Raw genomic sequence first — 61,585 nt, forward strand, 5'->3', positions numbered from 1 at the left:
CCCGTCATCAGCTCGTGTGGTTCCATTTGTCATCACCATCAATCCAAATCCTCTAACATGAGGAAATCATCTGCAAAGCCCAGACTAAATAACAGCCAAGAGTGGAGAAAGGACCGCCTGGAAAAAACAAAACATCTCCACTTACCAGTAACAGAACGTAGTTTCTGCCAGTTGAGTTTTTTCATCCGCAGGGTGGGGCACCGACCTGCCTTTGTGGGTGCACCGCACCCCAACGCCTGGCTGCTCTGAGACACAATCATGCCTGGAGGAGGTGGAGGTCCAGCGTCCATACCCGGTAAAGGCAGAGGCGGTGGGGGTCCGACGCCAATCCCTCCAGGTAACGGTGGAGGAGGTGGTGGTGGCGGTGGAGGTGCAGTCATATTAGGGGGAAGAGGAGGTGGAGGTGGTGGCAGAGGAGGAGGAGGAGCACACACTGGCTTCTGAGAGGATGCTATGATTGTCTCTGGTTTGTCTGTGTCTTTTTGGTCCAGGCCAGTCTGCACAGCCTTGTGAACTCTGACCACCGCTCCGTCCAATTCATAGTGATCCACACTGATTTTCCCTTTGAAAAACATCAGCCGCTGCATGATCTTCTCGCAGGACTCAATCTGAGCTGAAGCACAAATCCAAAAAGACACACAAACATACACAGATGAACCCCATTTCAATCAACTTCTCCCATCACAACAAAAGCTTTTAGCCATATTGTCACCTGCTGATCTTTCCTGGATAATGATAAAAGCTAGCCATTAGCCTCTTCTGAGTGTTGACCTAATGTGAATGAATTGCTGTTGCTGTGCTGACTCACAGTCCTGGGCCAACATTAGGGCTCTGTTTGTGATGGCCTCCAGTGCCAGCCAGATATCTGAGCGTCCTGGTCCCAGCACCAACAACGTCTGCAGGATGGACAGCAGCTGGAGAGAGACTGGAGAGCTGCTAACCTGCACACACACCCAGATGAATCAAGGTTATAAATAAGCAAAAGATATAAACAGGTTGTCGCTTAGTTTCCGCCATAGATGATAAAAGCTTTCCAGAAATCTGCTCTCACCTTGTTGAAGAGTGTAGTGAAGACCTCAGTGTGATTGCTCATATCAATGCCCCATACACTCGCAGCAGCTCTTCCTCATCTTCAGCCATTGCCTCTTCAAAAGCCTCACATTGAATAATCAAGTCTTCATCCTCCTGCTCCCTGCACAGCAGACATACAGATCACAATAATTAGATGACATTTTATTAATGCAATGCAAAGGACCTTTGCTTAAATTACTGTTATTAACAGACAGAAATTGACAACTTCTTTTTCTTAAAGCTCTCACAATGGCCTTTTAAATGAACCGTAGTGAGTTGTAGTATTAAGGGACTGACAAACTCAAAAGGATGGCTCACCTCAACTTTGGCAGAATGTCAAGTAACTGAAGGCCTGTACAAACAAAGGAGAGACAATGAAACACAGTCCAAAGTAATTATTAGGTTTTAAGTATATCATAAAATCACAACACACATTTTCTCACAGTAGCATATGTTACTTCCAAGCGGCAACCTTCGGGGCTCAAACTTGAAGCCCATGCGGAAGTGTCAAAACTTGTAATTCACGCCACAACTGCTGGGGGCTGGCTCCAAAAGCGAGTAATTTCCCATAGACTCCCATGTTAAAATGGCCGATTTCATAGCAGAAATTAACATGTTTACAGCCTGGTACAAAAAACCACTCTGGTCTCAAATGATGGTTCTCTTCTAGTGTCAATTGTACGGGGGGTGAATTTTTTTACAACTCACTCGTTTCAATTGTATTCGGACTTAAAATTACGCATAATTATGGGCGTTGCCGCAATGGGATCTCAATGGGCTGAACAAAGAACTTACCAATAAACTCCTTTCTGATCTTATCTCTCTGCCTGAGGTCCTCTGTGCCAAAGATGATAGCGTTGATGGCACTGAGGAGTGTGAACATGTAAGGGACGTTATCCGTGGCCTGCAGCTCATTCATGATCACGCTAAAGCGATACTGCTGCGTCTTCACACCCTGAAGGGAAAATCAAAGTCAGGGTAAATCCTCCATGATGCACTGTAACTCTGCAAAGCTTGTGTGAGAAACCTGCCACTAGAGGGCACTATTTAGAGATTAATCAATAAGAGATGATGCAGATTCATTAACAGCAAATCTCACAACACATAACTACATTTGAAAATAGACTTGTCCACATATTCCTCTACTCACCTTGTAGTGGTCCAGTGCATCAAGTGAGAGGCGATGACCGTCTGTAGAGAACTGCTGAGAGCTGCAAGGAGTTCAAACACCTGCCTCTTCACCATGGTGTTGGAGGTGTCCAAAGCTGTGGAACATGATGATAGCAGACATCATTACAGATACTCATTTAACACCAGTTTCTTTTAAATCAGATTTAATTCAAGCTCTTCTCTATATTCACTGTCTGGACCATCCATGTCTGGTCACTGCCTTCTAGGCGACACTTTAGCCCAGAGTAGTTGACCACAGTGGGAACTTGTAACAGCCTGATGCACAGCTCCGGATCAGCACTTTCCAAGTTGGCCTCCTGCTGAGTGTCAGAGTCCTGCGAGGAGCCAAGACGATCTCTAACTGCAGCCCACTTATTGTTCCCATCGGATTTCCCTGACATGTTGGCTGGTAGAACTGTAGAGAAGAAAGAATTCAAGTTAATTTCACAGCTTTGTTAATGTTGTGTAGATGAAAAGAGACATTTTGCATCAAATTTGATCTTCTTTCAGACTGTGCCTGTTTTCACTGATAGCCAGTATGTTGTCATTGCTATCCAGAATCCAGAGGAAGCATGCCAAAACAAGCCCTTATCAGAAGGAAAAACAGAAAGGGAAATGATAGCTCTGCACTTTCTAGATGAGTAAAAGACATGTCAGCAGTCCAGCCATGACCAGCTCTGCCAAACATTGCTCCTGCTGCAGAGAGAGATCTGCTGTGAGTCTACTACATAAGCATGTGTATTTTCAAGTTTAAAACTGTGATATGAATGTGATATGAAAAGCTTGTAAAGACACATGAGCGTGCAGAAACATCATACCAGCAAGTGACACAGACATGAATGCACATGTTGACCCAGAAGTGGCCTTCTCCGTGCTTATGGCACAGTCCACTCCTTCGGGAACCTGTCCAACCCCCCAGCTTCTTTTGAGTATAAACACATTCCCACACTCTAAAAGAATCAACGGTTTGAAGGACAAGCCTAGATATAGATAGCCACCCTTTCAGGCTAATAAGAGTGATGCCCAGCAATCCTTTCAAAACATGATGTGACACATTGTGTTTTCACTTTCAGTGGGAGGAGAGAACAAAAGTCGCAAGTTGACGCCTGTAATCTGGAGATAATTCACAGTCATGAACACTTGACATGATGATAGTGTGACTTTAAGATGCACTCTGAGAATTTTGTCAAACGGATCCTCATTCTGGAAAATCCACAGTCTGATAAATTCCTGAGCCGAATTTATCTGAGCCATGCTGGGGCATGGCTCAGGAATTTATCAGAGGGAAGGAAAGGACTTTCCTGGAACATCTGCCACTGTACCGCATCAACACTTAGGAACATGTCCAATCAGTCATTTCCTTTGAGACATATGGAAACCTTGTGCATGGGAATACATGTGATTTACATACATATTTCAAAAGCTCATTGTTTAAATAGATTCAGAGGAGAATACTTGTTGCCAAACCAGGTTTGACCCTTTGGATACTAAGATGACAGTTATCTTGGAAAACTTGCTTGTTGCTTGGAAGTGCTATGCGCACTCTGAAAAACTTTTGCAGTATCTGCAAAATGATCATTGCAACACAGAGCATCTGGTGCTCGTTTAACTCACATTCTCGTTTAAATGTTTCCCTCCTTCATACTATAAGGCAGCAAGGTTTGCAGGAACAGCCCGTTACTACCTCCAGGATGGATCGACATGACTGCTGTCACTTTGCCAGTCTCCATCACGCACTGGCTCGTTATTAATAAGCACCTGAAACAGCGACATTAACAGTGCGTCTCTGCTACTTTGCGCTGCGATTTCCCCCCTTCTACATTCCAGGAGACATAACGGGACTACAGTACAGTCACCTCTCTGTGGCAGGAAAACAAGGCGCCAGAAATGATCGCTTCTCAGTGGCTGCTGCACCATTATAAAATCACCTACATGATGCCTTACCTGGTGTTATCCCAGAAATAAACACTTGAAGAATCGCGTCCTCTGATGTCTTCAGGTGAAGGTGCTCCTCCCAGCCATCCAGGCAACCTTTTTCTTTCTCTCTCTGACTACAGATGAGATGTGGATGGACCCTCTGATATGTGCGGCTCCGTGTGGCGGGTCAGATCCTGGAAGCCTGTGATATGTGCATGATACAGCTTTCAAATCGCTACGGCCCCTGAGCTTTCACTCACTTGTGACAGACTTATAGTGAAGTAGCAGCAGTATTTCTAAGCTCAAACATCCGGTCTGAACTTTCAGAATAAAACGCAGGAGTATGCCAACGTGTAACCTCTTAATGCATTGCGTAACTGCAAAGAAGATGTATTTTTTAAAAAATACAATAAAACATCTGTTACGCAAATGTGTACATTATCAAAAAGTCAGGATCAAAAGAGAACAAACGGCTGCAGCACTTGGTGTTGCTGAAAATTATTATCCACTTTTCCCTCAGAGAGTTTTCATGCAGAGCTTTATATTTTAAAGTTATAACTGTTGAACGCTTCTTTTACCGCCACACTGCTCTGCTGCCTTGCGCAAGTTTTTTTTATCGTTTTATTTTGAAACCAGAAAGGCTTCATTTCCGGTTATGTCTCTCGGTTTTTGTAACTTGAAGCTGTTTGTGATGCTGGGTGCAGCTACTGGTGCGGCCCTCCTCCCACACTCATCCATCCCATCAGCCCAGGACCTGACCTCGGGCGGACAGTATACAGCTGCTGGTAGGGAAATAAACTAATTCTCCAAACCAGTCAGCGACTATTGACAGCACAACATGCAGTGCAGGCTGCAATCGGATTACACCGAGATAATGTGGTTAAACTGAAGGCACAGTGCCCCAGACTTCAAGAGCTTTTGCTGCCTTAAAGAACTGTGTGTGGTAATTGTTTTTTTCCCCTCTGAGGAGTGCTCTCATTGACTTTTAACCTAAATTCAGATTCAAGAATCCAGACTTTATTTACAGACACCTACCCCACTTCACATAGGGTTTAAGAATATATTACTGTCTTATTATTTTTCAGCAAAATACATTTTGACCCACTGCTGAAGTTCATTAATGATAATGATGGGTAAAAGCTGCACAACGAAACTCTGACACTCTACATCAGCTCTTATCATCCCCTTCCTGACCTTGGGCTATTTAGCTTGTTAGGATGTAACAGCCTGCCAAAAAAGAAGAAAATGTTGTTTTACTGTTCTTGGTCCCCTTATGTTTTTTTGTGTAGATGCTTCTATTAGGAGACCACTGAACTCAAGTTACAGCAACAGACTTGGACATGGAGCTGAGCCTTCAAGCTCTCACAGAGAAAAGGATGATCACACGTGAGACTGCTTTGTTCAAACAAAAGCTGCTGAACAAATATGAGGAACTCATCATGAATAGCCGAGCTTGTAAAACAGGATCGTGATATACATCAGATGGAATCACACACTTTAAAGTTAAGGTCAACATCATTGTCATGTTGCCATTTATTGTTCTGTGTATACACACAGTGTCAGCCTTAAGTTATACAACCCTCAACCCCGGGCGGCCACTCTTATCTGTGATTTCTGCCTGATTAACTTATACTGTGTTTATTATAAGTATCACTGAACGGGACAAGAACAAACTAATCAAAAGGGCTCTGTTCAAGGCTGTACTTTGGACTCAGTGGGTGAAAGGAGGATGTTAAGCAAAGGAGCGCTACTGTGTCCACACAATAAATGTTCCATGGTTCTAATAGCTTGATAGGCAAACCATCAAGCATCCAGACCAACTCCTCACACCCTTGGTGGGGACTGTCAGTAGCTCCTTCAGCAGCTGTGCTGCATCCAGTTCAAGAAGAAACGCTACAGAAGGCCCTTAGTCCCAACATATAACATCAGTGTGTCATTGGACTGCTGCTACACCGGTAGGGCCACCTACATCCTCAGAACATCTGAATCTTGTTCGTCTTCATGTTTGTACATTATAACCAAAAACTAGAAATACACTTTCTCTCTGTGCAATACTGCCCTCATCCATAGATATCATCATATTCTATTAGATCATTTGTACTGTCTTGTCCTGTAATGGTTGCTGCTGTAACAACTAAGGCATCCTGGAGAGAAAATAAATAAATAAACAAATACATAAATAAATCTGTCAGCAGGAGCATCCTGAGAAGAAGAGTTTTTTCTTCATTCCTAATATTCCTAATTATTCCAAATAACAAAAAAATTCACATCTGGAAATACAAAACATGAAAACTTTTGTTTCATTTCTAAAAAAAAACATTTCATAATAACGTATTCAAATTAAAGTGATTTAATTCTAAAAAAATTACTGATTTTAAACAAGTGTCACCCCGGTTGAGACACTATACCAGGAACTAAGTCCACAGAGGGAAAAATATAGATAAAAAAAAACCCAAAACACCCACACAAAACTAATGGTAAGGGGTTAAAATGTTTCAACAGTAGCACCTGGTTTTTCAGCTTTCTGTCTGTTTATACAATTAAAATTGGCACAAGGTGTCTGCCAGACAATTAAGAAAAGCTAAACACTTAATAAACACAGGCTATGATCTAAAAGTAAACAAAGGTGGAGCCTAGTTGCCCAGATATTAAACACACGATGTGTTCGTGCCTGTAAAAGCTGACTGTGTGTTCAGGAGGCTCAGATGACACACACACACACACACACACACACACACACACACACACACACACACACACACACACTGACACACACACACTGACACACACTGACACACACACACACACTGACACACACACTGTGACTGACTCTCAGGCCAGCTGCTGTGGCTGCTCTGTTACAGAGAAATAATCCCAGAGTTCAGTCTGATTTACAGTCACTTTATTCATAAGCATGAGGTCATTTAACATGAGCCGAGACCACTTCAGGGTCAGTGGAGCTGAATACTGGATTCTGATTGGTCAGTTGCGTTCTGCCACCTCTTCTTTCTGATAAACAGAGGATCCTGACCAATCTGTGAAGTTATGATATTGAGGATGTGTTTACAGCAGTGATTCCAGATTCAACCCCCCAACCTGCATATGGCTGAACAGCTGTACTTCCTGTTTCCTGTCAACAGGTGTCCTTCAGTCCAACCAGACGAGCGCTCTCCTCCCATACACACACACACACTCTGACACACACACACTCTTAACCTCCTGTGTTTCGTGTCGCTGGTGTGCTGTGATGTTTTACCCATGATGCTGCTGGGTTTGTGGCTTTCAGGGCTGCAGTCAGACGTTCAGTGATTGGCTGCAGGAGAACTCCCTGACCATCATCGCCATGGACGTCGCCCTGCTGTTACTGCAGGTAGTAACACTGCACTGCCTGCAGAGGGCGCAAACACGCCTTTGTCACAGTCTGAGGGTTTGTGTGTGTCTTCACTGAGTCACCAGCAGATCACTTTGACGTGTCAGCACTTCCTGTCTGCTTCTGATTGGATGGTTTTGAATCAACATGGCGGCCTGTTTGTGGTTATATGACATAAATATTTATTAAGGGTGAAGAAGAAGGAAGATCAGCGCAGCTCTGTATCTGTTAGTAGATGAGGTACTGAGGTAGGTACTGAGACCAAGCAGCATAAACTGCAGTTCCTCCAGTGTCCACTAGAGGCTGTCTCATACAGTGAGTCTGGACGGTAACTTATGTTACTCTAGCTCCATCACACTGAGTGTTTCCGCCTCTCTGCAGGTGGCGCTGTTCGTCATGGCGGAGTATCTGTACCGTGCATTTGGAGAAGGCCGCGCTCTGAAACGGACCGATCTGCTGGCTGGCAGAGACCACACCCCCACCGATGACCTGGGGGAGCTGAACTACGCCTACCATGACCAGGTTGGAGCTTACATGGACCCCCATCACCTGCCTTATCACCACGACGACCACGGCCAGGTGTCTGTGGACCAAGTGCAGAGCTACTAACCTGCTGCAAACATTATAGGCTCAGGTTCTGGTTCTGGAAACATGAGCCTCCAACCAGCCTGCGGTCTTTTACCCTCTGTTATCTAACAGACAGCTTCTCAGAATACTCACACACATCTTAGAGCAGGCACAGGCACAATCATACTTCACAGTAACATATCATGGATGAGATCATCGGAGTGACATCACATATATGTCCATAGTAAGACATATGGACAGACTGTCTCCACAAAGTCCAGCAGGCCATGCTGCTGACACAGGTTCCTTCGAGAATTCTTCCAACACAACCTGTGTTCAGAGGGAAACCAGAGTAAGATGAAGCGTTTAGACAGAAGACTTCTGGTCCATGATTTATTTAAACATCAGAATCAGAATCAGAATCAGAATCGTGTTTATTGCCATGTAAGTGAAGGGGGTTCACATTACTAGGAATTTGCCTTAGTGATTGGTGCATACAAAGAACATATAACAATTAACATGCAATAAGATAAAAACTAAGATAAAATTAAGTAAATAAACTACAGTAAGGCTAAATTTACATGACTGACATGGTGTAACAGACATACAATGAACAGAACATAAAATACTGTGCAGATGAAATGGTAAACATAGACCCTTATATGATCGAATGGAACAGTGTAATAATGTAATAATGTAACAGGTACCACATGGATCGGTGAGGTGGTACTCGTGTGCAAGTAGTGCAAGATGGAGTAAACAGTGCAAATAGTCGTCATTGTGCAGTGACTATACTAAAGTGACCTTCTGAAGACAGTGCAGAGCAGTGCATTAATTACAGTTTAACAGTTCAACAGCAGAGGGGAAGAAGCTGTTCTTGTGGCGTGAGGTTCTGGTCCGAATGGACCGTAACCTCCTGCCTGAGGGGAGTGGCTCAAAGAGTCCGTGTCCAGGGTGAGAAGGGTCAGCTGTGATCCGACCTGCACGCCTCAGAGTCCTGGGGACGTACAGGTCCTCGATAGATGGCAGGCTGCAGCCGATCACCTTCTCAGCAGAGCGCACAACACGCTGCAGTCTGTGCCTGTCCCTGGCAGTGGCCCCAGCGTACCACACTGTGATGGAGGAGGTGAGGATGGACTCAATGATGGCCGTGTAGAACTGAACCATCATCCTGGCTGGCACCTTGAGTTTCCTCAGCTGCCGCAGGAAGTACATCCTCTGCTGGGCCTTTTTGATGAGGGAGCTGATGGTGAGCTCCCACTTGAGGTCCTGGGTGATGGTGGTACCCAGGAAGCGGAAAGAGTCCACTGTGGAGATGGGGGTGTCTGTCAGGGTGAGGGGGGGTGATGGAGCTGGCACTTTCCGAAAGTCTACTGTCATCTCCACTGTCTTCTGGGCATTCAGCTCCAGGTTGTTGTCAGCACACCAGGACACCAGACGGTCCACCTCCATCCTGTAGGCAGACTCATCCCCGTCTGAGATGAGTCCAATGAGGGTGGTGTCGTCAGCAAACTTAATCAGCTTGACAGACTGGAGGTGCAGCAGTTGGTGTACAGGGAGAAGAGCAGAGGGGAAAGTACACAGCCTTGGGGGGGTACCGGTGCTGATGGTCCTTGTTTCCCAGACATTCGCCCCCAGCCTCACATGCTGTCTCCTGTCTGTCAGGAGGTCAGTGATCCACCGGCAGATGGAGTCTGGAACATGCAGCAGGGACAGCTTGTCTTGGAGGAGAGCTGGGCAGATTGTGTTGAAAGCAGAGCTGAAGTCCACAAACAGGATCCTAGCATAGGTTCCCGGGGAGTCCAGATGCTGCAGGATGTAGTGAAGAGCCAGGTTGAGTTTAGCTGTGAACCAGGGTTTGTCATTGTTATAACTCACCCTGGTGCGTGTTGGCACAATACTGTCCTCACAGTACTGTATATATGACGTCACAGTGTCTGTATACTCATCAAGACTATCAGTGGCAGCCCTGAACACCTCCCAGTCCGTTGTCTCAAAACAGGAGCGAAGCTCCTCCACAGCCTGGCTGGTCCACTTTTTAGATGTCCTCACCACAGGTTTGGAGAGCTTCAGCCTCTGTCTGTACGCAGGAATCAGATGGACCATCACGTGGTCAGATAGTCCAAGAGCTGCACGGGCCACTGCGCGATATGCCTCGCTTATTGTGGTGTAACAGTGATCCAGTGTGTTCTCCTCTCTGGTCGGGCATTTGATCAGCTGTTTGTACTTCGGGAGTTCTTTGCTCAGGTTTCCTTTATTAAAGTCACCAAGGACAATAATTATATGTTTGCTCCAAACACAGGATCTGATCCGCGAGTGCACGCTGAGCCTCGTGCACGTCCGCACCGGGCGAGATGTAAACAGCGGCCAGAATGAATGAAGCAAACTCACGTGGACAGTAAAACGGCTTACAGTGAATGAATAAGTATTCCAGAGCAGGAGAGCAGTGCTGGGAGATCACAGTCACATCAGTACACCAACCACTGTTGATATAGAAACAGACACCTCCACCTTTGGTTTTACCGGAGAGTTCCCTGTGGCGATCCGCTCGGAGGAGTTGGAATCCCTCCAGCTGCAGCGCGCAGTCCGGTATCTGTTCACAAAGCCAGGTCTCCGTGAAGCACAACACACAAGATGAAGAAAAGTCCCTGTTCCTTCTCATCAACAGTGTCAGCTCGTCCATTTTGTTGCTAAGTGAGCGGACGTTAGAGAGAAAAATCCCAGGTAACGGTGTGCGCGTCCCACGTCTCCGGAGGCGCACCAGCTCTCTTCCCTCTGCGCCGGCGTCTCACCTTTTTAACTAAAACGTGTAGTAAATCGGCAGCAGATGCTAAAAAAACTGGTGATAAGTCCACAGGTATGGTAAATCTTCATGAGCTCTTCTCTGGTGTAAGAGCATGCAGACACACAGTTTGTGCACAAAAACAAACAAAACAGAGCGCACCAAAACACCAGGGCGTCCGTACCCGGCGCCATCTTGATTGATTGATTGAGAACCTGAACATGAACAATATATCATAAGATTACATGAGGTTTATGTATTGTTTTGAAAGGGGGCGTGGCCTTTTGAAAATATGACAGCACGAATTGTGATGCCTTTGAAAGTCACCCTCATGTCATGAAGTGCCCCCCTGAATGTTTATCGGGCGCCCCTGACTACAGAGAGACAGTGTCCGGATTCAGGACAAGTTCCAGGACTTTCAGGATTTTATTCAGAAGAAGACGCAGAAAGAATCTGAAGGCTGATGTGAAGGATTCTCTGAGTTGCTGGAGAATCTGCGCTCTGAACTTCATTTGCTGAAACACAGGTAAGAACTTAGAAAGGTGAAGCTCTTGGCCCGGATTCATTCCGCACGGAGAGCGCGGCGCGGCGCTGTGCGCATGTTCTGTCATATTAAAGCTGCTTCTCTACTTTTCAAACGGAATCTCTGCTCGTACATGTACATCTGCGTCTGTTTGCACCGACTACATCGAGCAGACAGGAAGTCAGTCACCAGAATAAAACTCGCTGATTTCACATCGCTACCGGCGGAGAAACAGCCACAGACATGTACGAGCAGAGATTCCACGCTGCGGTATAAACCGGGGTCATAAGTAGAAAAAGTGCTGCAGCTGAAGCGCTGCTTTACTGCTGATGTGAAGGATTGATCTGAACTGATGGAGAATCAGAGCGGTTCAGAGCTGTGCGTGCCTCTGTGTGTCAGCCTGTCACCATGGTAACAGCAGAGGAGACCTCAAACACCACTCCAACTTTGAGAGCCTGGCGCGTGGAGACGATCCGGAATTAGAAACTTCTGAATACAAGTTTGATAGAGCAGCATGTGATGAGCGTTTTAAGACTGAACTGGAGTCTGTAGGAGCAGATACATTTGGCACATGAGCCTCGTTGAAGGGCTCCTAGAGACTCCCATGTTAGAAATGATGCAGAAACTGCTTAATATTTGGAAAACTAATTTTTTGAAAAAAACTGTTGAGCAGGAACGTGCTCTGTGAGATGAACACGGTGAAAGTTGAATGGCTGATTTTTAGAGGGTGTTTTTACATTGGAAATGCATTAGGAGGGGACAGAGAGAGCGGATACAGGTAAACATACCGGTTGCCATGGATATTCAAAGATCAACCTTTGACCTTTGAAAATCCATGGCAACCTGATCAAAGGCAGGTCCTACTCAGACCGTTGTAGGAGTGAGAGCGCAGCTCAGAGCTTTAGTTGTTGTTCGACTCTGCGCAATAAAGGTGTTTGTGAACAGTTTCAGACACAGCAGGATATTTTGGGGAGCTCTGTGGAAACAAACCTGCCTGAAGTGCAAAGCAATAGGCGTCCTAACGGAGAATAATCTCAAGCTGATTACTGGACTAAACACAGAACAGAAGGATTTAGAGAGGAAGAAGGAGACACAGCTGCAGAGGAGGCTAACATCTCAGCAACAGGTTTCTTCATACAGTCAGATTCGTGGTGAGTACCAACAGTAGTGAGCGATAAGTGCAACTTCATCGCGTTTATTCAAAGAGAGAGAGGGAGACAGAGTCGTGCGCATTTACGCACATGCCGCGTGTGTGTGTGTGTGTGCATATTGGGGCGAACTCCATTCTGTGTGATAGCGAGACCAGAGAGTGTAAACCCAAGGACTGTAGAGACGGTGGAGCTCTCTGTGACGTTACATTGATGTTAGACTCAACTTAAAGAAAACGCTGGGAGGAAGCTGTTGTCTACTCAAAGTTACAGTAGATGGTTTTATTTGGCTGATGATCTGTTGTTCGCCATATCTGCGATGGACATGAGGAGAAGGGTTACAGGCTGGAACTAGAAAAGGGCTTTTCCTGAAGAAAATGCAAGTTTGATTGCTGCAGCTGAATTGTTGCTTTGAATGCTGATGTGAAGGATTGCTCTGAATTGCTGGAGAATCAGAGGAATCGCCTAGCAACGGCAATCAAACTAATTAAAAACCAGCCTGTGAATACACCATATGAAAGGTCTGAGGCTGGAATAATACCATAAACTTATAAGAAGCTCAGGCTGCGTGATGTGAATGTGGAAAAGTAGTATACAGCTGAAGGACGATCAATATGACAGATACAATGCTTAAAGTCTGATAAAGACTACAAACATGGCTGCTTTGTGTGCTTCCTGTGTGTCAGCCTGTCACCATGGTAACAGCCCTGCCTGCCTGCCTGTATCCTGGCACCTGAATGGTTATCAACTGTATAGCTCTCTCTGTCCCCCTCCTAATGCATTTCCAATGTTTCCATGCAGGGTGTGTCGTGTCCCCACAGGGTATACCCCGCCTCTCACCTCCTCCGCCTCCAGCCCCCCCGTGACCCTGCACTGCAGGACAAGAGGGTTAACAGAAGATGGATGGATGGAAACTGCTGTTTTTGTCCAAACCGAAGCCTTCAGACAGAAAACACGAAGAGAAGCCTGAGAAGAAAGAGCGCCAAGAACGAGAGAAGCGTGACAAGAAAGAGCGCCAAGAACGAGACAAGCGTGAGAAGAAAGAGCGCCAAGAACGAGAGGAAAGAGAGAAGAAAGAGCGCCAAGAACGAGAGGAAAGAGAGAAGAAAGAGCGGCAAGAACAAGACAAGCGCGAGAAGAAAGGACAAACGTTGAAGCAGTTTATTGTGGAATCAGTTGGCTTGATCACTAGACCGAAAAAAGCCAAGGGGACCGTCCTCACAAAAGAAAACGAAAACCTCAGAAAGGCTGCCGAAGAACTTACCCAGTGTGAGGAGCTGGCTAACGAGGTCTGCACTCTGAGGAGTGACCTACAGAAGGCCAACAAGACCGTCCAGGAAAAAAACAGTGAGATAAACCAACTGTCAGAGGACAGGTCCTCCTTAGAAGATCAGCTGAAACGTGAGCAGGAAGCAAGAGAAAGCGTTCAGATAGACCTTGATGAGGTCGAGAAACGTAAAAGCGATTTTCATTCAGAGGTGGTTCGTCAGGTGAATTTAATCACTGACCTGTCTGTTGAACACATTGATGTCTGCAACCAACTGGCCAAGAGCAAGGCCAAGGTCAGACAGTTGGAGAAAAAGGACCTGGAGTTTGAGCAAACACTGAAATGTTTACACCAGTCTCTGACGCAGCAGCAAAAGGAGACTCTAGAGTTAGGGGTAAAGTGTGAACAGCTCACAACAGAAAACGAAAACCTCAGAAAGGCTGCCGAAGAACTTACCCAGTGTTCTTCCAAGTGTGAGGAGCTGGCCAACGAGGTCTGCACTCTGAGGAGTGACCTACAGAAGGCCAACAAGACCGTCCAGGAAAAAGACAGTGAGATAAACCAACTGTCAGAGGACAGGTCCTCCTTTGAAGATCAGCTGAAACGTGAGCAGGAAGCAAGAGAAAGCGTTCAGATATACATTGATGAGCTCGAGAAACGTAACAGTGAACTTCATTCAGAGGTGGTTCGTCAGGCGAATGTCATCACTGACCTGTGTGTTGATTTGTGGGCAGCAGTGGCGCAGCGGTATACCAGGGTTTTCCCGTAACCGGAAGGTTGGTGGTTCGACTCCACTCTCCATGTGTTTGCTTCATTCTTTCAGTTCCACTCTTTCATATCAGGGTCTATGTTTGCAGCTACAGTCCCCACTCATGTTCTGTTCTGGTCATTGTGGGTCTGTCATGTCAGTTTATAGCCATACTGTTAGTTCACATTGTTCACCTTGGCTTTTACCACTTTTATGCAGGTTTTATCTTGTTTCCTGTACTTTGATTATTTTACTTTGATGTTATTCATACATGACTGACTCCTGTCTGCAGCACTTTGTTGTTTTTTAAATGTGCTTTATAAATAAACTTGACTTGACCTTGTTTACTTGACCTGATCTTTTTGTTACTCACTTTCAAATTTACAGAACCAAACCATTCAAGAACACATCTTCATTTGTACAAAGTGAGATGTTAAAATATGTGTTTGTAAAAATATACAAAGTATTATACTTACAGTACAGTGTCATAGATTTCTTTCTGGAAACACTGTAACAACCATTTGAATGTGCAGGCTGCACCATGCTTGTGTACGGCTTTTAATAGTTGCAGTGTCAATGAGTGTGTTAATGGGAGGCGCTTACAAAGGTGCACAAACAGCTGCAAAGTTATTGTTATTCACAAGTGAAGTTATCATCTTAAACACACATGTTTGACTATGACTGTATTATTTATTTATGATATACTTCCAATATATATATATTGCCATTTATTCATTCTTTGATATGCTTATTTAAATATACTGAAGCTCTAACCCCAGATCAAATACTGCAACTCAAACTCCACACCAAAAGGGGGCGCTACATGTTACTACACTACGTTTGTGCAGAAGACGAAGAAGAAATCAAACGCACGGAGGAAACGGTTTGGAGCCTGTGGAGGAACAGAGGGAGGTGGAGACGTCACGGAACTTGTCGAATTAGTATCGCAAGCCATTCATGTCACATTTCGCCAGCACTTAAAACGTTGTTTTTTACGTCATACACATTGACAGTAAAAACTATGGACAGAGCTTTGTGACGTCATCCTTTTGTTTCTGAAGAGCCGTTCTGAGGCTCGGTGGGAGGTTCCAGGTCGTTGATGACCGCCGCCATGTTGGCAGCGTCATGTCCGCCAAAACTCCAAATATGGACAAAAAGGGGGGGGCACGAGCGGGGTTTAGGGGGGCGGGCGATCGTGGAAGCAGGAAACTCACGTTGTGATACGTCTGTCACTCAAGCGGCAACGCCCATAATTATTGCGTAATTTTAAGTCAGAATACAACTGAAACCAGTGAGTTGTAAAAAAATTCACCCTCCCTACAACTGACACTAGAAGAGAACCTATCATCTGAGACCAGAGCGGTTTTGGTACCAGGCTGTAAACATGTTTTTTTCTGCTGTGAAGTCGGCCATTTTAACATGGGAGTCTATGGGAAATGACTCGCTGCTGGAGCCAGCCCCCAGTGGTTGCAGCGTGAACTACAGGTTTTGACACTTCCGCATGGGCTTCAGGTCTGAGCCCCGAAGGTTGCCGCTTGGTCATACACCATACGGCGTTTTCTAACGTTCTAATGATCTCCGCCCCATAACTTGCTCAGCCACTAGTTCCCTCTTTATCAGCAGAGAAGAAGGACGGACCGCGCTGATCCAGCACCGACCTCCTTTGCTAATGTGGATCCATTCAAGATTCAAGATCCAAGACGTTCATTGTCAAATGCACAGCAGAGGTCACGCAGAGCACTGACCCTCTGACTGTGCCAGCTCCCTTCACATGACTTTGTCCACAACATAACTAAGATCAAAGAAAACAGAGCAAGAATCAACACAAATAAGAATAAACCAAGAAATCCAATAAGCAAAATGAGCTGATGTGCAGGTCTGTGTACAGAGGGTGAAGTGCTGTCAGTGTTGAAGGTTCATGTGTTGTTGTCAGAGCTCGGACATTCAGAGCGTGCAGATATCTTTGTAAAAAACACACTTGTGCAGGTACTGATGTTAAAAAGTACTTCAGTAAAAGTACAGAATACTCTCCCCAAAAAGTACTCAGAGTACTAGTTACTTTCAAGGGTTGACGTAATGATTTATCAACGTCCATCTTCTAGCGCTGGTCCGGGGGCTGGAGTTCTGCTCGGCGGTCTGGAGCACCGTGTTTCTGGTGAGTCCATCTTCACTTCCTTCAATAAGCTCAGAGGCCTTTTTCATCCAGGACGTCCGAGGAAAGATTCCTCTGGATGAATCAGCAGAATCCTTCTGATCATCACTGATACATGTACACACACACACTGACACACACACTGACACACACACACAAAGACACACACACTAACACACACACACTGACACACACACACAAAGACACACACACAGACACACACACACACTCACACACACACAGACACACACACACAGACACACACAGACACTCACACTCACACACACACACACTCACACACACAGTCACACACACGCACACACAGACACACACACACAAACACACACACACAGTCACACACACACACACACACACACAAACACACACACAGTCACACACACACACACACACACACACCACACACAGACACACACCACTCACACACACACAGACCACAGACACACACACACACACACCCGGCGGTCCGGTCTCCTCGCTCGCTCTGACTTCCATGCGCGTTCTGCTGTCACGCGGGAGCGCGCACGGCCGCGCTCGCCCCCGGCTCGGTGAGCGGACAGGCTCAGGCTGCCGGAGACACGCCGACCACCGCATGACTCCGCTCACTCCCGGCGGCTCTCGCACCGATCAGCGGCTTCTGGGCGGACGTTTCGGCGGCAGGGCAGAGAAGGGGGTCTCCCCCGCTCCTGGACGCAGGTTTGGTGGAAGTTTAGCAGCTAACCTGGAAGAGCGGAACAACGAGCAGAGCCAGCCGGGCTGCCGGACCGCCGCCGCAGCTAACGGCTAGCTAAGGAGCAGCGGGGCGGTCAGAGCGACGGAAGTGTCCCATGACGGATCAAACTGACTTTTAACGGCTTCCCTCAGCGTCTGGACACGTACCGTCACACTTCCCGGTGTGACGCGCACTTCTGCGGGGCTCCTCTCGGAGACAACAAGTTTTTTCCGTGTGGATATGGAGACGGACTCGGTGGCAGGCGACGTGGAGTCTCTGCACGGCGGACTGAGCCTCCTGGATCCCCTGCTGGACCGGATCCTGGTGGACACGGTGTCCCAGCAGCAGGGATGGCTCCGAGTTTACGGTAAGAAAAACACACGTTACCGGTGGACGGTGAGGGTCATCGCAGGGGTCAGCAGGTACCGGGGGCGGCCAGGTAACGCCGCGGGCCAAGGCCGAGGTCATGGCGGCCACCGGGTGGGGGTGGAGGGGTGGACCGGAGGTCCATGTGTCTGCTGCTGCTGTCAGCCGCACGGGACTGGCAGCGAGTTCCTCCAGGTTAGCTGTCCACAGAGGTCAGAGGTCACCGAGCAGCAGGGAGCAGAGCCTCCGCTGACTCCTTCAGACTGTCCGAAAATAAACCCACAGAGGGAGGAGAGGAAGGAGTGTGTCACCATGAAGCACAGACACTGTGTGTCTGTGTGTCTGTGTGTGTGTGTCTGTCTGTGTGTGTGTGTGTGTGTGTCTGTGTGTCTGTGTCTGTGTCTGTGTCTGTGTGTGTGTGTCTGTCTGTGTGTGTGTGTGTGTGTGTCTGTCTGTCTGTCTGTGTGTGTGTCTGTGTGTGTCTGTGTGTGTCTGTCTGTGTGTGTGTGTGTGTCTGTCTGTGTGTGTGTCTGTGTGTCTGTCTGTGTGTGTGTCTGTGTGTGTCTGTGTGTGTGTGTGTGACAGCAGTCTGAACTTCATCCCTTTAATAACACCTGACCAGAACACAAAGATTGAACACATGTATTATTTCAGTAAATCCTGCCGCTCTAGTTTCAAACCTTCAGGAATAACAGAGGAATCAGAGGTGAACACTTCACACTGGTTCATGGAGAAGTTAAGGAACAAATCTGGATCTCTTTCCACGTCACTTTCTATGTGTTGTTGGCTGTTGGATGGGCTGTGCAGGGTCAAAGGTCAGCGCCACACTTCTTCCTCTGGGCTTTCTGTCTCTTCTGGCGTCAAACCGACAGGGTTCAGGGCAGTTCGTGAGTTTGGTGTTGAAGGAGGTCAGAGGTCAACACAGGCCACGTGTAGGAAGCCATCATTAGAGTCATGTCGAGTGTGAGTTCAGCCCGGATAACTGAACGACCCACAGGGCAGAAACTGGGTCGCATGACTCAGCTGCTCCTCTCTGCAGGTGGCGTCTCAGGTTCCTCCGCAGGACGCTGGGGCAGAGCCGTCTCTGGCTGTGTGTCCTCGGCACGGTGTGAGAGCCGTGTGAGTCACGGCTGCAGTGATGTGAAACTTTTATTCTGGCATCCTGCGGTTCTCTCGGGGCGATGCGGTCATGTCACTCTGGAAACACGGGATGATTCAGTGCATGAGTAGAATAAGAATGACAGCAGACAGGAGACGGATCACTGTGTGACCTCACAGAGCTCCTGAGGACCCGGCTCCCTCACATGTCCTTTACCATCAGCTCAGCCTCTCGGCACATATTATGGGATGTGTTGGAGGCACTAAGTGTACTGCTGTTGCTGTTTCTGTGCCAACATCAGACTCATGGCTGTTTTGAACTTTGAGCGGTCGTCGTTCCCACGTGCCCTGAATGCATCTCTGGTTTCCGAGGAAGCAAGATGGTGTCAGGATGTTTGCTCTGCCTCCCTCCCTCCCCCGGTGCTGGCAGGGCGTGATGTCAGCAGCCGGTTGGTGCCGGTGATCTCACCCGGCAGGACTCTGGCATCAGACCCTCGCTGCCATCGCATACCTCGCATAGATCCAACAATGGCTGCTGCCGTGCTGCGTTCAGGTCCGCCTCACTGAGGAGGAATGTACAGATGTTGTGTTTGTGTTGAGGGTGAGGTCAGCCATGACGCTCTGTTTATCGGAACACGGATGAGCTCATTGTTTCCACGTTTTTCAGTGAAGTAACATGCAGGAGGGGCGATTGATAAGTTGGTGGCCTGAAGGAGGCGTCAGATTAAAGTGGATGTGAAGGTGTTCCTCCTCCTCGGCCTAATCCGGCTGTGTGTCGGCTCCCTGGAAGCAGCCACAGAGTGTGTTACTCAGAGAAAGCTGCTGTATATAAGCCTATTAAAGGTGCCTACAGATGGACGCTTAAACACAGGACTGATCCTTTTGTTGCTCCTTGTCCCCCGCTGGGCGGGATGCTCAGTCCGCTCAGAGGGACACAGAAACATATGTCTTATGATTTTTATCTGAGGGGTTAATCCTCCGTGACAGATGATTCGTGAAGAAGTCGGGTGATTAGGCTGGAACAGAACTGGTAGGAAGTCAAAGAGGAGCAGCTTCAGACAGAGAGTGTCTCAGAACCATCAGAACCTTCATCAGAACCGCCACACAGTCTGTTCAGGAAATAGAAGTGATTTGTGCGTTGTCTCCATCACGGAGCTGACAGCACGGCACACAGCTCTCACAGCACTGTGCTGCCTTGTTTCCAGTTGTGTCTGTGTGTGTGTCTGTATTTCTGAATGCTCGTATGTGTCCAAATGTCCTCGGCGTCCCTCCATCATGGTTCTGATGTTTCCAGACTTCAGAGGATCTGCAGCTTCTGATGGACGGATACAGAGCATCTCTGCTTCCAACATTAGAGGCTGACAGATTAGCGTGGCCTGTGGGCTTCCAGGTTCCAGGTTCCAGGTTCCTCTGCGGTGGAGGCTGGAGGCTGGAAGCTGTCCCTCCATCTGCTCCCGGCGCAGCCTGGCAGCCTCCACCTTCCATCCGATGGTGCTGCACGCTCCGCTCAGACTGTCAGCGTCCGTATTGAACAGGGATTGTGGGAGATTGTTGTTATCAGACCAATTCACACCTGCAGCAGCAGAGGATTGGTGGGCAGGGACGTGTCCTCTGAGGCTGAGAGACGAGCAGAGAGGGGTGTTTGAGAATGTGTTATATGTGACAGGGTGCAGAGAAAAACAGCAGGAGGAAGAAAACGTGAGAATTAAGAAAAGGTCCCGTTCATGATGGCAGCAGACACACTGCTGTGTGTGGGATAGATGAGGACTTCCTGTTTGCTGTGCGGACTGATGCGTGTGGACATAATGAACGTCCTCCAGGAGAGACAGGGACTCTGTGCTGGCAGCTGTCTGGGTGTTGGTGAACAGGTTCAGCTCTGCTGGACAATGGAGGCTGATCAGAGGAGGAAATGGAAAGTTCCTCACAGGCCCCTTATCAGGATGTGGGGGGGCAGGATTTCCCTTCTGAAACAAACAGGAGTCCCAACCAGCTTCTGTGGACAGAAACAAGCTGCGGCTATTTGAAGACGCAGCGTGGAAAAACACGGCGGGGCGCGCTCGGCGGGGCGCGCTGATTGGGCGGAGGAGGATTGTTGTTATTAGCTTGATGTTGAAGGGAAATCAGCGGCGCTCTGCTCAGACCTTGGTGTGGACTTGTCTGTGGGCAGACATTTTATCTGCTCACTCCAAGGATGAGCTGATTAGAAGGATGTCGGCCATCACTGTTAACCCTGTGAAAACCTCTCATCCTTCATGGTGCATCCCAGCATTCATTGCACAGCAGCCTCCATCTTCCTGTTTCATCTCTTTAAAGAGAAACCGGTTTTCTTGTGTAGGTCCCTGCAGTCAGCAGAAAGTAATCAGATTACCTGAGTGAGTGTAAACACAGAGCAGAAGTGGATCACTGTGACTGTGCAGGGCTGGGGATTAAAGCCCGAGTTGTAAATGTAAACTGGTTTAGATGATCATCTGCTGTGTGTGTGTTCATGCAGAGATAACCGAGTCTGGTTTGTTCCTCTTCCTCGTCTCACCTGGGCTTCACGAAGTTCCGGTTTCGTGCTGTGGAGCAGTCGGTCGACCTTTCAAGTTTCATGCCCCTGGATGAGTCTCGATCAGTGTGGTTCAGTCTGGATCCGTCTGGATCCGTCTGGTTCAGTCTGGATCAGTCTGGATCAGTCTGGATCAGTGTGGTTCAGTCTGGATCAGTCTGGATCAGTCTGGTTCAGTCTGGATCAGTCTGGATCAGTGTGGTTCAGTCTGGTTCAGTCTGGATCAGTCTGGATCAGTCTGGTTCAGTCTGGATCAGTCTGGATCAGTGTGGTTCAGTCTGGTTCAGTCTGGATCAGTCTGGATCAGTCTGGTTCACTCTGGATCAGTCTGGATCAGTCTGGTTCAGTCTGGATCAGTCTGGATCAGGGTTTCCAAGTAATCCAGACTCGCTGCACCTGCAGGCAGACTCTGCTGAAACACTCTGTTTTCAGTCAGATCCATCAGACGGAGCTGTTTCAGTCGCTCTTGAACTTCCCGTCTGTGTGGCTGGTCATCAGCGGAGCATTGTGGGAGATTCCTGCGGCCCATGTGCCGGCCCTCTGCCGGCATCCAGCAGCTGATTTATGGTTCTCTTTATAGCTGCAGGTTATTTTTAGCGGGGGGCGGCTGCTCCTGGTTTCCGGCAGGACGGGGATGAGGAGTGGACACAGAGACGCCTGATGGAGCAGCGTCGCCTCCACCGCTTACTGACTGAGAAAGGAACAAACTGTTTGACGAGCTCTGACTCTGTTTGAAATGAGAAACGTCCTGATTTTTAGTCTCAGGTTTGACAGGATGTAAACTGGTCGTTTGTGGTGTTATAAATATTAAAACACATCCACGTCCACCTGGCTCTCCCTGCTGTCCTCCTGCCTGTCTGTCCCCTCTGTCCTCCTGTTTCCTGTCTCTGCTCTCGGTGACTGCAGGGCTGGACGCTCAGACCTCTTTAAAGCTGAGTTTAGTTTTTGAATTCTCCTCCTCGGTTTGTTCACTGAAGCTTTATGAATAGAAACAGACGTTTGTGGCGTTTCGACCTGAAGAGAATGTGTGTCCTCCGGTCTTTGGATGCCACCCTCTGCCTCCCTGTTGGCCTGTGGAGGACTTGGCTCTGTCCCTGACTCCTCAGCTTAGCCTCCCTGGGTCTTAACTGTGACCTACATGCAGCGGCGTCCTGGACAGCGGCCGCTTCATTATCCAATAAAGGCTGATATGTGGGGCAGCCTGACAGACAGGCCTGCGCTCACTCTTACACCCTGTCACTGACGTTAGGTGAATGTTATCAGAGGACCAGAGCTCTGCCAGCTTCACCTGCTGCTGGTGCACATCTGTAAACCACAGCCTGAGCAGCAGACCTCCTGGTTTCCATATGAATCAACACACAGATGTTTGCATCCTGCTCCCTCCTGCATCTGCACAGTTCAGTTCAGCACGTGTCCTCTGCCGGTCTCTGGTCTTGCGTTGTCCCTGACCTTGTCCTATTTCCTGTCTGAACACGGAGGCCTCAGGCTCAGCACAGGGAGGAGAGGCCCATCCTTTATACATATTTATAAGCTGTTATGTGAGGTGGAGGTCAGGAGGACTCTGGAGCGTTGTGTCAGTGGAATGATGCAGACATCAGACAGGAGGTCTTTGTTCAGTTCTAAGACATGGGGGAGGCTTCAGATGTCCAACAGTACGTAAAAGAACACTAACACCAGGTTTAGGTCCTTTCTAAAGTCTGACGCCACAGACGAATTATGGGACGACGAACCTCCATCGTCAGGTGATGTCACTGTTGATAAAAAGGAGCAGGGAGCTGAAAAAGCAGAAGGCTGAGCTGCCTGAGCGCTTTCAGTTTCGAGCTCGTTCAAACGGGAAACCACAGTCTGCTGGTTTGCTGTTTGGCGACACCTGATTGGCCGAACTGAAGACAGACTGCGTCTTCATCTGACGCTCCACTTCCTCCCAGGAAGACTGTCAGCAGGCTGTTGAGAAGACGGAGGCAGCAGCTCTAGCAGCCGTCCACATGTGGACCACCTAACGACGCCTCAGCCGCAGCAGGACGCTGTCTTCGGGGTAGTATGTCCGCGTTGGGAGGCGCAGCTGTGGGCAAACCAGCTGTGTCGGCCATTTTGGAAGCCTCCATCTGCTCGCTCCTGCTGCCTGGAGGAAGTTGTGTGTGCTGGACCATGAGTGGAAGTGGAACTCCCCCTGAGGCCAGTGAGGGTCCAGTCCTCGGTCAGGCCTCGTACCACCGGCACCATTACAGGAAGCTCTGGCTGAGGGCCAACACCCGGCCGTCCCCCCCAGCAGCCGTTGGACCGATACAAGTGGAGGACATCTGCTCGCCTGGCACCCAGGCCAGCCAAGATGGCCCCCCCAGAGGGCATAGGGCAGAACACGGAGCCAGCTCACCTGCGGCTGTTCAGCTTACCGAGGCTCGCCATGCAGACAAACCGGACCGACGGGAGCGGGGATCAGTCCCAGGAAAGGCCAGGCCCTCTGCGCAGGATCTTCCTCCGATCCCTGTCCGAGCCTGGAGCGGGCAACAGCGCCGAGAAGGAGGCGCTCAGGAAGGTGGGATCAGATGCGAGGACAGAGAGCGCCCCTTTCAGCAGCTTCATCAGCTCGCTGTCTCGCAGGATCAGCAGAGTGCTGAGGGATGAAGCCCAGGCTGAAGGAGGACAGTCCGGTAGGAGAGTTCCCTCTCAGACGATTGTTTCAGTCAAAGTCACTTAATGCTCATGTTTCCTCACAAAGACTCAGCAGTCCTCTACACACAAGCTAACTGCTACAAGCTAACTGCTACAAGCTAACTGCTACAAGCTAACTGCTACAGAGCTAACTGCTACAGGCTAACTGCTACAAGCTAACTGCTACAGGCTAACTGCTACAAGCTAACTGCTACAGGCTAACTGCTACAAGCTAACTGCTACAGGCTAACTGCTACAAGCTAACTGCTACAGGCTAACTGCTACAGGCTAGCTATAACACATCCTCAGGTGCTGCTCGTGTCCTCTTTGCTCTGATTCTTCAGAGTTAGCCTGGGCTGCATGGTGACTAACTGATGGTCCTCCAGTGTCTGTCCTCTGCTGTTAGCTAGAACCCAGTGATGGTTCTGTGGAACAGGACCGGGTGTTTCAGGTCTCATGAGTGTACCTGCTGCAGAAACTCCCATCAACATGAAGTTCATGTCTGCATGTGGTCCAGGATCAAACGTTCTGAGGGCTCAGTCATGCTTTCTCTCTCCAGTGTTCAAAACATGCTAAAAGCCCTGAGTATCCTCTGCTGCTCTGACAAAGCTGCTTCCTCCTCCTCCTCCTCCTCACTCCCCCCCCCCTCCCCTCCTCCTCCTCCTCCTCACTCCCCCCCCCTCCTCCTCCTCCTCCTCACTCCTCCTCCCTCCCCTCCTCCTCCTCCTCCTCACTCCTCCTCCTCCTCCTCCTCCTCCTTCTCCTTCTCCTCCGCCTCCTCCTCCTCCTCCTCCTCCTCCTCCTTCTCCTCCTCCTCCTCCTCCTCCTCCTCACTCCCCCCCCCTCCCCTCCTCCTCCTCCTCCTCACCCCCCCCTCCTCCTCCTCCTCCTCCTCCTTCTCCTTCTCCTCCTCCTCCTCCTCCTCCTTCTCCTTCTCCTCCTCCTCCTCCTCCTCCTCCTCCTCCTCCTCCTTCTCCTTCTCCTCCTCCTCCTCTTCCTCCTCCTCTTCCTCCTCCTCCTCCTCCTCCTCCTCCTCCTCTTCCTACTCTTCCCTACTCATCCTGCTGCTGCTCTTTCTTACTCCTCTTCCTCCTCCTCCTCCTCTTCCTCCTCCTCTTCCCTACTCATCCTGCTGCTGCTCTTTCTTACTCCTCTTCCTCCTCCCTCCCCCCCTCCTCCTCCTCTTTCTCCTCCCCCTCCACCTCCTCCTCCCCTCCTCCTCTTCCTCCTCCTCCTCCTCTCCTCCTCCTCCTCCTCCTCCTCCTCCTCCTCCTCCTCCCCCTCCCCCCCCCCCTCCCCTCCTCCCCTCCTCCTCCTCCTCACTCCTCCTCCTCCTTCTTCTCCTCCTCCTCCTCCTCCTCCTCACTCCTCCTCCCTCCCCTCCTCCTCCTCCTCCTCCCCCCCTCCTCCCCTCCTCCTCCTCCTCCTCACTCCTCCTCCTCCTCCTCCTCACTCCTCCTCCTCCTCACTCCTCCCCCTCCTCCTCCTCCTCCTCACTCCTCCTCCCTCCCCTCCTCCTCCTCCTCCTCCTCCTCCCCCCCCTCCTCCCCTCCTCCTCCTCCTCCTCACTCCTCCTCCTCCTCCTCCTCCTCCTCCTTCTCCTTCTCCTCCTCCTCCTCCTCCTCCTCCTCCTCCTCCTCCTCCTCCTTCTTCTCCTTCTCCTCTTCCCTACTCATCCTGCTGCTGCTCTTTCTTACTCCTCTTCCTCCTCCTCCTCCTCTTCCTCCTCCTCTTCCCTACTCATCCTGCTGCTGCTCTTTCTTACTCCTCTTCCTCCTCCTCCCCCCCTCCTCCTCCTCTTCCTCCTCCACCTCCTCCTCCCCTCCTCCTCTTCCTCCTCCTCCTCCTCTTCCTCCTCCTCCTCCCCTCCTCTTCCTCCTCCTCTCCTCTTCCTCCTCCTCCTCCCCTCCTCCCCCCCTCCTCCTCCTCCTCCTCCTCCTCCTCCTCACTCCTCCTCCCCCCCCTCCCCTCCTCCCCTCCTCCTCCTCCTCACTCCTCCTCCTCCTTCTTCTCCTCCTCCTCCTCCTCACTCCTCCTCCTCCTCCCCCCCTCCTCCTCCCTCCTGCCTCCAAGCAGCTGTGCAGCGATCATTCTGTGTTGCTGCCGTGTGTTCACATGTTGGTCAGCCTGATGTGTCGTCAGAGGTCCTGGAGGTCCTGGTCTCGGCACCGTCAGGAGGTGCCTGCGTGTCTGCTGCAGACAGCGGTGTGATGCTGGCAGCCCTCGGCTCCTTCTGCCATGCTCAGAGCGGCCCTGGTTACCTGTCTGCAGGCCTCCTCACATCGGTGCTGGCACCGGCACGCGGGTTGATGGTGAAGGTTTTTTGCTGAGTGCAAATGCAGCGTGAATATTTCATGTGCAGACACATCAGGGACTGAAGACTCAGGATGTGGTGGAGAGTTTACATGAAAACACACACAGGGCGATTGTTTGAGAGAAAGAGGAGGACGGTTGGACTCTGCTTCTACTCTCTCGTACTCCACCTCCTGTCGGCGGCCGTGTTCTGACCGCGCGGGTTAACTGGTGATTAATGATGGTGGTGTCAGTCCGTGTCGTGGTGGGGCCATCGGCTCCTTCCTGGCTGCTTCAGGCCTCGCAGTCTTCCGCCCGTGTGACACATCACTGTAACCATCCCTCACCCTGAGACAGAGCTGATCTGTGTCTGAGGCGGAGCGCTCGGCCTCAGCAGGACTTTACAGAGCAGTGTGGGAGGATGCTGAACTGAAGGACGTAGAAGAAGGTCGAGTTTTATCAGATGGTAGAAATTCAGACTGTGACGAACAACCTGAACTGTTCATGTCAGGCAGCGCTCAGTGTGTCTGGAAGTTCATCCTGCATCAGCTGTGTGTGTGTGTGTCTGTGTGTGTGTGTGTGTGTGTGTGTCTGTGTGTGTGTGTCTGTGTGTCTGTGTGTGTGTCTGTGTGTGTCTGTGTGTGTCTGTGTGTCTGTGTGTGTCTGTGTGTGTCTGTGTCTGTGTGTCTGTGTGTGTCTGTGTGTGTGTCTGTGTGTGTGTGTGAACAGTGCAGCACATTATAACACACAGTGTCAGGTTTGTCATGAATGTGTGTCAGTATAAACAGGAACGGATGTAAACAAACAGTCTGAAAGTTTCCAGCAGGCCCAGAGCATTCTGGGTAATAAAAACCACAGAACTCTCACCTCCACACACACACACACAGACACACACACACACAGACAGACACACACACACACACACACACACACACACACACACACACAGACCTGATTCATGGCTCCGTTCTCACACTCTTGAGTTTCCATGTGAAATTAAACAGCTACTACTAAGTGGGGGCTAATTAACCCCTGTGTGTCTGTGTGTGTGTCTGTGTGTCCGTGTGTGTGTGTGTGTCTGTGTGTGTGTGTTGGCTGGGGTTCATGGGGTCCTGACAGAAACCCTGTGTATCAGGTGTGTGTGACTCTGACCCAGAGGCCATGGCTCCTGCATACTGAATGTGTGCTTCTGTGTGTTTCCATCTCTGTGAGGACATTGTGTCTCAGTTTCAGCTCTGATGTACTGTCAGACATCAGCGTCTCCTTAGGTCTCCTCAGGTCTCCTTAGGTCTCCTCAGGGCTGCTCAGGTCTGCTTCAGGTTCTCACTAACAGAAGAGCCGGTCCTCCTTTTGTATGCAAATTGTCCCTCCACAATAAAAACCCACACAGTAACAACAAGAACCCTGAGCTCGGGACCCTTTCAGAGCTCGTGACCCTTTCAGAGCTCGTGACCCTTTCAGAGCTCGGGACCCTTTCAGAGCTCGGGACCCTTTCAGAGCTCGGGACCCTTTCAGAGCTCGGGCTGGCGCCTGTGGGAAAGTGTTGGCTCCTGCTGGCGGCCATGTTGGGGATGCAGTGGAGTGTAAGAGCTGTGGTGGATCATGCAGGTGTTCTTTTAGTTATATTAGATCTTTGTGTGGCTGAAATGTGAGAAATAAAGCTGCTGTGGCTTCGTGTCTGTAGATCAGATTTTCTGAGATTGATTTAGTTTGACTTGTCAGACAGCGGTGAACTCCTTTAAGTTGTTGTCAGACCTCCTCCATCCTTCACTGTGTCGTCTCTGCCCTGCTGCTTTCAGCCTGATAGGAGGTGACGCTGCTGTCCACCTTTGACCCCTGGGGCTGCCCCCCTCCCATGCAGGCTGCTGCCATGATTGACACTTGAGTGAGAGGCGCTGCTTTGTAGATGCAAATGCAGGAGAGTCCTGCTCGAGTCAGCGGGTTTAAATATGAAACAGTCAGCATCAGTCTGAGCAACAAAGAGAGCGACACCCTCAGAGTGATCCATCATTAATCACACTGCAGCGAGAGCTTTCATGTACAGATGACGGAGACGTCCCGAGCTCCAGACAGATAATCTAATTGAACTGTTTTATTGTGGACAAAGTGTCAACCGTCACTCTGAGACTGCACGTGTCCTGCAGCAGTCAGACTTTCAGCCACAGAAATGTGGTGCAGAGCTGGTCCGTCCGTCCCAAAGTGTCCCTGCAAGTGGCGTGCGGAGCTGCTACCAGAATAGCGTTGACGTTTCAGGGTAGGTGAGCTGAGTGCTGTATCTGTCCTCTCCAGAGAGCTGAGCTGCTTATCAGAGCAGAGCTGCAGCCTTCACTTACAATCAGCAGGGAAGCATTTGCCTGCTGTCACTGATTTATTCTGTGAGTGAGCGGGAGCATCAGCAGCTGCAGAGTCTTTACATCTGCACGGCTTTATGAAACCCAGCAACAGCTGACACTTTCTTTCTTCATTCCATCCATCTTCATCCACTGATCCGGGGCTGAATGTTAGCATGTTAGCTCTTCCTGTCCCCTCAGTGTGTGTTGAATGTTAGCATGTTAGCTCTTCCTGTCCCCTCAGTGTTTGTGTTGAATGTTAGCATGTTAGCTCTTCCTGTCCCCTCAGTGTGTGTGTTGAATGTTAGCATGTTAGCTCTTCCTGTCCCCTCAGTGATTGTCCTGAATGTTAGCATGTTAGCTCTTCCTGTCCCCTCAGTGATTGTCCTGAATGTTAGCATGTTAGCTCTTCCTGTCCCCTCAGTGTTTGTGTTGAATGTTAGCATGTTAGCTCTTCCTGTCCCCTCAGTGTGTGTGTTGAATGTTAGCATGTTAGCTCTTCCTGTCCCCTCAGTGTTTGTGTTGAATGTTAGCATGTTAGCTCTTCCTGTCCCCTCAGTGATTGTCCTGAATGTTAGCATGTTAGCTCTTCCTGTCCCCTCAGTGTTTGTGTTGAATGTTAGCATGTTAGCTCTTCCTGTCCCCTCAGTGATTGTCCTGAATGTTAGCATGTTAGCTCTTCCTGTCCCCTCAGTGTGTGTGTTGAATGTTAGCATGTTAGCTCTTCCTGTCCCCTCAGTGTGTGTGTTGAATGTTAGCATGTTAGCTCTTCCTGTCCCCTCAGTGTGTGTGTTGAATGTTAGCATGTTAGCTCTTCCTGTCCCCTCAGTGTTTGTGTTGAATGTTAGCATGTTAGCTCTTCCTGTCCCCTCAGTGTTTGTGTTGAATGTTAGCATGTTAGCTCTTCCTGTCCCCTCGGTGTGTGTGTTGAATGTTAGCATGTTAGCTCTTCCTGTCCCCTCGGTGTTTGTGTTGAATGTTAGCATGTTAGCTCTTCCTGTCCCCTCAGTGTTTGTGTTGAATGTTAGCATGTTAGCTCTTCCTGTCCCCTCAGTGTGTGATGTTGTTGGTCAACAGGAGCTCAGCAGGTTTTTATTCTACCACACAAACACACAGTAAATCCCGCTGATGATTGTTTACTGTCTGAACAAAGGCTACATGCTAACAAGTGGCTACATGGGACTACAGACGAGGTCATTAAAGGTCACCCAGGTGTTAGTGCTGTAGAAGAGGTCAGAGCGGTGAACCTGGTGGTGCTGATGGTGTAGTCATGTGACCGTGCTGTAGCTGGTTTATAGCTTAGCATTATGCTAATGTAAAACCAAAAACAGAGAAGCAGAGCAGCCATATTTTCTAACTCGCCGCCATCTCCACATCTTTGACATCACAGAAATAAATTGCCCCGCTTTGTAGAGCAACATCTTGCGATTCTGACGGTGTCCATATTTTTTGTCTGAAGGCTTCGGTTTGGACACAGGAAGCAGTTGTTTAGAGGGTGTTTTTAAATTGGAAACGCATTAGGAGGGGGACAGACAGAGCTGCAGTTAGGGGCAGTTGATAAACATTCAGGTTGCCATGGATACAGGAAAACATTCACAGGCAGCTACAGAGGACCTACACTCTGCTTAAGCTGGATCCATACTCCAGAGAACAGAGAACCCCCCCCCCCCCCTGCAGACGTTACGCCCACAAAATGACGTCATTTTCCTCTCGGACCGCCCGTTGTGCAGCGATCTCGTACACATGGCCCGGGCAGAACTTTTTCTCTCAGTGCTGTGCGTCAACCGTGCTGTGATTGGTCGGAATTTATTGTGGGCGTGATGAATGTGTTGAAGCCAAGAGCTTCTTCAGGTGAGAACACACAGACAGAAGGAGGAAGCACAGCGACCATGGACAGTTTAGATGAGCAGCTGCAAACAGCTCCTGGAAGGAGAAACTAAATAAAAACTAATCCCAGTATTGATCATGTTACAGCGGCTCGACGCACCTTAAACCCCTGGAGACGGGATGTGTTATTGCAGACAGTCATCCATTCACAGAGTTAAACTCACAGACAGAGGTCTGCTGCACTGATCTTCTATCTGTTGTCAGCTGTGCGTCCTCTGCCCTGAACATGATCAGCTTGTTAGTCCAGGTCACCACGACTGTGCTCACAGTTTACAACACAACTGCATTGTCAACCTTTAGTGTGTGACGTGCGCTGCGTAGGAGGCCGCATGAGGAGTTCTGCACACACACGTCTGGTGGAGTATGGTACCTCCCTGCCGAAAAGGACTTTTTTTTTATCTCTTACCACCTGTGGAGCGAGTTCTCTGTTCTCTGTTCTCTGTTCTCTGTTCTCTGTTCTCGCGGAGTATGGAACAGCCTTCATTGATCAGACTGTAAACATTACAGCTGTCATATTGTCTGTCTGTTACTTTTCCACATTAAACCCACTCAGCCTCCTTATTAGCTGAAGATATGACTCCAGCCTCTTTCATACGGTGTATTCACAGGCTGTTCTTCATGGCTTCATACTGTTCTTGTCTTCAGCAGGTTCTCTGTCATATCCTCCTAATGTTCAAAGGTTTTCTACTTCACTTTTTTCTACTTTTCTACTTCAAAATAAAAGAGCTTCATCTTGCAGATTGGTCAACGTGTTTCAGCAAATTAAGTTCAGATTGCAGATTCTCCAGCAATTCAGAGCGGCCCTTCACATCAGTGTTCAGAGCTTCAGCTGCAGCAATCACACTGGCATTTTCTTCAGGAAACGCTTTTCTAGTGTTCTGCTATAATTGGCTGATTGAGATGCTGACCTCCTGGTTGGAGAACAGTTTAGTTTTGCTGTGTGGTTCTCAGATCAGTGGGGAACGACTGCTAAATGGATTTATCTGATAAGTCCCCTGAAGTCTCACTGGTGGTGTCTGACAGACTGTTTCCCAGCAGAGTGGAGGGCGCTCCATAAAACTCTGCTCCTCTCTGCTGGGGTGCTAGCTGTTAATGGCTGTGATTTCCTCCCTCAGACAAAAGCTCCCTTCAGCCTGTTTAACACCTCGTCCAGAGCTCCGGGTTTAAACTCAGCTTACACTCTTCAAATTAAAGAGACGTGGGTCACACTGTAACACCGGCACTAGACCAACCTGCTCATTACAGCACATGTTATGACTCATTATTACTAATATAATGCCACTCATTCACCTCCAGGACTGTGTGTGTGTGTGTGTTTCAGTGACACACCCCTCTCTATTGTCGCTGTTGGTTTCACCCCCTCCCCCTTCTCTCCCCCCTTCCCTCCCCCCTTCCTGTTGAATGGTCCCATCTTGATAAGGCAGTGATGTGATGTTGCCACGCTGTGATTGGAGGAAAACCGCCATGTTTACTTGTTGCCATGGTGACTAGACGTGCCTGCTTCAGAGGGGAATATACAGGTCGACAGACAAAGCAGCCTCTGTGTGTGTGTGTGTGTCTGTGTGTGTGTCTGTGTGTGTGTCTGTGTGTGTGTCTGTGTGTGTGTGTGCTTTATCCTTGTGAGAACCTGTCGGGCTGTTAAGCCACAGGGAGTTCAGAGGTGTTTTGCAGGAAGTTCTTGTTTCATTACCTATGTTTATTTAACTTTATATTCTATTTTATATATTAAACAAAGTTCTGATGAAACTCACGGGCCCTTGTTGTCTTGTCTCTTCTCAGCTCGTTACTCATGAGGCTGCCGGGCAGAGGAGTGCACCAAAATACACATATAAAAGACAGGTGCTCCTTCCAGTAGGTGGCGCAGTGACTGTAGCATATCAGCCTGTGCAGAGTCAGGTGGTCAGCATGACTGTAAACGACACATCCTTTACCTGTGCGTTGGCGAAGGCGCCACAGCCAGACCGTGTAACAAGACCAAAGCTTTTGAGAACTTCTGAAGAGCAGCCCAATAAAAGTTCAGCCTGATCAGATGATTCCCCAAGTTGGACAGGTGTACTTCCTGTTTGTTTAAGAGGATTTTGTCTCATACAGGGAAGAAACATCTGTGCATTGATTTTCGTGGCCTTACAGGGAGTCAGATCTCATTCTAGGGGGCGCTATGGAGCCATGTGTTAGCATTTTTTGCGAGCGTGACCAGGTTGGTGAGTTTTTGAGCAATGGGTCCAAAATGTGCCGAATGATGCAGAAGAAAGATAACGGAGAGGAAGTCCTTCAGATACATTAGGGCTCTCACATGTTTCCTGCTCAGGCCCTAATAATAACAATCATTTCCTTCACGTACAATAAAGGCCTTCGCACCACTTGGTGCTCGGGCCCTAATAAACTTACGAATCTATGAGAAAACAAATGTTATATTTTATGATTTATTCCACATGAAATGCAGAAGTGATGTTTGCAGATGAGGCGTTTTGGACCTCTGCTGGTTAATGACCCGCACTGGGAGCAGACTGCATGAAGGGAGGAGACAACGAGTGCTGCTGTGTTAGTAGGTCAGTGGGGGAGGGTGTGTGTGTGTGTGTGTACCTGCAGACACACACCTGTTGTGTGCAGTGCAGTGTTAGGTGGTTGTTGTGTTTCACATGAAGGTCTCCAGAGGAGGCTCCGAAAGAACCTGCAGTTATTCCACATTTCTGCCGTGGCGGTGCTGACGGAGGACTGTGACCTCAGAGCAGCCGTAGTGCTGTCCGCTTGGAAGCTGTGTGCTCGGCCGTCCAGACGACTTGGCCGCTGTCACATCTAATAATCCTCCCTGGAAGAATCCGGTGAGCCTGGACTGGCAGTCAGACCTCACCAGCTTTCAGTGTGCTGATCAGAAACACAGCAGGGGTCCTGGAGGTGCAGGGCCCTGCAGGGTGACGGCACCATCAGGAGGCTGCACCCAAATAAATGTGTTAGTGTGCAAAGTGATTAAAGGGAGTCCAGATATAGTTCATGTAAACATAAACAGCAGTGTGTGTGAGAGGGAGGACAGGTGCTGGACTCTCCCGGCTCTCAGACATTCCCAGTGGAGGTTTGGCTGGAGTCAAGTTTCTCTTCATGGCAACGCACAACCCCCACAACACCTGAGACGCACACAGCTCGCAGTGTAGAACATGGCGGCTCCTCCCTCCTCATCAGCACACGGACCTGCTCGTGTTTTCACACCATGTTGGATGGACGGCAGACGCGCGGCGCTGACATCAGTTCATTAGACCATGACACAGAGCAGGAGAACATGAGCCTGCAGGCCCGGCGGTGCCGGCCGTGTGCCCGCCTCTCCCTGTCTGATCAGAGCTGCAGCAGCTAGATCATCTCTGTGGTCCAGGCAGGCGGTTTGTGGCTCTGACCTTTCAGCAGATCTTCCAGAAGCTTGATCCATCTGTCCATCTGTGGGCGGAGGACTTCCTGTGGACCGCTGCTCGCTGTGATCCACCTCACAATAAACCTGCACCTCAGGTTTCCACAGCGGGACTGAACACATGGAAAAGGGTCAAAAAACAGTTTGTGGACTGAAACTCTTTTTATAAATGTGTCCATGTTGGTATTAGAGTTCTTTTTTTAAAGATTTTGTTTCAGAGATCAGGCCTGAACTCTGATCCTCTGATGACCGGTTGTTTTTATCTTAAAACCATGACGTTCATACAAGCAGACCTTCTGAGGGGCTGCAGGGGAGGCTGAGCCTGGTGGTGGCGCTGCAGGCGGTACTCTCAGGTGCTTTAAATAGAAGTCTGCACTGGTTTGCTGCTTTATGGGTGTTACGTGTTGAAGTGACTGAAGCTGACTCTGAGGCCTCACTCAGTCGCATGCTTGTGGGTTTTCAGCAGGTTAAGTCCTGTGTGGAGGTTCGCGTGATGCTCGGGCAGGCTGGCGGCCCGCCGCTCGCCTCTCGGCCCACCGCTCGCCTCTCGGCCCGCCGGCCTGCAGCCCTGTCTCTGGTTCCTGCTTTTGTTCGCCCATCAGCAGCAGCAGGCCTGTGAGTTTCTAATTAGCTGAGCTGGAGTGCTGCTCTGACACCGATCAGAACAAAACTCCAGTTATTCCTCGGCTCCTCTGAGCAGGTGGGACTCCCCTCACTTGTCTCAGGGGGTTCTGGGCCGGAGCTTTGACGTGGATGATTTAGTGCGTAGCCAGAAATAGTCTGCTGGAAATGTGGACCCTCAGCTGCTTCTCACAAACACTGCGTCCTCCCTCACTTTGTTCTCCTGCTCTGAGGGAGCGGACAGTCTGTAGGTCAGGACAGGAACTTTCACTCTGCACAGTTCCCATAAGCACCTATTTCATTCTGACTTCTGCAGTATGGGAGGCTATTTATACCTCAGCACTTCCTCTGCGCTGTGTGCCAGAAGTGAGGCCTGCAGGATTGTGTTTATTCACAGCCACACTTGTAGTGTATGTAAGGACTCCAAGAAAGGTTGAATCGATCCACCTTCTTACCATGAATCACACAATCACCATCAGTCATCAGAGCAGATTTCTTCTGGTTATTTCCACGTGACATGATTTATCATCATGAAGTGCACTGTTTGAAACATGGAAGTTGATAAGAGCTGCTCACAGGTTCCCTAACCCACATGCACAGCTACTGCTGCCACAGACAAGCAACCTGCAGTCAATGAATTTACAACCAAACATCCGCCATAATCACACTGTGTGTGTGTGTGTGTGTGTCTGTGTGGAGTGTTTACACAGCCAGACAAACGCTGAATGATCCCAGCACAATCATGCACAGTGAAAGCACCGTCTGTTTACCAGACACACACAGACGTTTGTTCAACACTCAACAGTGATGCACACACACACACACACACACACACACACACACACTCGCTCTACATGTTGATGGCTGTTTTATGTCATAAACTGGATGAACTGATTCATGCAGCAGCAGCTGATACATATAGTTTATTGATTGTTTATGTTTTTCGTGACAGAATAAACAAACAGAATCAGCTGCTGAGTTCAGTCAGGGCTCTAACACACAGTGACGTGACCTCTGACCTCTGCTCGGTGTCAGCTGAGATTACACATCACTTCCATTTTTAATCGCCCCCCTTCCTCCTGAGCGGCTGCTGAAGGTTGGACCCACAGCACCCTCTGCAGGTGCAGCCTGAGCTCTGCAGGCTGAGGAGGACTCCCTCAGTGTGGATTATTAGGATAGAATAGGAAATACTTTATTTATCCCAAGCTGGGGAATTTCACTATTGCAGCAGCAAAATACAGACACTCAACTAAAAATATATATATATATATATATATATATATATATATATATATATATTCAACACAGAACCAGGGACATCTGTAGAGAGCAAGTGACACTTTCTGAGTCTCTGAGGAGCTGGAATGATCAGACCCTGTTGGTACACGGGAGCTGTGGCAGTGTGATCCTCCTCCAGTTCTTTAAACTGTGTGTGTGTGTTCTCAGATGTTAAAGGGCCTCCAGCTCACCGCTTCTCCTGCGGTCAGAGTCCATACACCGACAGCGGCGCCTGGGAGAGGAAGTTCTGCATCCTGACCGACAGTCAGCTCATCCTGCTCAACAAGGACGATGAGGTCGGTACCGGCCGCTCCGATTGGTCATGATCGTTTGACCCACGGTGACCCTGTGACACACACTAACCCCCTCCCCCCTTTTTCATCCCCATCAGGTGGTTGGCGACACTCAAGAGAGCCCCACAAACTCATCGAAGGGGCGGAGCCTCCGCAGGACCGTCAGCGTCCCCTCAGAGGGACAGTTCCCAGAGTTCCAGGCAGAGGGCGCCGCTGTGCTGGGTAAGGAGCAGACTGAACCGTGGTTGCCGTGACAACGAACAGTTGTTGGTGCTGCAGGTTGTTTCACTTTGTGAGGATGTGATGATTAGAGCAAGAGTAACAGGTTGTTGTGTAATGCAGCCGAGACTGTGTGTGTGTGTCTGTGTCTGTGTGTGTGTGTGTGTCTGTGTGTGTCTGTGTGTGTGTGTGTCTGTATGTCTGTGTGTGTGTCTGTATGTCTGTGTGTGTGTCTGTGTGTGTGTGTCTGTGTGTCTGTGTGTCTGTGTGTGTGTCTGTGTGTGTGTGTGTGTCTGTGTGTGTGTCTGTATGTCTGTGTGTGTCTGTGTGTGTCTGTGTGTGTCTGTGTGGTGTCTGTGTGTGTGTGTGTGTGTGTGTGTGTGTGTGTGTCGTGTGTGTGTGTCTGTGTGTGTGTCTGTGTGTGTGTGTGTCTGTGTGTGTCTGTCTGTGTGTGTGTCTGTGTGTGTGTGTGTCTGTGTGTGTGTGTCTGTATGTCTGTATGTCTGTGTGTGTGTCTGTATGTCTGTGTGTGTGTGTCTGTGTGTGTGTGTGTGTGTCTGTGTGTGTGTCTGTGTGTGTCTGTGTGTGTGTGTGTGTGTGTGTGTGTGTGTGTGTGTGTGTGTGTCTGTGTGTGTGTGTGTGTGTGTGTGTCTGTGTGTGTGTGTGTGTGTGTGTGTGTCTGTCTGTGTGTGTGTGTGACTGTGTGTGACTGTGTGTGTCTGTGTGTGTGTGTGTGTGTCTGTGTGTGTGACTGTGTGTGTCTGTGTGTGTGTGTGTGTGTGTGTCTGTCTGTGTGTGTGTGTGACTGTGTGTGACTGTGTGTGTCTGTGTGTGTCTGTCTGTGTGTGTGTGTGTGTGTGTGTCTGTGTGTGTGTGTGTGTGTGTGTGTCTGTGTGTGTGTGTCTGTGTGTGTGTGTGTGTGTGTGTCTGTGTGTGTGTGTGTGTGTCTGTGTGTGTGACTGTGTGTGTCTGTGTGTGTGTGTGTCTGTGTGTGTCTGTCTGTGTGTGTGTGACTGTGTGTGTCTGTGTGTGACTGTGTGTGTCTGTATGTCTGTATGTCTGTGTGTGTGTCTGTGTGTGTGTGTGTCTGTGTGTGTGACTGTGTGTGTCTGTGTGTGTGTGTGTGTGTCTGTGTGTGTGTGTGACTGTGTGTGTGTGTCTGTGTGTGTCTGTCTGTGTGTGTGTGACTGTGTGTGTCTGTGTGTGTCTGTGTGTGACTGTGTGTGTCTGTGTGTGTGTCTGTCTGTCTGTGTGTGTCTGTGTGTGACTGTGTGTGTCTGTGTGTGTGTCTGTGTGTGTGTGTGTCTGTGTGTGTGTCTGTGTGTGTCTGTGTGTGTGTCTGTCTGTGTGTGTCTGTGTGTGTGTGTGACTGTGTGTGTGTGTCTGTGTGTGTGTGACACACCTTTCAGGGTGTTTGGAGTTGTCAGGACAGTTTTCCTACTGTCCTGGAGCTCCTGTGAGCGCTGTCCTCAGCAGGTGGAGCTTTTTGTGGGTGTAGCAGCCGTCCTGCCAGGCAGCAGATCACAGCTCAGTGGCAGGTGGATGTTTTTCTCTGCTGTCATAATGAGGCGTTCGGGGGCAGCCTGTAATTTTGCAGGTCTGTGTGGGAGCTGGGGAATGTGTGAGGACAAAGCGTCCAGTGTCTGTCCGGCTGCAGGAGCTGCGCTGACCCCGCTGCCCCCTGTGGGACGCCTGAGCCGAGGGGATTCCCACCCACCGCTGCAGGGTAACTGGGCCTGGTTTCACAGGACTAGACCCGACCTGGGCCCGGACGGGTCCGTTAGAAAATGACAGACTTGTGATGAGTTTGTTGATCTGTTGTTGGAGGGCTGGGGGGACACTCCTTCCTCGGCCATGCTGCTCATTCAGCCACTGACCCCCTTAATCCCCCCTCACCCCTCCTCACCCACCACCCACCAGCCCAGGGGGAGGAGGTTATTTATATGTTAATGTGCCCATTGTGGCCACACAGACAGGCCTGAACAACCAGTTCAAACTGGGTCTGTGCTGGGGTTGATCAGGCTGCGTGTTTGAATGACGCATGGAGGACTCGTCTAATAAATGAGACTCAAACGGTGTTTAGTTCAGTTTTCCCTGCAGGCTGAGCCGCAGCCCTGACGGCAGCTCAGATATAATTCTAGTCCACTGTACGGTCTAATTACAGTGTTGACAGAGTGCTCGTTAACTGTCTCAGCTCTGAGACGCCTACAGCTCTCCGTCCTCCCCGTGTCCTCCGCTCCATGTGATGGGAGCGGCCGCACTTCCTGAACCTCGGGGTCGTGATGTCAGAAGATAAGGTCAGCGATTACAGGAAAGTGATCTGCGTGTGAATCCAGCTGGAGGCCATCACGCCTTCATCCACACAGAGCACAGCTGACCCTGTGTCACAGCTCTGCACCGTGGACGGTGTGTTCATTCAGGATGTTAATCCACATACAGGCAAAGAGTTCACAGAAAGTCTGCAGAAACGGTTTTAGTCCTCGGGGTTTCAGTCTGAAGCTCTGACTTCATCTGTGGACCTGCTGCATTCCTGCCTGCTCCACCTGTCAGCCACACATCCTGCCCTGCAGCTGCACCTTCAGAATAAAAGTCTGCCCACAGCAGTCAGTCGCTTCACAGTGAACGTGGTGCCTGAGGCACCGCTCTCATCTTGATGTTTGTGTATTGTTTACTTCTTCTGATAACATGTGACGTAGCTCAATCTGTTACTTCCTGTGTTCACACACACCTCGGGCTCGGTCAGACTCATGGACCTTAGTTTACTCTCTAAAATATCAGTTTCCTGGGCAGATGGACACAAAATGGGCCATAGATGAATGAGTCAACATGCTCTGACTAAAAACTATGAAAGGAATAAAACATTCGAGCGAAAAGAAAAGCGGGGCTTTTATTGTGAAGGCCCAGGCGGAAGTGTGTGTGCGCGCGCGGTGTGTGACAGCGTGAACCCGCTCAGACTGAATGAGTGTGGTCTCGCAGAGGACATGACTGAGAGCGGCTCTCATGGACTTTCTGGGTGAGTTTCTTTCCTTTATAATCCGTCAGAACCGAGCCGGCTCCCGGTGCGCAGACACCGGCGGCAGGTCCGCGTGCTGCCCGCCGCTCCGCTCATGGTGCGCGGCTGCGCTGACTGCGAGCCGCGCTGAAGTTGTGAGAAGTCTCCGCAGAAACCTGCAGCTTCAGCGCGACAAACACCGAGTTTGTCTCCTTCAGACCGATCAGCGATCGATCAGTGATCGATCAGCGATCGACCAGTCAGCCGGGTCAGAGAGTACCTGATGTGTGACTTTACTTGAAGCGGCCTCAGCATCCGCAGGTTTCACTCTGAGACCAAACACGTCTCCAACAACGATCCACAGGAGACACACCAAGACTTCAGCATCCAACGTGTCCCTGATGAATCTGACCCTGCTGCCCCACAGGGGGCGCTCTGACTGAGCAGCAGTGATCAGTGATGTCATCAGAGGTCAGTCAGGTCCAGTATTGATCCTGTATCAGAGCTGAATGTACACACACTGATGTCCTCTGGTCTTTCTGAGCTGAAGCTGGTTTAACCCATAAAATGCTGGCTGCTGATTGGTCAGATCAGATTAGGACTGCTGGGGACAGGAGCTCCTCCCTCCATGAGTCCTCACATACAGGTCTCTATAGGGGCTCTGCTGCTGCTGGCTGATGTGTCCAATCAGAACAGAGGATGCTGGGCGGCTCGTGGTGATGTCACTGATAGTTACAGAACGGGATGTTTATGGATTAGAAAAAAACTGTATCTGTTTGTAAACATGATGAAAGTGATCAGAATTGTTTGAACTCATGATTCCAGAGCGCCCCCTGTGGGACAGGAGGGTCAGACAGTGGCGTTCTCTCCGTATCAGAATTCGTAGCTTCTTCTTCTTCTTGTGCTCTGTTGAACAGCCAATCAGAATGATGGAGCTCAGCCCCAGTACAACATGCTGCACTGACTGAGGTCAGATTTATGACAGTGAGTCAGGATCCATCCACCTGCTGCCAGTCGTAGCCCCGCCCCCTCCCTCCCTGAGGATCAGTTTTACAAACATCATGCGGACCCCCCCCCCCCCCCCCTTCTCTGCTCTGTTCGCCTGCTTCCTGTCGCCGGGATGTTGCGTGCGGCGTCCACTCGCCGCCTGTGAATCACATTTCTTCCGGCTCCGTGCACTCGGCTGCTCTGCATTATAACGGATGCTGCGACAGTTAGCCTAAATCACGGCGCTCCAGCTGTCCACAGTGCAGCTATAATTAGACCATTGTGTCCCAAATTTACTGAAGACGTGTCTGAGGAGGCTCTTTAAGGGCCCACACCTCTGTGTTCTCTGCTGCTGTGTCTTATTTTACCTTTGGCCCGTGTGGTCTCACATTAAACCCGAAGCAGCTTCCAACGTCACTGCAGAGATCACTCGCCTCCTCGGGCGGCTCGCTCTCTCTAATTGAGGCTGTAAATGTGATTTCTCTCTCGGTGTGTGTAACACACTTAATGAGAACAGCGTCCTTGTCTCGACCCTTTGAGCTCATTCGTTCAGCTGCTGGATGACAGGCTGACCCTGGATCGGATCCGTCAGGGTCTCACCTCCTTTCTGCTGTCTGTCTGCACCTGACTTCACTCTCCTCCATTTAACACCTAATGTTTTGTCCTTGAATGCAACAGGTGTGAAGATCTTCTCAAAGTAAAGGCTTCACACGAGATTCTGTGAAAACATTAAATGTATGTGGAGCCAGCTGTGAGTGGACGGCTGCTCTGTCGGTGTGAGTGGACGGCTGCTCTGTCGGTGTGAGTGGACGGCTGCTCTGTCGGTGTGAGTGGACGGCTGCTCTGTCGGTGTGAGTGGACGGCTGCTCTGTCGGCCGTGGGGATGCGTTAACTGAATTCAGAGGAATGTGGAGTGAGAGGCGGCTGAACGGGCCTCAGCAAACAGAACTGGTTTCATTATGTGAAAAGAAATTCTCTGAATATTTGTTGTGAAAGCTGATCTGTGTGTGCTGGGAGCGGACAACAGGACGCTGTTTGTCTTTGTCTTCTTAATGGAACTGCAGGGGCCGTGTAGAAACAGGTCCGTCCGTCTGAGTCCCGACAGGATCACAGGACCAGCTCAGACACATTTCCACACAACACACCTGCCCACACACTTCTGAGCTTGCTGTCTGGCAGCCTACTGAGCATGCTCAGAATCACTGATCTCATAAGATGCATCCAGGGGGTCGTGTCCCTTTGGAGGCGTGTGATGTCATCAAAATAAGACAGATCACTTCCTGTTTCCGGCTGCACAGCCTCATCACAGCTCATGCCTGGGATAAATCGGGTGGGAGCCGCGTCACCATGGTGACTCCATCACATTTGAAATGCTGCCACATGCTACTGTTTATTCTTTGCCAGAATTTGGGCACACAGTCCAGGACAGTACTCATCATGTTAGTGTTCGTTAGCAGTGAACTGTCTGTGGATGGTTTGGTAAATCTACGTCCTCCTCCTCTGATCTGGAGCACCATCCAAAGGCCTTCCTTTGAAAACTCTCTGAGATGATTAATCAGCCATCAAAGTAGCCGTTGATGGATCCCCCGTCCTCTGCCAGAGGACGTTAGTCTGAATGATTCTCCCGTGAGCCGGTCAGCGTGAGCCCCGCCCCGCAGACACAAAGCCGTCTTCGAGGTGGTGTCGGTGTTTCCTGTGTGTCAGGTGTGGCAGCTCCTGAATGAAGCAGAGTTCACTGGCGGCCGTCCCTGAACATTCCCAGCATTCCTCCCGCTGCTTACTGATGACATCACACCCTCCCATTCATGCTCCCTGCTCACTGACTGGGTTGTGTTAGAGCGCCGCCTGCATTCAGGGTCAAAGGTCAGGAAGGAGCAGACCGGCCAGGTCTGCGCTGAGGCTCATCTCCTGCCTCCCACTAGCAGCTGAGAGTAATCACGTTTCCATCCGTGTGTTCAGACTCATAAAGCAGTGAGGTGTTTCACTCTGAACCAGAGACCTGGTCCTGGATGTGGTCCAGCACAGAGTCTCACTGCAGACTCTCCTCTCTGCACTGTCGGCTGAAAAGAAAACAGAAGCTCTTACTTGTCACACAGTCACTGCTCCATCGTTTTCTATCAGAGCAGCGCACGGTCTGTGGCGTTAGCATGTTGCTACATGTTCATTTCTTGACCTGTCATGTTGAGGCACGTTTGGTTTGGACCAATCAGAGTGCTGGCAGTTCAGTTTCTGTGACTTTATGCTCATATTGTCCTCACAGAGACACAACAACCCTCTACACACATGCTAGCTGCTACATGCTAGCTGCTACATGCTAGCTGTCAGAGGTCATCAGCTCACATCCATCATTTCCTGATGAGGAAATGACATGAACAGGCTCGCCGCCCAGATTGAGACATGGAACTGATCATCCAGATGTGAGCTGACAGATGTTGAGCCAGCAGCTGGAGCTCAGAGAGGCTGATAGCTCCCTGCTTCCTCTTCATTTTCACAATGAAGGATGAAGAGCCCTCGGCTCGTCTGTCACCTGATAACATCCTCTCTGCGTCTGTCTGTCGTATTTTTAGCAGCGTGTTCCCACGAGTCTCTCTGAGCTCAATACCTACAAACTCACAGTCCCAGCGGTGGGTGAGGAGAGACTTTAAAGGTGGAGCAGAGATACGGCACGAGTCGAGGTGTTAGTATAAGGATGACACGTTACTGAGGGGTCAGTGTGAGAGGACAGACTGCCCCTGAATGACCTCTGTTCACTGCACTATTGAATCCAGCTGTTCTCTGTCAGTATCAGAGAAGCCCACATCTCACCTCTGCTTCAGGCTGGAGTGTCTCCGGTCTGACTCTGACCCGGGCTGTGAAGGTCACAGTGTGTCCATCAGACTCTGGTGAATCCAAAGAAACAATTGATTGAGCTGAGCCTCCTCTAATCAATACCTTGTTAGCAGCAACAGGAGTTAGAGGAGGGAGGTGAAAACCTGAGCGGACCGGTCGGTTCGGTTCCGTCTGATAAGCGCATGTATGTGAGACCTCTGTCTGTCTGTGAGACAGCAGGTGTAGCTTTTTGTCTCCAGCCGAAATGTAAATTTACTGTATAAAATACTGTGTGTTTACAGCGGACAGAGGATGGTTTAACAGCAGACACATCATCAGGCCTGGGTTTAACACGCCTCACGAGCTCTACCATCAAAACCTTGTCTCTCATCACTAACCTCAAGTAAAGCCTGCTGCAATGTGCAGCAACTAAAATACTGTTCTGCACTAACCCTCACGCCCAGCTGCTGCACTCCTCCTGTGTTCGCTGCAGCGTTGACATGCTCGCTCTCTCTCTCTCTCTCTGTCTCTCCTTCGGTCAGATGCCGTCAGGTGGTCTGAAGGGTTAGTCCGGATCAGGTCCTGACTCACTGCTCAGTGAAGTGGTCGGGCTCTTGGCTTCAGCATATAAAACAAAGAACAGTGGTTTGATCCTCCTCTTATTGATCATTCCTGGACAGACGGGTGTTCCATCAAACTTTATCCAGAGCAGCCGTCGCTCAGAGGAACACACACTGATGTCACTGAACACACCGTGTGTTCAGAGCTCTGCTGTGAGGCTGGTTTGTGTTCAGTTAAATAGCAAATGATGAGAAGAACAAGACACACACACACACACACACAGACACACACACACAGAGTTAATAGCTGGAGCCCCCAGAGTTGTGTCCCACATCAGTCGGCTGAGGGGAAACTTATTTAGTAATTATCCTCGGAGCGCCGTGATAAATGCAGCTTTGGAGCAAAGACAGAGAGAGAGAGAGGGAGGGAGAGAGAGAGAGAGAGAGGCTACAACTGAGCTGCTGCAGAGAGAGAGAGAGGAGAGAGAGAGGAGCGCCTGCAGAGACAGGAAAGGAGGAAGACACGAGAGAGAGACAGCAGAACAGTGCAGTCAGAGGGATTGATTGAATAAATGCGGTAAAACGTCGGCACTCAGAGAGAGAGAGAGAGGGGGGGGGGAGGGAGGATAGAGTTACTGCTGAGTGGAGAGAGAGGAAGAGAGAGAGAGGCAGAGATGGGCGAGAAGGAGCCGTGAAGGAGGAGGATGCGGTGCTGAGGAGGGAGAGGCAGGACGGGGGGACGCCAAAGTGGAGGATGTTCACGGGACGAAGACGGACGTTTGCGGCTTAACCTCATTGGCTGACAGGTGGCGGCTGCTCCGGCCAATCCCGTCTGACTCTGTGTGTGTGTGTGTCCTCTCCTCAGATGATGGGGAACAGCTGCGATAGAGGTACCGTCTCTCCCTCTCTGTATGTTTCCGTCCGTGTCATGTGACCAGCCTGTCATACCTGGCTTCCTGCCGCATGTCACCTCAACTCTGTCCCGGCGGCAGAACAGAGCAGCGGTGACGGCGTCTGTCCAGGGCCACCATCGCTGCTCTTTTCCATCATGGGGGGGCGGGTGCATGAAAGTTTGGCTCCGGCTTCTTTGCGGCGCTGCCTGCATCCTCCTGCATCCCCCTGCAGCTGGAACTCGATCCAGCACTCTGTGAAGCTGATAAACGCTGACTGCTGCTGCATGCTGCGTTCAATGAGCCTCGTCACGGGGCTGGATGTGCTCCTGTTGCAGAGGGCAGAGCGTTTCCTGGTGTTTCCATCGCTGCCCCTCGCTCTGTGGATGTTGGTCTCAAGCTGTTGCCTCTGTGTGTGTGTGTGTGTGTTGTGCTGGTACACTTCAACATGAGCACAGTTCATTCATGACTCGGCTCTTTGGTCATATTGTGTTGATGTTTGTCTTCACACCACACTGAGAAAACCAAACAGCATGGTTAAAATGTCCTGTATATAGATATTATTATTCACCCTCTGAGGCCCGACAACCGAACTCTCCCATGGTCCTTGAAGGGATCTTGTTTGAAAATGTAACCAGATCCATGGTTTATCAAACAGTTAGAATAAAAATCCAGTAAAACCTAAAAGTCCTGTCCTCCTCAGCAGGACGCCATGATGGAGTCACTGAGCAGCAGTCACATGACCAACACTCAGTCTCTGTCTGACCTGCAGCTTCCTGCAGCTGATCTCTGTCTGAACACCTGAGTGACTCTGCACACACACTCTGCCTGCAGACAGGACGGAGCTGACCAATCAGAGCACACGGACTGATCATGTGACAGGAACAGCTTTAAACAGGTGTAGGTAGTTGGTTTGGTTGAAGCTGTTGGGAGGCCGTACTCCCTGAGAAACAATGACTGTAGGGATGTTTGGCTGAGGTGCTTGTGGCTGCATTTACATTATTATTATGATGATTGACAGTTTTACCAAAAAACAACTGGGGTGACCTCAGGTGACCTGAGAACACACCGACGCTGTGTCTGAGCTCGCTGTTTTTTCAGTTCTTCTGTAAGACCTGTTAGCATCAGGGCTAACCTAAGAAGATGAACGCAAAGATGTTTTCATCTTTTGTATTTTAAAGGACATCCCATTAAAGGACAACTGTAGCGGGACGTTGTCCTCGGGGACTGTGTGAGGAGGAGAGCTTTCAGGCACCACACGGTGCATCAAGCAGCCACACCTGGCTAACTACAGGCTGGCCTGAAGCTTAGGGTCAAAGGTCTTTCATAGAAGACGTGTGCGTGAAAATAAGCTGATGGTTTTTTACAGAAGCAGAATCAGTCCACCTGTCCTCTGTGCAGACGTCCTCCACCATGTGAACGTCCTCCCCCATCCTCCATCGTGCAGTTGTGAAGCTCAGAGGCGGCTCAGGCTTGGATCTAACGTTCTCTGTCTGTCTCTTACAGAAGTGTCTTCGGAGCGATCTCCACGGAGGAGGAGCATTTCAGGCCTGGGGGGTTCAGAGAAGAGCATCGCCGTCGACAATCCCAACTCATCTCCCTTCAAAGTGCCGGTGAGTGACGCCATCTGATCCACAGACACGCCTGAGTGACATCATCCGGGAGGAGGAGCTATAACTTACGGTCTGCACTCAGAGACTCGGAGCCACATTCTGTGTGTTGGTGACTGTGGGACAGCTCGCCTCCTGCTCCTTCTAGCAGCCCACCAACCGCCATCTTGGATTTTTCTGCCGTTCCAGCTATTTGGTTTGTAGCTTGGTGGAGGGACGGATGTTGACCTCTCCACCCCATCATAGAGTCTGCTTCTCTTCTCCGTGGTGCTGAGTGTGGTTAAACAGCTGTCATGGTCGCTAGGCGACAGCAGCCGTTTACATCAACAGCTGCAGTTGACGGTCCAAAGCTCCTCCACCCGCACCATCCTGCTAGGAAAGGATCCGCCTTCTGTCCATGGGTCTCAGTCAGAGCCTCACTCCATGTGTATTGATGATCTGTGGAGGTCTCAGCAGCAGATAATGTTCCAAACCTGATTAACAGATGACTGGAGGATCACTGCTGCTCCTCACTGCTGCTCAGCTGAGCTGTACTCAGCCGGCTCATGCTCAGGAGCCTGGACTCTGTCTGTGTGAGGGACACGTGCAGAGGGGGTTTGTGCTGAGGCCACTTTCAGAGGACAGAGATGCATTTGAGGGTATTAATATTTCAGGAACTGAGAGCGAGGATCTGATAGTGGGATGGTTTGATCAGTTTGATCGGCTGAGTCATGTGACCCATCGGAGGTGATGATGGAGCTCAGAGGGATGACTCATCATGGCGCTCTTCAGTGCTCGTCCTGAAGGAGGCGCTGTGATGTCAGGAGGCAGACTGACCCATGAAGGCGTGGAGTTTGACTCACGTGTCAGGAGAAGATGAACGTCCAAACCACATCAGCTTTTAACCACAGTTTTTCTCCCAGGTCCAGGTCCAACATGCTCCATGCGGTGCTTCTGTTCCTTTAGAGAAACACTCAATATTTAGCTTTGACCCTCTGAAATGTCCTTGAATGCACCTGTAACCTTTCAGTCTGAAGCTCAGCTTCAAACCGTCTCACCCTCTGACGTTCTGTCCTTTGATCTTTCAGGGGTTTTTCAGTAAACGTCTCAAAGGCTCCATCAAGAGGACGAAGAGCCAGACCAAGCTGGACCGAGCCACCAGCTTCAGACTGCCCTCGCTCCGCCCCCCTGATGCCGACAGGTAACTTCCTCTCCTCCTGAAGCGTGTCAAACATGTCCACCTCAGACGGGGCGGTCAGCAGTATGTGTTCTCTATTCTGCTTTCATCAGTTGGTTCTAGTCAAAGTGACTTTATGCTCAGATTGTCCGCATAAAGACACAACAGTCCTCTCTGTTGGCTGATGATAGACGATGACTGTGTGTGTCTCTGTGTGTCTGTGTGTGTCTGTGTGTGTCTCTGTGTGTCTGTGTGCAGGGCTCTAGACTAACTTTTTGCACTGGTTGCACTGGTGCGCCTAACTTTTTTTCTTAGGTGCACCAGCACAAAAATTAGGTGCACCGCATCACACTTAATCTGTATATTTTTGTACGCATCAGTACATTTTGTACATATAAATAAGCTTAATAATCACATAACAACTTAAAATGAATTTGGACCTTGTATAATGAACACAGTTAAATAAAAAGTATTTTAAATACCGATAAAGTACCGATAGTACTCATTCAAATTATGGACAAACCAGCCAACAAGTCTGCATGTCAGAAATCCATGATGAAGATTCAAAGTTACAGAACTCTTCAGTTCCCTGTTTGCTTTCTCTCTGTATTTTCTGGCTGTCACTCCTCACTTATCTATCTGCCAATGTGAATTAAAAATGATTAAAATCATATACACCTTTATTTATTTAATAGTTGTGATTGAGATATATATTCTGTTTTCTTCAACACGTTTCTAATGCAGCTACAGTATCTCTGCTCTCATCTTCCTCACCTCTCTTCCTCTCTTCCTCTCTGTCTCCTCTCTTTCTAAAGCTGAGCTCCAGCTGATGGACTTTTCATTCTGTCACAGTTTCAGCTGTATGCAGACATCATCCTGGCAGACAATGGTCCACTATAGCAGGATAATATCAATACTGTTTAAATGGGCGTTCATCATGTCACCATGTTCTATAACTGCTTAAACCAGCTGACTGCTGTCAGTCAGAGTGACTCAGCCTTCATGGATGAACCTCACAGGTCAGATGATACTGTCCGTCAGACCTGCTGTTCAGTCTGTTATGATGCTACGAGCACGTCACGCCCCCTCCCCGAACTTTGCCGGCTCGTTATCGTCACTCATTCAGGTCAACAGCAAATTAGCAAAACCCGCATAGTAGCAACAAATCCTGCTCCTCCTCTGCATGTTCACCTGAACTGCGGTTTCTGCAGCGAAACGTCTTTAATACCTGTCTGTCTGTGTGCGCGCTGCAGAAACCGCAGTTCAGGTGAACATGCAGAGGAGGAGCAGGATTTGTTGCTACTATGCGGGTTTTGCTAATTTGCTGTTTGCTGATTGGTTTAGACCACGATATGAGCCTGATGTGTGTCTGTTGTTGGACCACGGGGAGACTTTTAAGAGTTGCGGAGAATGTATCTCCCTCTAACAGCTGGTCGTACCGGTGCGACCTCTGATATTTTTTGGTTGCACCTTTGAGAAATTAGGTCGCATTTGCGACCAAAATGGTTGCACTCTAGAGCCCTGGTGTGTGTCTCTGTGTGTGTCTGTGTGTGTCTGTGTGTGTCTCTGTGTCTCTGTGTGTGTCTGTGTGTTTCCTGTCGTCCTGCAGTGATGCAGGCTGCACAGTGTGTTTGTGTTGTTGAGTTGTGCAGCAGTGACAGTCCTCTCATGTTGAGGACAGTGTCCTGTTCTGTGTCCTTTCAGCCTGTACAGAGGCTGGTCTTCAGAATGGAGGACGTGTTCCTCCTCATGTTGGTGGATTTGCTCCTCAGGCTGCTCCTCCTAACTCCTCCTTCCCAGCACTGCCTGGAGGAGGTTTTTCTGGAAGGCGGCTCCTTCTCTTGTGGGTTAGATAAGGTTTCCTCTGTTCTGCCTGCAGGAAGCTGCAGGTCAGACAGAGACTCTGAGTGTTGGTCATGTGACTGCTGCTCACATCCATCATGGCGTCCTGCTGAGGGGGACAGGACTTTCAGTTTGTACTGAGCATAGTTGAGAGTGAACTCCATGTCTGGAGGGTTTTGTCAGATGTCAGATCTTTAATGTTATGGATCATATGTCCAACAAGTCATTCAGGTCCAGAAATGAATTAAAGGTGAAACGACAGAAATGACGTTTGTTAAAGTGTAACCTGTGTGTGGACCGACTGCTGCCAGCCTGTGGTGTGAGGGGCAGAGGATGTCGGGCTGCTCTGATGTCACCTACATGTGAATGTACACATACAAACACACTGTTTGTCTCCTGGTTGGAACCTCGGCATGGCCTCTGTGTGGGGGGGGGGGGGGTATTGATGCGGAGCGAGTTGAGTGTGTAGAGCTTTATAGTTGACAGAATGTCTGCCAGCTGGACAGGATAATGCTTCACACACACACACACAGTCAGTCCACTCGGAGCTCTAACTCCTGATGGACGGATCATCTTCTCTCCTGCGGAGAGCTCGAACAGCTCAGCTCTCCAAAACTCTCAGATTCAGGTAGGACTCTGTGTGTGTCTGTGTGTGTGTCTGTGTGTGTCTGTGTGTCTGTGTGTGTGTCTGTGTGTGTCTGTGTGTCTGTGTGTGTCTGTGTGTGTCTGTGTGTCTGTGTGTCTCTGTGTGTCTGTGTGTCTCTGTGTGTCTGTGTGTGCATACGTCTATGCTGCAGATGCAGGACTGGGTTTTAACATCAGGGATCAGTGAGGTGTAGACGGCGTCATGACGACACTGTCGGAGAGTTTCAGTGTCCTTCAGCTGTCAGTCATGAGTAATTGATCACTGATTAATAAATCTAAATAAACCATTGATCAGATGTCAAACTGTCATGTTTCCATGTTCAGTGTGAAAACATCAGAATGAGTCATGACTTCCAGAAGCTGCTGGAGGCTCTAGAACAGTGGTCCCCAACCACCGGGCCGGGGACCGGTACCGGTCCGTGGGTCATTTGGTACCGGGCCGCACAGAAAGACTGAGCAAAACATATATTATTCATTATCTGAGTCTGAAAGCCGTTTCATTTATAAATCGATCAGATTCATCCGCCTGTGCCTTTAAGCACCTGCCCAGACGCTTGTCTCGGTCACGGGATACGGAACCCCAAAATTAAGCCCACAAGCAAAAATGAATAAAAAACAAACGTCTTTGGAGAGCTTCTTCGGAAAGGGGAAAAGGCCTAACGAGGAGACAGAAGAAGAGGAGCCTACCCCTTCAAAGAAAAAGAAACCCGCATTTAAAAGACTATATCAGGAGTCCTATTTAAAATACGGATTTATTGCAACAGGTGATTCTCACACACCAAGTCCGCTCTGAGTGATGTGTGGCGACAGACTCGCAAATGAGGCAACGAAGCCTTCAAAACTGCGAGACCGAGCACCCTGCATTAAAAGACGAGCCATGGAAGAAAACATGAACAAGAACGACTGAAGCAATTAATGACGGCCAAAACAAAATTACGGAGTGGACTGGACATAAGAAACACACTTCGGGTGTCATGTCTCCCATTATCCCCAGATAGGACCGCCTCATTGCTGAGAAAGCTCAAAGGCTCCCACTAATTAAGCATAAGAGTAAGAGTCTGTTTATGCACTTTGTTTTTTTTTGTTTTTGTTTTTTTTCTGTGCCGGTCCGTGAAAGTATTGTTTTACATGATACCGGTCCGTGGTGCAAAAAAGGTTGGGGACCGCTGCTCTAGAAGACTTTAGATTGTTCATCTCCTCATCTGTCCGACCCGCACAGTGACACACACACACACACACACACACACACACACACACACACACACACACACACACACACACACACTGCTGCTAATGTCTGATCGTAAGAAACCTTCTATCACAATATTCTACTAAAAATAATCCTCACGACTGTCTGTTTGTGTGTCTGTGTGTGTGGTCAGAGCTCAGCATTGTAAGTGCCTTCTCCTTCTCTTCCTCTGAGTGGAGTGGATCAAGTTTCTGTCCTAATGCAGGAGACCAGCCCTTCCTCAAACTGACTGTGTGTGTGTGTGTCTCTGTGTGTGTGTGTGTCTGTGTGTGTGTGTCTGTGTGTGTCTGTGTGTCTGTGTGTGTGTGTGTGTGTCTGTGTCTGTGTGTGTCTGTGTCTGTGTCTGTGTGTGTGTCTGTGTGTGTGTGTGTGTCTGTGTGTGTGTCTGTGTGTGTGTGTGTGTGTGTGTCTGTGTCTGTGTCTGTGTGTGTGTCTGTGTGTCTGTGTGTGTGTGTCTGTGTGTCTGTGTCTGTGTGTGTCTGTGTGTCTGTGTGTGTGTGTGTGTGTGTGTGTGTCTGTGTGTGTGTCTGTGTGTGTGTGTGTGTGTGTGTCTGTGTCTGTGTGTGTGTCTGTGTGTGTGTGTGTCTGTGTGTGTCTGTGTCTGTGTGTGTGTCTGTGTGTGTGTCTGTGTGTGTCTGTGTGTGTGTGTCTGTGTGTGTCTGTGTGTGTGTGTGTGTGTGTCTGTGTGTGTCTGTGTGTCTGTGTGTGTGTGCCTCAGTCTTCCACAGAAGACAGTGTCTTCACTGTGATGGTGATGGTACAGTTGTGTAGCTGGTGTCCTGTTGGCAGTCTGACAGTTTTGTCATGCCTCATATGACCACTAGGAGGAGAAGAGTGTGTATCTGTAGTTTTAGCGCCTCCGTGGTGTGAGGTCAGCAGCGTCTGGAGCCACAAACATCCTGATGAGCAGGGCACAGGTTTCACAATCTGAGACACGCCTGTTAACAGGTCGACACAACACATTAACCCTTTAAACCCCAAACAGGCTTTTTGAAATGCATATTTTTCAGCATTTAAGCGATACATGCTCCACTGGCAGACACTGAGTGTGTACTGTACGACTGTCCCTGAATGCATCAAACCAAACCTGTGATGAAAAAACATGAATCAAACCTGTATTTAACATGTCGGAAAAAACCTCAAAACACACCAGACATGATGGAGCTGACCAATGAGAACACACTGACTGATCATGTGACAGGAAGGGGACAGGATTAAGTCAGCCTCATTCCCAGAATCACCTCTGGATCTGAATTTAGTCACTGTTAAAACATGTGGGGGCGGGGCTTATGATGATGAACAGCAGCCTGTGTGTGTCTGTGTGTGTAATCCTCCTGCTGTGTGCGATGAATTACGTAAACCTGGATTAGTGGATTGATATGAACACTGATGCTGTAACATCATGGTTGTTTTACACACACGCACACACACAGCTGAAACTAATCTTCCAGTGTCAGTGGCTGGGATGAACGTGTCACGCTGAGTCTCAGCAGAGTTGAAGACGTTTGTGTTGCTGTTCTGCTGAGTCGGGCCTTCAGCGGTGACTCAGACGTCTGATCTGCAGAGTCATGTCATCATTGTTGTTTGGTGTGTTTCAGACTCCCAGACTTTACAGGAGTTTGTTTTTGAGCCCGTTTCTTCTTCTGCTGCTGATTAAGCCGCAGCTGTCCACTGACCGCCTCCATCTGTCTCCTGAGACGGGTCTGTAGTTAAACACCTGCCGCGCTGCTCGCTGCGTCACTCTGCTGCCTGGCGCCGGTGCTCCCGGCAGAGGATGTAACTATGGAAACGCTCCCGCAGGGCCGATGCGATTGGCCGTCCCAGGACTTTGTTTACCTCCTGCCGGACTGCAGGGGGGAGCCTTGATAAAGGCGGCGGCGTGCTCGGTGGCGGTCTGGGTGAGCGGAGCTCCTGCTCTTCTGGCGGAGGGCTGAGGCGGGAGGACAGGTGGAGCAGGGGGGAGGCGAGGAGCGGGAGGAGGGATGCTCTGGGGAACCTGGCTCTGTGGTTGTTTTTCGTAGGTATTACTGCTCTCCTACTTCCTTCTTGACGAGCTCAGACACTCGGAGGAAGGTTGGCGATCTTGTGGCGTTGTCATGGCGTCAGAAAGCGGGGCTGAGCGACGCCCCCCCGACAGGCTCGTACCTCTGAACACAGGAGGTGGAGACCGACAGCCGCAGCTGTAGCCGACCTTTCATCCGCTCTCCCTCCTGTCTTACAGATCTCGTGGGCTTCCTAAGCTGAAGGAGTCGAGCTCCCATGAGTCTTTGCTGAGTCCGGGCAGCGCAGTGGAGGCTCTGGACCTGAGCATGGAGGAAGACGTGTTCATCAAGCCTCTGCACAGCAGCATCCTGGGACAGGAGTTCTGCTTTGAGGTACCCACACTCTGATCTCACCTCTGTGTCTTTACCTGTTCCTCCCTGTAACCTCCTGTCCCACCTGACAGGTGACGTACTCGGGCGGCAGCAAGTGTTTCAGCTGCACCTCTGCCTCAGAGAGAGACAAGTGGATGGAGAACCTGAGGAGGACCATTCAGCCCAACAAGGTGAGACCCACAGGAAGACCTCCACCTGCTGTTACTTCCAGCTTCCGGCTGGCGTGCGTCCATGTTTGTTTCCACCTGCTGTTCCGCCGTCATGGGTCCCATCAGTCCGCTGAATCCACTCTTTGTGTTTCCAGGACAACTGCCGGCGAGCGGAGAACCTGCTGCGACTGTGGATCATCGAAGCCAAAGACCTGCCGCCCAAGAAGAAGTATTTCTGTGAGCTGTGTCTGGACGACGTCCTGTACGCCAGAACCACCAGCAAGACCCGCCACGACAGCCTGTTCTGGGGCGAGTACTTCGACTTCTCCAGCCTGCCCCCCGTGCACAGCATCACCGTGCACATCTACCGCGACATGGACAAGAAGAAGAAGAAGGACAAGAACAACTACGTGGGCCTGGTCAACATCCCGGTGTCGGGAGTGACGGGCCGGCAGTTTGTGGAGAAGTGGTACCCGGTCAGCACGCCCACCACCAGCAAGGCCAAAGGAGGCGGGCCCTCTATCCGCATCAAGTCCCGCTTCCAGACCATCTCCATCCTGCCCATGGAGCAGTACAAGGAGTTTGCGGAGTTCGTCACCAACAACTACACCATGCTGTGCTCGGTGCTGGAGCCCGTCATCAGCGTCAAGAACAAGGAGGAGATGGCCTGCGCCCTGGTCCACATCCTGCAGAGCACCGGCAGGGCCAAGGTCAGAGGTCATCCTCCTCAGCCTGCAGACAGCCTGGTTCTCCTAAGTTCAGTGTTCACCTTCCTCTTCCTCCTCTTCCTCAGGACTTCCTGACAGACCTGGTGATGTCAGAGGTGGATCGATGCGCCGACCACGATGTGCTGATCTTCAGGGAGAACACGCTGGCCACCAAGGCCATCGAGGAGTATCTGAAGCTGGTGGGACAGAAGTACCTGCACGACGCACTCGGTGAGTCTCTCACACACACACACACACACACACACACACACACACACACACACACACACACACACACTCCAGTGTAATGTCAGATGACTCTTCTTTTTAAATATTGTTGTATGTCTTAAATCTGTCGTTTGACAGTAACTCAAGCCTCCTCCTGGTTTTGTGGCCTCGGAGCGGCTCATGTTTGGTCCGAGCCGCTGACAGGCGTCAGGCCGACCGTTTCATATCTGCTGTTGCTCCCACTCCAACGCGCCGCTGCTGTTATTTTTCTAATATTAGAGCAGACGATGTGACGGATGCGGCGCTGTTAAAAATGTTCTGAAGAAGAAAAAGCTGAAAATAGTTCAGTGACAGAAGGAGGACTGTCAGAGTCCCACTGAGCGCCGCCGTCATCACAAAGAAACATCAGCTGAGAACAAACATTTTCAGCCCTGCTCATTTATTTATAGCTTCAGTCTGAAAATAGAAAGCTGCAGAACAGGAACCTCATTAAGCTGCTTTATTCTGACAGCAGTCATTGATTGCATTGATTCCTGTCGGTTTGCTGCATCGACCATTAATCAGTCAGACATGTTGGTCATGTGACTGAAAGTGTCTAATGACAATATGTGGTGTGTGTGTGTGTGTCCGTCCGTCCAGGGGAGTTCATCAAGGCTCTGTATGAGTCTGATGAGAACTGTGAGGTGGACTCCAGCCGATGCTCCGGCAGCGACCTGGCTGAACACCAGAGTAACCTGAAGATGTGCTGCGAGCTGGCTTTCTGCAAGATCATCAACTCCTACTGGTACGATGGCAGCGTCCACGCCGCGACACGTGAACGCTGCCGCATGTTGCACACACTTCATGTCGGCCAGCGCGCTCACTGCGCCCCTCCTTCCTGTCTGCAGTGTGTTTCCGCGGGAGCTGAAGGAGGTGTTTGCGTCCTGGAAGCAGCAGTGTGTCGCTCGCGGCCACCAGCACGACATCAGCAAGCGCCTGATCAGCGCCTCGCTCTTCCTGCGCTTCCTGTGCCCCGCCATCATGTCGCCGTCGCTCTTCAACCTGATGCAGGAATACCCCGACGACCGGACGTCCCGGACGCTCACGCTTATCGCCAAGGTCATCCAGAACCTCGCCAACTTCACCAAGTAAGTGGCTGCAGGTCGCCGGCTGCCATGTTGCTCATGTTTGTCTCAGAACGCAGACAGAAACGTGTGTGTGTGTCTACAGGTTTGGAAACAAAGAGGAGTACATGGCCTTCATGAACGACTTCCTGGAGCACGAGTGGGCAGGGATGATGCGTTTCCTGTCAGAGATCTCCAACTCAGAGACGCTGTCCAACACGCCGGGCTTCGAGGGATACATCGACCTCGGCCGCGAACTGTCTGTGCTGCATGCTCTGCTGTGGGAGGTGGTCTCACAGCTCGACAAGGTGCGTGTGTGATTATTGATGGGTGTGTGTGATTATTGATCGGTGTGTGATTATTGATCGGTGTGTGATTATTGATCGGTGTGTGATTATTGATCGGTGTGTGATTATTGATCGGTGTGTGATTATGATCAGTGTGTGAGTATTGATCGGTGTGTGAGTATTGATCGGTGTGTGATTATGATCAGTGTGATTATGATCAGTGTGTGAGTATTGATCGGTGTGTGATTATGATCAGTGTGTGAGTATTGATCGGTGTGTGATTATTGATCAGTGTGTGAGTATTGATCGGTGTGTGATTATTGATCAGTGTGTGTGATTATTGATCAGTGTGTGTGAGTATTGATCGGTGTGTGATTATTGATCGGTGTGTGTGAGTATTGATCGGTGTGTGATTATTGATCGGTGTGATTATGATCAGTGTGTGATTATTGATCGGTGTGTGAACACCAGGGCCCTTCAGTTCATTTAACCACATTAACACTGCATATCACAGCATGGCCTGGACCGCCCCCCCACCTCACCCGCCTGCCTGCTGCCCCCCCGCCCCCCGCATGGTTCTGCTGTGACGTGGTTCTGCGGTTCTGTAGCATGACGTTCTGTTTGTTTTTTGTTTTCATTAAGTCCCTCATGATTTTTCCCTCCTCTCCCCCCTCCTTCTGTTCACTTCCTGTCTGTCGCCACCATGTTGGTTCTGCTTTCCCACCACCACCACCGCATCCTGGTGCTTCCATTCAACCCATCTACACACACACACACACACACTCTACAAATCCAGGGTGAAAATTCCTTCCTGCAGGCCACCATAGCGAAGCTGGGTCCGCTGCCGAGGATTCTGGGAGACATCTCTCGCTGTCTAGCCGCTCCAACACCCATCCAGCAGCAGCTGCGGCGTTTCCAGGACCATAGCTCCGCCCATAACATCAGTGGCAGCCTGTCGTCAGGGTTACAGCGAATCTTTGAAGACCCTGCTGACAGGTAACCAATCACCTGACTTTGTACTGTGGCGTGAGTTACATGATGCTGTGTCTACATGATGTGTGTGTGTTCACAGTCGCAGCGAGGTTCGCAGTCTTCAGTCTCCAGGCAGTGAGCTGATGGAGGGTTACGTCCGGCCTCAGTGCCCCCTGCTGGCTCAGCAGCATCCCTCCAACCGCACCAGCTTCTCCGACCATGAGGAGCGGGACAGCCTGCTGCCCAACGGGCGCAGCATCTCTCTGGTCGACCTGCAGGAGGCGCAGAGCCTGCACGGCCCCGCAGGGCCCTTGCCGCATCACGAGGCCCCGCCCCGCCTCAGCAGGGTGGGCTCACAGGCCTCCATTGGACACGGCCCGCCCCCCGTCACCTACCCACACTCCAACCCTCTGACGCCCCAGCCGACACCGCACCAGGCCAAAGCCCCGCCCCGAGACAGCCAGCCGCAAAGCGCTCCGCAGGTGAGGCGGCCGCTCCACCCGTCCCTCAGCCAGCAGCGCAGCCTGCAGCCGCTGTCCTTCCAGAACCCCGTCTACCACCTGAGCAACCCCGCCCACAGCCTGTCCACGCGCTCCGCCCACTCGCTGCGGCAGGACTCCAGCTCAGAGAACCTGAGCACCGAGAGCTCCCACAACAGCCACAGCAACTCCGACGACTTTGGCAGCCAGGTGGGGGCCAAAGGCCGCGTGGCGTCCAACAGCAGCCTGGATGAATTGGGCAGCCGGCGGAGCACGCAGAGTGAGGAGTGTTCGACACCGCGCCGCCACCCGCTGCCTGACCTGCCGCCCGTCACTGCCACGGCTGTCGCCATCCCCCGTCAGAGCACCACAGCGGGCACCGCCCATATCGTGAAGGTGGAGCAGCAGAGCAGGGGAGGGGGTGGGGCCAGAACACCACGCTCCCTTCCACACAGCGCCTCGCTGCGCAGCAGCAGCAGCGCCAACACTGAGCCGACGCCCACCGCTGCCCACGTCAGCCGCCAGCAGTCCCCCTGCTCAGTGGAGAATGCAGCTCCACCCCAAAGGAGTGCCGCCAAGCAGTCGCCTCAGGTACTGCAGAGAGAGAGTGGGGTCAGTCTGACTCCACTGCAGCATCATACTGATGATGTCACTGGTTTGTTTGCAGGTGGTGTCCCCAGTGGAGGCGGTGGCGATGTCTCCGGTGGAGAGGACGGCGGCCTGGGTCCTCAACAACGGCCAGTACGAGGAGAAAGAGGAGGAGGCCGGGGAGCGGAGCCGCGAGGAGGGCAGGAACACCGAGAAGGTACCTGAGGCTGTGATGTCATCAGTGACATCACCTCCGACGCTCGGAGGATTTCTCTTCACGTGTGTCTGCTTCCTGTCCCCGCAGTACGAGCTGGAGATCTCCCGGCTGAAGGAGCGTCTGCGGGTGTCCGGGCGCCGTCTGGAGGAGTACGAGCGGCGGCTGCTGGCTCAGGAGCAGCAGATGCAGAAGCTGCTGCTTGAGTACAAAAACCGCCTGGAGGACAGCGAGGAGCGACTGAGGCGGCAGCAGGAGGAGAAGGACGGCCAGATGAAGAGCATCATCTGCAGGTAAGGCAACAACGAATGGACAGAAACAAGAAGCAACGCAACACGTGGCTGACGTCTGTCTGTGTGTGTCAGACTGATGGCGGTGGAGGAGGAGCTGAAGCGGGACCACGCAGAGATGCAGGCGGTGATTGAGGCCAAGCAGAAGATCATCGATGCTCAGGTACACACGCACACAGGTCAGGAATCCACGAGTGTCACAGTGTGTGTGAGGCAGAGAATCTGACGGCCAGTGAATGCAGCGTTAGTTTGATCTGCTCGTGTCTCCACTGATTCCAGGTCAGTAACGGATGTCAAATAAACACATCAGGCAAGTAACTGTAGCCCCGCCCCCTCCTCCAACACGCTCTTCATTTGTTATTTTGGAAGGAAAAAAAAAACGCCACTGAGTGACAACACGCCTCACACCTGACCAACCAGCCAATCAGCGAGCAGAGCAGCCCGCTGCGCTCTCTGTGGACACACAAAGGCGCTGTCTTTAAAGGCGTGTTGGATCAATCACTGGAGGGTCAGTGATGCTACAACGCCCTCACAGAGGAAACAGGAAGCGTTAGCATTAGCACATCTGTGTTAGCTGCAGGCTCTTGCAGCGGGTGTGACGGCGTGTTGTGCTCTGAGTTTTGTTTTTGTTTGGCTGCCCCCTCACACCCCCCCTCTCTAAACCACCAGAGCTTCCAGCTCACTCTTTCAAAATAAAGCGTCCGCAGGGCGGGACGGCAGCTCCACCTTTTCAGTTCCTTTGGCTGGTTTGAGCTTCCTGGGCTGCTGTTTATAGTTTTGGCTGCTGCCCCCTTGTGGACATTCTGCACTTCTCACTGCTGTCGGGTCAAAACCACCACAAGTCCTTTTGATGGATTATCTGTGATCCAGATTGATTCTGTATTAAGTTGTTGCTGTTCATTGACCTCGTTAAAGCTAAAGGATTTCCACCTTAAGTCCTAATTAATTGAAGTCAGGTAGAGTCTGAATCTAAAGGTTTTCCGTCATGACCCGTATTAACAGTTATATTCCAGCCGACGTTTCTCTTGTTTCTCACAGCAGAAAGCCTGAAACTGCTCATCTATGGATTCATTTAATATGTAATATGTTCTTAGTAAAACTCTCAAATAGCCAATTAAACACTTCGGTTTATTAATAATAAATAATCCACCAACTTACTGATTTATCAGTTATTTTAGTTTAATAAAGTTTTTACTCCTTTAAAAATGAATTTTTAAATATTTTTGTTACATGAAAGTTCAATAAAGTAAATTGAGTCCTGTAGATTTAAATATAATAAATATTTAAACATCAGTATGTTCATATGTTGAGCAGCCATAACTTTAGGGGATTCTGAGGGATGGCTTCGTGGTTTTAACCCGACATTCTGACGTCACAATCATTTCCACTGCCTGTCGGTCTGACTTCCGGCCCCGCCCCCTTTCTGTTTCTGTCCAATCAGGAGAAGCGGATCGGGTCCCTGGACGTGGCGAACTCGCGGCTGATGGCGGCGCTGACGCAGGTGAAGGAGCGCTACAGCGCGGTGAACCTCCGCAACGGCCTGTCGCCCACCAACCCCACCAAGCTGTCCATCACTGAGAACGGAGAGTTCAAGAACAGCAGCTGCTGATTGGCCCGTCCGGGCGTGGGGGCGGGGCTTATGCTGCTGTGACACTGTGGACGATCAAAGAGATTTAAAGATGGAGGATCTATGAGCAGGAGTGTACATACTGAAGTCTGTCCTGTGCAGTGTACAGAGAGAGAGAGAGAGAGAGAGAGTGTGTGTGTGTGTGTGTGTGAGAGAGAGTGTGTGTGTGTGTGTGTGTGTGTGTGTGTGTGCGTGTGTGTGTGTGTGTGTGTGTGTGTGTGTGTGTGTGTGTGTGTGTGTGTGTGTGTGTGTGCGCGTGCGCGCAGCGTCACAGGGAGGAGGACACAAACCAAAAACCTTTTCTAACTTTTTTATGCTTTTAATTTGAAGCTTTCGTTGGACTTTATTTTGTAGAGTGCAGTCTGTTTGGTTTTTACCTGACGAGTTGTTTTTATTTATTCCTCGCGTTCTCGTCCTGTCGCTGATCTACTGAACAGACCCACCCGGTCTCCTGTCTGCTGTTTGGAGAATAAAGGCTGTCTAAAAGTCTGCCTGAGTCCTGTCGTCTCCATGGAAACGGAGCATCCTTCAATATCTAATAAATACCGGACGTAAACACTGAGGCACGAGGGTCTGACTGTCGGAGAGAAACGTTGTCATGGTAACACCTGTTTGTGATTAGCGTAGTTAAGGTCATGTTCGGAGCGTCATTGAATTCAGACATGCGCAGTAGGCCGACTTTAGTTTTTATTTTGTTTAACCTTTATTTAACCAGGTAAAAACCCATTGAGATCTAGATCTCATTTACAAGGGTGACCTGGCCAAGAGGTCCGCAGCACGCGTCGAGAACATTAGAACAACATTTTAAAGTTGGTGAACAAGATGAAGACAGTTATCGAGCAGTAAAAATAAGAGCAGCAGTAGAAAGACATCTTAAAAACACAGGCACTGATGAATGGATGCTTTTTGCCTAATGTGTAATACAGAATTAAAAGTTTTAAATGAGATAAGCTCAGAGATTTTTAAACCAGTCTGGAGGGTGTTCCAGGCTGAAGGGGCAGAGAAGCTAAAGGCCCGCTTTCCTAGCTCAGTCCACACATGAGGGACCTGCAGGTGGTAAATGCCCCTGGAGCGTAGGGCGTAGTGGCTGGTAGTTCGCTGGAGAAGAGCACACAGATAAGGTGGAGCCAAACCAAGGAGGGTTTTATAGACCAGCGCCATCCAGTGGGTGTACCTCCTTGTGCTCAGGGAGGGCCACTCAGCTTTGGCTTCATAGTGATGGGTGAGGCGGGTACAGCCAGTCACAAACCTCAAGCACAGTGATAAACAGTGTTAAAAGCAGACTGTAAAAACTCAAAGGCTTGTGAAGCAGAGCAGCAGTAAATGACTGTGTCATCAGCATAAAAGTGATAAGTGGCATTTGACAGATTAAAACACACATTATTAATATAAATAGAAAAT

At 50.1% G+C, this 61,585-nt stretch overlaps 2 protein-coding genes and 1 pseudogene across 6 annotated transcripts in view; 1 reads left to right on the plus strand and 2 right to left on the minus strand.

The window, feature by feature from the left end:
* Window positions 1-840, minus strand: part of LOC114450288 (inverted formin-2-like) — a 3,386-nt gene extending 2,546 nt beyond the window's left edge. Inside the window, exons 1-2 of the mRNA XM_028428307.1 lie at window positions 713-840; window positions 146-613 (exon numbers count right to left, since the gene is read on the minus strand). Coding sequence (XP_028284108.1) covers window positions 146-587 — 442 coding nt within the window. The 5' untranslated portion in view covers window positions 588-613; window positions 713-840. The remainder of the gene's footprint in view (window positions 1-145; window positions 614-712) is intronic.
* Window positions 841-1,385: 545 nt separating this feature from the next.
* LOC114450289 (inverted formin-2-like) lies at window positions 1,386-4,448 on the minus strand (annotated as a pseudogene).
* Window positions 4,449-17,243: 12,795 nt separating this feature from the next.
* On the plus strand, window positions 17,244-60,673 carry rasal2 (RAS protein activator like 2). Of its 5 annotated transcripts, XM_028428401.1 has the most exons (19): window positions 17,799-17,812; window positions 36,083-36,210; window positions 36,306-36,429; window positions 44,639-44,663; window positions 46,170-46,276; window positions 47,341-47,453; window positions 53,387-53,540; window positions 53,612-53,710; window positions 53,845-54,399; window positions 54,483-54,627; window positions 55,264-55,408; window positions 55,512-55,751; window positions 55,834-56,035; window positions 56,811-57,010; window positions 57,087-58,056; window positions 58,133-58,270; window positions 58,358-58,560; window positions 58,633-58,720; window positions 59,999-60,673. In XM_028428401.1, exons 2-19 carry the CDS (start codon window positions 36,206-36,208, stop codon window positions 60,164-60,166), a joined length of 3,681 nt encoding a protein of 1,226 aa, XP_028284202.1. In that variant the 5' UTR covers window positions 17,799-17,812; window positions 36,083-36,205; the 3' UTR covers window positions 60,167-60,673. The 5 variants fall into 5 exon arrangements, with proteins under 5 accessions (XP_028284201.1, XP_028284202.1, XP_028284200.1 ...); XM_028428400.1 differs by lacking the exon at window positions 44,639-44,663 and having other exon boundaries at window positions 17,244-17,812; XM_028428399.1 differs by lacking the exons at window positions 17,799-17,812; window positions 44,639-44,663 and adding an exon at window positions 21,665-24,108 and having other exon boundaries at window positions 56,832-57,010.
* The last annotated feature ends 912 nt before the right edge of the window (window positions 60,674-61,585 follow it).

The sequence above is a fragment of the Parambassis ranga genome, chromosome 17 (assembly GCF_900634625.1).
Source record: "Parambassis ranga chromosome 17, fParRan2.1, whole genome shotgun sequence".
Lineage (NCBI taxonomy): Eukaryota > Metazoa > Chordata > Actinopteri > Ambassidae > Parambassis > Parambassis ranga.

Coding starts and splice junctions, on each gene's coding strand:
- rasal2 (XM_028428397.1), top strand. CDS start 23,787: ATGGCCCCCCCAGAGGGCATAGGGCAGAACACGGAGCCAGCTCACCTG. Junction 57,011..57,086: donor TTTGAAGACCCTGCTGACAG/GTAACCAATCAC, acceptor GTGTGTTCACAG/TCGCAGCGAGGTTCGCAGTC. Junction 58,721..59,998: donor AGAAGATCATCGATGCTCAG/GTACACACGCAC, acceptor CTGTCCAATCAG/GAGAAGCGGATCGGGTCCCT.